At 38.1% G+C, this 72,089-nt stretch overlaps 3 protein-coding genes across 4 annotated transcripts; 2 read left to right on the top strand and 1 right to left on the bottom strand.

Moving 5' to 3' along the window:
• The first annotated feature begins 31,184 nt into the window (after positions 1 to 31,184).
• On the top strand, positions 31,185 to 32,663 carry LOC141725025 (clavaminate synthase-like protein At3g21360). The gene is made up of 3 exons (XM_074527386.1): positions 31,185 to 31,858; positions 31,955 to 32,208; positions 32,282 to 32,663. Exons 1-3 carry the CDS (start codon positions 31,493 to 31,495, stop codon positions 32,625 to 32,627), a joined length of 966 nt encoding a protein of 321 aa, XP_074383487.1. The 5' UTR covers positions 31,185 to 31,492; the 3' UTR covers positions 32,628 to 32,663.
• A 153-nt stretch (positions 32,664 to 32,816) lies between these two features.
• Positions 32,817 to 41,810, bottom strand: LOC141725024 (protein decapping 5-like). Of its 2 annotated transcripts, XM_074527384.1 has the most exons (8): positions 41,509 to 41,810; positions 39,702 to 39,802; positions 37,964 to 38,047; positions 36,864 to 37,823; positions 35,397 to 35,465; positions 33,715 to 33,915; positions 33,413 to 33,523; positions 32,817 to 33,334 (listed from the first exon to the last, which is right to left on the bottom strand). In XM_074527384.1, exons 1-8 carry the CDS (start codon positions 41,651 to 41,653, stop codon positions 33,188 to 33,190), a joined length of 1,818 nt encoding a protein of 605 aa, XP_074383485.1. In that variant the 5' UTR covers positions 41,654 to 41,810; the 3' UTR covers positions 32,817 to 33,187. The 2 variants fall into 2 exon arrangements, with proteins under 2 accessions (XP_074383485.1, XP_074383486.1); XM_074527385.1 differs by lacking the exon at positions 35,397 to 35,465.
• An 8,160-nt stretch (positions 41,811 to 49,970) lies between these two features.
• On the top strand, positions 49,971 to 52,438 carry LOC141661683 (uncharacterized). The gene is made up of 2 exons (XM_074468688.1): positions 49,971 to 50,551; positions 51,101 to 52,438. Exons 1-2 carry the CDS (start codon positions 50,333 to 50,335, stop codon positions 52,316 to 52,318), a joined length of 1,437 nt encoding a protein of 478 aa, XP_074324789.1. The 5' UTR covers positions 49,971 to 50,332; the 3' UTR covers positions 52,319 to 52,438.
• The last annotated feature ends 19,651 nt before the right edge of the window (positions 52,439 to 72,089 follow it).

The raw sequence follows: 72,089 nt of genomic DNA, 5'->3' as shown, positions 1-72,089 counted from the left end.
TTTGGGAAGAGCCTGTTAATACTGCATGCTACACTCAAAACAAATATCTCATCAACAAAGCTCATGGCAAATCACCCTACTCAATCATGTCTAACAGGAAGCCTACAGTGAAGCATCTACATGTGTTTGGAAGCAAGTGTTATATTCTAAAAGTCAACTCTGAATATGTGGGAAAATTTGACTCTAAAGCTTTTGAAGCAATTTTTCTGGGATATTCATTGGAAAGAACAGCCTACAAAGTTTATGTGATTGATCAAAAGAAAATTATGGAAAGCACAGATGTGACTTTTGATGATGACAAGTGTCCAGGCCTAAAATGCCTTGATGTAAATGATGGTGAAGCCCTTGCATTTGAAAACCTAACCATTGATAGTGATTCTGATGAGGAAGATGAAGTTATGACACAACAAGTGACAAATGAAGAAACCTCTGAACAAAATCATGGAAATGAAAGCTCTCTCCAGACTCCTGAATTTGATGGCACAAACTCAGGGGGAGAAGGAGAAAATGGAAATGACAGTCATGGTAATACTGAAGAAAATGATGAAGGCACTAGTCAACAGACACACACCAGAAAGTGGGATAGGAGTCATACAGTAGAAGCTATAATTGGTGATCCCCCAGCTGGTGTGAGAACTAGAAGTTCAACTGCTAATGAATGCCTACATGCATGTTTTCTATCTCAAGTAGAGCCCAAGAAAACTGAAGAAGCCCTATTGGATCCTGACTGGATATGTGTTATGCAGGAGGAGCTGAATCAGTTTGAGAGAAACAAAGTTTGGAAATTAGTTCCTACACCAAAGAATAGAAGCATAATTGGAACTAAGTGGGTGTACAGGAACAAAATGGATGAAAATGGAATTGTTACTAGAAACAAAGCAAGGCTGGTTGCTAAAGGCTACTCACAAGAAGAGGGAATTGATTATGATGAGACTTTTACTCCTGTTGCAAGACTAGAAGTAATAAGAATCTTTCTGGCATTTGATGCACACTCAAATTTCAAGGTGTATCAAATGGATGTCAAGAGTGCTTTTCTCAATGGTGAATTAGAAGAAGAAGTTTATGTGCAACAGCCACCTGGCTTTGAAGATCCAGAATTTCCTAACTTTGTTTACAAATTACTTAAGGCTCTATATAGATTGAAACAGGCACCAAGAGCCTGGTATGACACACTGTCAGAATTTCTACTCAAAGATGGTTTTACTAGAGGTATAAGAAGTATGGTGAAGATATGATCCTAGTTCAGATCTATGTGGATGATATCATCTTTGGATCTACAAATGAAAAGCTTTGTCAAAGATTCTCTAGGCTAATGCAGAGTGAGTATGAAATGAGCATGATGGGAGAATTGAGTTACTTCCTTGGCCTTCAAGTTAGTCAAAGAAGTGATGGTATTTTCATCAGCCAAACCAAATATGTGAATGACTTATTGAAGAAATTTGGTATGGTGGATAGCTCACCTGCATCTACACCAATGTCTACTGCAACCAAGTTGGATGAAGACAAGAAAGGCAAGAGTGTGGATATTTCAAGATATAGAGGGATGATTGGATCATTGCTGTATTTAACTGCTAGTAGACCAGACATCATATTTGCTACTTGTCTATATGCCAGATTTCAAGCCAATCCAAATGAATCACATTTGATGGTTGTCAAAAGGATTTTCAGATACTTAAAGGGAACTCCTAACTTGGGATTATGGTATCCTAAGGGAACTGGTTTTGAAGCTGTTGGATACACAGATGCAGATTTTGCTGGATGCAGGGTTGATAGGAAAAGTACTAGTGCAAGCTGTCAATTTCTTGGTCAAAGACTTGTGTCCTGGTATAGTAAGAAACAGCAATCTGTGTCAACTTCCACAGCTGAGGCTGAATATATAGCTGCTGGAAGTTGTTGTGCTCAAGTGCTTTGGATTAGAAATCAGCTAATGGACTATGGTCTAGTGTTACACAAAATTCCTATTATGTGTGACAATACTAGTGCCATATCTATAGTAGCTAATCCGGTTAATCATTCTAGAATAAAGCACATTGATGTTAGGTACCATTTTATCAGGGAACATGCTCCAAATGGTACCATTGAGCTCATTTTTATTCCAACAGAAAAATAATTAGCTGATATTTTTACTAAACCTTTGGATGAAGCAACCTTCACTAGACTTGTGAGTGAAATTGGAATGCTCAATTCTTCATCCTAAGGAAAGAACTCAGCTAATATTTTGCAGCACATTAACTTCTAATAAATCAACCTAGTTTGATTTAATTGGAAATTAACTGAAATATGAATTATAAATATTTCAAAATCTCTGTATATTTATTTTTCTTTAAAAACTCAAAAATTAACTTAGAATATTTCAAATTCTAAGTAAACTGCTTAGTGGTTAATTTACATCTTAAATGTGTAAAAATTAGCACAAGGCAGAAAAACAGTACTCAAAGATATAGAGAACTGAGTTCTCGATAAGTCAAAATGACTTATCGACAAGTCATTTTAGAGTTCTCGAGTGAGTCCTCGATAAGTCAATTTACAGACTTCTCGAATGACTTCTTGATAAGCTCTATTATGACTTATCGATAAGACCATGTAGAGTTCTCTAATAGTGTTAATTCACAGAGTTCTCGACAAGGATATTTTGAAACTTATCAATAACTCAGAACTAAAATAATTTAATTCAATGAATTATTTTAGACAAATACTTATGGAAAATTTATTCTGATTTTAATTTGATTCAATTCAAATAAATTAGAATTATTTCAGTCCTTTTTGGACAAACTGGGCATTTATCAGAGTTCTCGATAAGTTTAATATCAAATGTTTATTAGACTGCTCGATAAGTATTTTACTTTTTCTATAAATACCCAGACTTCTCGATACACACACTGTACTTACACCTTCTCGAGATCTCAAGTGACCTAGCTTTCAAACAAAAGGCGATTTCTCTCTCGTTTTTGCTCTTTTCTCAAAACTTTTTCTTACCCACTACTTCTAAACACTACAATGGCACAAAACATTGTTAGAGCTATCATTCCAGAGAAGGGAACTAACTTTATTCCTTTTCGTGATGCTAACCAAGTCCCTGATAGTTTCAAGGGGTTTGTGAAGTTTCTTTTTGAATCCTACATTGCAGGTGCTTTAACTGCAAGTCATGTGCTGTATTTGAACGTTCTTCATAAATTTTAGACATCAACTATAACTAGGACAGTTGTTCTAGAGAATGTCACTTCTATGGTGGTCACATGCACAATTGGAGGCCAGGAAATTGAGTTTTCAGCAGCTGATGTGAATACAGCCATGGGTTTGCCAACTGAGAATTATGGAGAGATTCCAACTGCAGATGAGCTGAGTGAATTCATGGACTTCATCAACTACAATGGCTCAATCAACTTGGCAAGCCTGAACAGAACAAACCTTAGGAAGGAATGGTCCTTTGTGTTTGATTCTGTAGTAAGGGCTTTCACTTACAGAAAAAATGGCTTTGACAACATCTCAAGTGTGGTACAGAAGCTGGTGTTCTCAATAGCTCACAACAGGCATCTGAATGTTCGAGGTCTAATTATGGAGGAGCTGGCTACCAGGCTTACTATGCCTTTGCAGAATAGAGGTAAAGAAATCTTTTTGCCAAGGTTTATTATGTCTACTTTAGCTCATAAAGTCAATGACATACATTTGTTAGCTGGTATTGATAGTAGTAGAATTGGCAATTGCAAGCAAGTGTCCAAAATCATATTTGGGTCACTTACTTCAAAGAATAAGGTGAGTGTAAGTCTCAGAATCACTCCATTTATGTTGGAGAGATTCAGGACTTATCCTTACCCTATGCCAGACATGAGGGCTCCTAAATTTGCTAGTTCAGTTATGGTTCCTGAGCCTGTGGAAGCACAAACACAGGCACACCAACAGGGACCTTCCAAGGCTGCAGCCCTTTCTTTTACACCCCTAGATGTTAGCAAACCAACCACTTTAGTCTCTCAAAAGACTGAAGTGAGTAAAAAGAAGAGAGAAACCAACCCTTGTTGTTGTAAATGAGAGTGAAACACTTCAAACTGAACCAGAGTCACCCTTGGTCAAGAAACCAAAGAAGAGTAAGTTACCAGAGTTGACCACTCTAGACACCTCTGTGTCCTCCCAAAAGGGCATAGTTGAACAAATAGGGAGTAAACAGTTACTAGATGCATCCTCTCAACAGGGTGTATCTATTGAAAAGAGCATTCACCCCAATGCATCATGTACTGAGTCAGCACAACCTGCGCCTAGAGTGTATGGTAGAAGAAATAAGGATGGCACACACAGTGAGGGCACATCACTTGAAGCTCCCTCATCCATTCAGGGGGAGCTGCCAACACTCACAACTGAGCAAACATCTCTAACCTCCCAAATTTCTTCATCATATAGAGCACTTGAATCTGATTCTCAAGTGCACCAACACTCAAGTGACACGGTTCATGAAACTGTGCTCACCACCCAGAACCAACATCTAGATGGTGAGAGGCTACTAGCTGGGGTAGACCTTGATGACACCATCACAAACATGGGGGTTTCATCAGTTTTTACTGAAGACCCCATGGTCACTCTTGCACCTTCATGTGCACAATCATCTTCACAGATGAATAGGTTTGAGGGTAGTACTCTTGAGGGAGAGCTATCTAAATCCTCTCCAATCCAATTGGAGGTTCCTCTAGAAGGAACAACTCCCCTCAAAACCCTAGCTGAAATTGCCTTCACAGTTGAAGCTAGGAGTACAATTGCCAATGACCCTGTTATGGGAGAGGCAAGTTCATCACATTTATGTGATAGTGCTCTGCAAGGTGCACAAAGGTTTGAGGCTGGTGTACGTGACAGTAACCCAGTCAAATCCTCTCTAATTCCAATGGAGGTTCCTACTATATGTGGTAAATAATAAACTGTCAAAACTACAGATCTATCTGTGAGTCAAACCGTGAACATTTCTCAACAGCCATCCACATCTCAACCCAACCAACCACATGTCATGGCACAATGGCTACACGATATAGATGCTCAGCCTTCTACAGTTGATGACATGTTGGTAGATCAAATCTCAGGCTTGGCCAATCTTTCTCAGCAATTGCTCACTTCAGACATGGGGAACCAGGACTATCAAGCTATACTGCTATGCTTCAATGAAGAGGTTGAACAACAGAAGGAGAAGATAGTAGATGAGGCTGAAGAGGATGGAAATGTAGATGCCTGGTTGTCCGGTGACCATGTGGCAGAAATGGATGAAGTTTTGGCTAGATTCAGGAGAGAATACATAACTATCTTGGGCAACAATGCTAAAACTCTCACTCCTCCTGAAGTCTATGATGCCATTATGGATGTGCATAAAGCTCAACTCAAGGATTTCCATCTCTTTGGAAAGGCCCTTGAAGTAAAATTGACTGGTCATAAAGATAAAGTCAGGAGGTTGATTAAGGAACAGATGGATGACATTGTGCCTTCTCAAAAAGACATCAAAAATCAACTCCAGTCTTTCACTGAGCAAATGTCAAGGATGGATCTGGCCTCCATAGAGAAGGAAGTGTCAAAAATGAGGAGCTCTTTCAAGGCCCCGTTTTATTAAGTTCAAGCTCATATGACAAATTCAAATGATACCAGGGTCAAGCTAAATCAAATACATACTGCTAGGTATGAGCCTTCATTTCTTCTCATGAAGGGTGTTAGAAAAGTTGTTGATGAACACCTTGGGTCCTTCTTAGCCAAACCTCTACTCCTCAAATACAAGAACTTCAAGATCAAGTTTCCTGACTTCAAGCTTCCAACTCAGATTTATCTTCACAAGTCAGAGCTCTAACTGTACTGGTTGAGAGTCAACAGCATGATATTCAGGCCCTAGTGGAGTCCCATGGGCATTTACAAATGCAGAATACAGTTGTTTTGGGAGCCATTATGGGAAAACTCAACATACCACTGCCAGCATTGCCTGAAGCTGTAAGACCTGAGATTCCTATTCCCCTACTCATGCCTGTCACCAAGACTAAGGGGGAGATAGATGCAAGGCTAGCACAATCAACACTCAAAAGTTAAGAACAAGGTCTAGAACAAGAGAGGCTCCTTATAGCTGCTCAAGGTCCAGGAATGACACAAGAGTTTGACAACTTGCTCACTGGGTTAAGGAACTCTCTCAACAACAATTTCTTCACTTACAGAAAGACCTTGGAAAAGACTATCAATTATATTAGGGTGCTGCAAATCCCAGTCAAGGACCAGTTTTTGGAAAAAAGGATAGTGATCAATCTTAATGATTCTGGTGTAGACAGATGTATGCAAGTCAACTTCAATTATCTGAAATCTAGAAGAGCATCTGAAATAGACATTCTGATTAACAAAGTCAGAATAATCAACAATGAAGAGAAAATGCTACTAGCAGAGTTGAAGAAGGCTCAAGAAGCTGCATTCCCAGAAGCTTATCTACATACAAGCAAAGGGGTGCACTATATCTGCTCTATAACCAAGCAACTGAAACATTTCCAAGTACCTAAAAACTGTATCATGGCCAACAGAAGACTGATAATGGTGCTTGAGTCTGGGCTGAAAAGTAAGAAATTGAATACTAGTGAAGATCAAGCTATGATCAAGATTCTGAGGAGATACATTGATAACTCTGAAGCCAATTTGCCTAAAACTAAAATCAACACAGATGACTTGGGTGATGATGAGCAGAAGAATGATGGTCAAAATCCTTCTGGCTCAAACTCAAGTCAATCTAGTAAGGCAATTGGTGGAAAAAGTGATAGTGAGAAAGAGAATGAGAAGAAAAGTGGATCTGAGAATCAAAGGAGGGATGGAAGGAGGCAAAGACAGAAGAATGATACCTCACAATCTCTCAAAACCCTAAATATCCAAATATCAATTGCTAAACATTCACACTCAATCTCATCAAAAACTGCTCAACCTCAAACCTCTAAGCCTAAATATTTCTATAAGCTCACATCAAACTCTCTCCTCAAAACATAAATTACTCACAACCATACTTCTCTGAAAAGACTCAAAACTATACCTTCATTCAAGCCACCCCATAAAACACACTTCAAAACAGTTGGAATAGGTCCAAAAGAATCCAAGGTCAAGAGAAGAATCAGAAGACAAAGAAGACAACTGACAGCTGAATTTCTCAATGATCATGGATTTGGTGAAAAGGCCATCTGGAACAGATATAATCAAGATGATTTCAAACCTCTAAATGTTGTTGATTCAGATGAAGACTACTTCCAACAGCTAGCTGAAAGAATTGTCAGAATTTGGGTTGTTAACATTAGAGAAGTCAGAATCTACTACAGTGATGGGTCCTTTGAAAAACTTGGAGATAGACTAAAGGATTATCTCTCAATTTTTGAACTAAAAAGGGTGATAAGCTTGATGAATGGTAAAGATTCAGCCACTAAGGCATGGAGAACAGTATTGGCAGTGTTTGTCGTTAACAGAGAGGAGATGAGAGATAAGCATAAAGAGTTGCTAGCTGAAAGGAGGAGAAAGTATGAACATGACATTGATGAGTATATCAGAAGATCAGAAGAGTTGAAGGCAGTAGGCAAGAGCAGAATATCAAAGGATGGAAGATTTCTGAATATAAAAGCTGGCTCTTTGTCAAGTTACAGGATAAGGATGTTAGCTAGATATCCTAAGCCAGATTTGCTGAAACTAATAGAGGCTCTAGCTGACACCCCCATTCTAGAAGAATTGGAAATACTTGTGCAAATTAAGAACATAATTGAGAAAGAATCAGACAGCTTAGTCTTTACTTAATTATTGTAAACTATCCAATGTACAAGTGTTGTATCAGCTTTTGTATCATTTTATTCTCATTCTTTAACTTGGGGTTAGTCTTGTTAACAGGCATGAATTTGTGATAAGCAATCTTCTCACAAATTGGGGGAGATTGTTGTGCAAGACATGCCTGTATCATAACAAGACTAAGTCATATTGACAACCCTAAGATTAGTTGTATTGTAACCTTAATCTGTAATTCATACTTGTAACATTTAATGTCTGTAAAATGTAAATGGAGCAGACTGGAGCATTTTTCTCTAAACAGTGTCAAGCCTAAGAATTCTATCTGGAAGAAGATCAAGAAGATCATGCCTCAGAAGAATTATGAAGAAGTTTAGAGTTGAATAAATCTTTTTGGTGTAAAACATTCTAAGTCAAGATCTCTACAAGTCACAGAATTAGTGTTATAGAAAAATCATTCGAGAACTCCAGAATGACTTATCGAGAAGTCATTTAAACTCCAGAGAGTACCGACGGATGAGTAACATCTACCCGACGGATGAACAATATCTACTCGACGGATGAGGAATGTCTCGACGGATAAGCCATCACTACTCGACGGATAAGCAACATCCACCAGGTGTAGAGAACTCAGAAATTGTCTGTCGAGAACTCAGAGATATCAACAAGTATACATTCATTAGAGAACTCTGAGTTATCGATAAGCCAAATTCCATTAGAGAACTCTGAGTTATCGATAAAACAAAATTCACTAGAGAACTCAGAGTTGTCGATAAGTCTAGGCAACAATGAAGTTTCAGAGATATCTACAAGCCAACATGCCTATTGAGATGTCGAGTTCTCTACAGCTTAACTGAAGATCTCGAAGTGAAGAAATTTCTCTAAGTACAGAATTGCAGAACAGTTCAATATCCAAGGTTGCAAATTAACAAACAATTCATACAGCTGGATTGACAAGTCTACAAAAAGCAGCTTGAGAGATGTGCAAGATCAACGACAAAGATTAACTGACAGATGAGATTAAAGTTAACACGGGATGCTAAAGATATGCTAAGCCAGAAATGGAAGATTTGTTTTTCTATAAATAGAAATGACAAGTGACAGTTTAGAAAAGCTAATAGCATATTTATTATCCACTGTGTAAACCAGCAGTTAACTGAGTTATAAAGTTAACACTGGTCCTCTAGTTAAGTTAAGAAGAACAATCAGAATAGAAAAGTGTGTGTTCTCTCTCAAGAAAGAAGCTAAGTTCTGAAACAAGAACTTAGAGATTTTGTAGCAAAACACTGTTTGATTTTTAATATAAAATTAAGTGAGTTTTGAAGATCTTTGTTTTACATATTTGCACAGCTATTTATGTTTAACATCCATTCTACTAAATCATAAACAACAACCAACTGCTAAAGCCTAAGTCGATCGAAAATCAAATATTTAACCCAAAACACATTCACCCCCCCGTGTTGTATTCATACCTAACACCATTATACATATAAATTATAAAATATTTTAGCTACCGACATTATAAAGCCTTCTTTATTACTATTGTACACAAAATAGGGCTTGCATGATTATCAAAAAAATATTTTAATTTCATTCTAGCGTATCATTTATAAATACTTGTTGACTCAGATTTCTTGTCATACTAATTTTTTTGAAGTAAAAATTTCTTGTCACATTTTTAGTCTATCAGTTTTTCTTGTAACATTTATTTTGTTTCAAAACTAATTTTGTTTTCAACTGAATTATATTTATATTGCATCAATTATTAATATTTTATAGAAAAATAAGAATTTATTAATTTGAAAGAGTAAAACAAAAAAGAATCAAGTTGGAGTTGAAGCAAGTAAAATTGTTATCGAGTTTCATTTGATTTCATTTTAAAATAAAAAGGACAGTTGCGAATTTTACATCAAATAATCTATTCAATATAGGATTTCTATTTTTTTGTTTAAATCATGAATCTATAGAATATTCCTTTATTTTAGTTTCAAAAGTTATCATTTATTCAAAATCTAACGGTCCTTTATAGTAATAATGTATTACTACTATATTGATATTTTATTATAAATTCGATTCATACTTTTGGTAGTTTTCTAAATTCTAACTGAGATGTCAACTAATTAGATCTAAATTTATAATTTAGTGATAAGTTAATAGGTATATTATACAACTATGATATTAATTACACCAAAAAAAGTTTTATTATGATGTATTGCTATTAATTAAAATTATTATTTTTATAATTGTTATTTATTAATAATTTAATGTCTATTGTGTACTTTTGTTTTAAAAAAGATAAAAATTACTTTTCTCCCCCGAGTCCCGACAATAATAAAATTATCACTTTACTTTATTTATCATATATATAAGATATACAATATAGACTCGATAAACTCGAATAACTCGATAAGAACCCGATAACTCGAAAACATGTTAAAAACTCGATAAACTCGTAGGCTCGATAAACTCGATAAGGACTCGATAACTCGAAAATATGTGAAAAAACTCGATAAACTCGAAAACTCGTTAAAAACTCGTTAAACTCGAAAACTCGTTAAAAAACTCGTTAAGTTCGAAAACTCGCGAACTGCTCGAACTCGGCTCGTGTATTACCCGAGCCGAGCTCGAACACACAATTCAGGTTCGATTATTTTCAGGCTCGACTCGACTCGATAAAAAAAAGCTCAAACTCGACTGCAAAAAACTCGAACTCGGCTCGACTCGGCTCGAATTACGGCCCTACCTCTCTTATTACCATGTAAACTTGGTGATATATAAACCAAGTGTAACTAGTAGAACAAACAACTAAGCAAACATATTTTAGAAGAGAAATAGAAAAGATTGTAACTGTTAAGAATTTCTCAGTAGTTTGTTTGGGTACTTGTAAAAGGCAGCTGTGAGCTATTCAAGTTTCACAGGGTTCTCTCTATATATATATCTGATGGGTACATTCAAATCCACCAGAAAATTTTAAAACCTTGTGTTCTTATTACTTGTGTTTTGATTTATACAATTCTCTTATTTCGCACTTTACAAATCAAATACTTATATATTATCGAGTTAGAATAATTTTAATAATCTCAAAAAGACCCCATAATTATATTCAACCCCTTCTGTAATTTTTGTTGTATTGTTAGGGAATAACAACTTGGCAATTGTGGCAATTGAAATGTAGGAAAGCATTTTGTGATGTCTCCTGCTTACTGCTTGCAATTTGTAACTTAAAAATGAAAACTGTTTTTTCTGTTCATTACTACCGGCTTACTATCAATTGAAAAAGATAAGACAATACAGATAGGATATTTTACTGAGCTATGTCAGAACTTGGGGATATTTTTAGGTCTAAACCCCTGCACATTTTGCATCCATGAACTATATTGCAGGTTTTTTCGACTTTTATATACCTACACTGTCGCAAAAGATCAAGATATTTCATATAATTAAGAACTGGTATTCTTGAGGATTAATTTGTACTCATAACTGAAGGGAAAAGAACTGCACAGAATAAGAAAAGCCAGTGTCAGTGTCAGTAACAAACTAAGAATACACCTTTCAATCTGAATACATGCATAATATGTGACATGATAGTTTAAAATTTCTTCCTTGATTCCACTAAACATCTACGATAACTAAATAAGGACGTATGCTGCTATTTACATGACACGGTCTGACTGGACTACAGTGCAGGCATCCCCATTTGAGCAGAATTTTAGGAGTAGTATTTACTTTTGGGATTCTGTTAATTGATATGACTCTTGAAGCTGAAAATCAGGAGTCAAAATCAATTATGCTATAATTAAGGACCATGAATATTCTGCTGATTGTTTGCTGTTTTTAATGTATTAGTTGAGCATAATTTTCTGCAATAATGCTGCTGTTATGCAGTATAAATAAGCCTATCTTTATCAATAAAATTATTCAAGCATTTCATGATCATGTTTTCTCTTATACACTAGTCTATAACTTTTTTAATATCCAACATTGTGGTATCAGAGCTTTAATCTCAAGGGACCTGTGAGATTAAAGACCAGCCCTCAAACACATACACACAAAAATAAACCTGATGGATTCTGAGCACTTTAACAGCATTACACCACCTACGTTTGATGGTGAAAACTATCATATTTGGGCAGCTAGAATGGAAGCATATCTGGAGGCAAATGATCTATGGGAACCGGTTGAAGAGGATTATGAACTTCCTGCTTTAGCTAATAATCCAACCATGACTCAGATGAAGCATCATAAGGAAAGGAAGACAAAAAAATCAAAGGCAAGGGCTGTTTTGTTTTCTGCTGTCTCATCAGATATATTCACAAGGATTATGACAATGAAGACCTCATTTGAAATCTGGAATTTTCTCAAAAGCGAATACGAAGGAGATGAAAGAATTAAAGGAATGCAAGTGCTGAATCTGGTCAGGGAATTTGAGATGCAAAGAATGAGAGAATCAGAAACAATCAAGGTATATTCTGATAGACTTCTTGGAATTGCTAACAAAGTTAAACTCCTTGGTACTGATTTTCCAGACTCTAGAATTGTTCAAAAGATACTTGTCACACTTCCCGAGAAGTTTGAGGTTACGATTTCAGCATTGGAAAACTCTAAAGATCTATCAACCATTACGTTGGCTGAGTTGCTGAATGCATTAAAAGCACAAGAACAAAGGAGACTCATGAGGCAAGAAGGAACTGTGGAAGGTGCTTATCAAGCCAAATCATTCAGCAAAGATGGTGGTAAAAACAGAAACTGGCAGAATAAGAACAAACCTGGTGGTTTTGCAAGCATTGAAAGCAATCAAAATAACAACGCTCAAGTTTTTCCACCTTGCTCTTACTGCAAAAAAACTAATCATCCTCCAAACAGATGTTGGTGGAGACCAGATGTAAAATGCCACAAATGCGGTCAGCTGGGACACATGGAAAAGATTTGTAAGTCACAGCAAGTGGAAGCTAAGACTGCTGAAAATCAATATCAGGATGAAGAGCAGTTGTTTGTAGCATCATGTTTTTCTGCTCATTATTCCACAAAAAGATGGCTTATAGATAGTGGTTGTACAAACCACATGACATATGATCGGGAACTCTTTAAAGATCTTAACGAGGCTATTATTTCTAAGGTCAGAGTTGGGAATGGAGCATATATTGCAGTAAAAGGCAAAGGAACTGTTGAAATTCAATGTAATACAGGTTTGAAATTAATTTCTGATGTCTTGTATGTTCCTGATATTGATCAAAACCTCTTAAGTGTTTCTCAGTTGACAGAAAAAGGTTACAAGGTGTTATTTGATGACAATCAATGCGTTATTAAAGATGCAAAAGGTGTAGATATATTCAAAGCTCAAATGAAAGGGAAAACTTTCGCCTTGGATTTGACAAAACTAGAACAGACTGATGTACATGAAGAGGAGGCTTTTGTACACAAAGAGGATAACACAATGTTATGGCACAAAAGATTGGGGCACTTTCATCATGCAGCTATACTCTTTATGGAAAAGAACAATATGGTGAGAGGATTGCCTGCACTAGGAGAGGAACCACCTAAATGTGTTGCATGTCAGTATGGAAAGCAAAGTAGACTTCCTTTTCAGCAAAATAGTGCTTGGAGGGCCACAGAGAAGCTGCAATTGATACACACAGATGTGGCAGGACCAATGAGTACACCATCATTAAATGGTAGTAAGTACTATATTGCATTTATAGATGATTACTCGAGAATGTGTTGGATTTATTTCATGAAACAAAAATCTGAAGTTGCCGATATCTTTGCTACTTTCAAAGCTTGGGTTGAGACTCAAACTAGCAGCAAAATTATAATGATTAGATCCGATAATGGTACTGAATATACCTCTGAAAAATTTAACAAGTTTTGTAGAGATGCAGGCATTGAGCATCAGTTGACAGCACCTTACACTCCTCAACAGAACGGAGTCGTGGAAAGAAAAAATCGGACAATTATGGAGATGGCAAGGTGTTTACTTCACGACAAAGGATTGCCAAAGAAATTTTGGGCTGAGGCTGCGAATACAGCGGTTTTTTTTACTAAACAGACTGTCAACAAAAGCTTTGAGTAAGATGACTCCGTTTGAAGTATGGTATAAATTCAAACCCAAGTTGCTTAATTTGAAAACATTTGGTTGCTTATGTTTCTCTCATATTCCTCAAGTTAAAAGAGACAAATTGGACAAGAAATCAGATGTTGGAATATTTGTGGGTTACACCTCAAATGCCTACAGGATCTACCAACCACAAAGCAACAAAATTGTCACCAGCAGAGATGTTTATTTTCTTGAGTCAGAAAGCTGGAAGTGGGAAAATGAAAAGCAGGTTGAGATTCAAGAAGAAAACGAAAATGTGGATGATAAACCTGTTAGAGGTACCAGGCTACTTTCAGAAATTTATCAAAAATGCAATGTTGCCTTGATGGAACCTGCAGGGTACGAAACAGCTGCAACTGATCAGAAGTGGATAGATGCAATGAAGGAGGAGCTGAAAATGATTGAAAAAAATCAGACATGGGAATTGGTGGATAGGCCTAAACACAAGAAAGCTATAGGCGTCAAGTGGGTTTATAGAACCAAGTTCAATCCTGATGGTTCTATAAACAAGTACAAGGCAAGACTTGTTGTTAAGGGGTATGCTCAGATTTATGGGGTGGATTTTTCAGAAACATTTGCTCCGGTTGCGAGGATGGAAACTATAAGAATGTTGTTAGCTCTCGCTGCACAAAAGGGTTGGACAGTACACCAAATGGACGTCAAATCAGCGTTTTTGAATGGTGTGTTAGAGGAAGAAATTTTCGTCGAGCAACCAGAAGGGTTTGTTTGTAAAGGACAAGAGGACAAGGTATATCGACTGATAAAAGCTTTATACGGCTGTAGACAAGCACCAAGGACATGGTACAGCAGAATTGACACTCATTTGTTAAGCTTGGGCTTTGTTAAGAGTCTAAGTGAAGCCACACTTTATGTCAAGAAATCAGATTTTGAAATTCTTGTTGTATCGTTATACGTTGATGATTTACTTGTAACAGGCAGCAATTTGAAGCAGATTGACAACTTTAAAGAAGAAATGAAGGCTGCGTTCGAGATGACAGATCTCGGAAAAATGACTTTTTTTCTTGGCATGGAAGTGCAGCAAAATACTAATGAGATTTTCATATGTCAAAAGAAATACGCCAAGGAAATTCTCAAAAAGTTTAACACGGATGAATGCAAGCCTACTACAACCCCAATGAACAACAAAGAAAAGTTTTGTGAAAAAGATGGTGCTCCTAAAACTGATGAAGGACTTTACAGAAGTTTAATTGGATGCTTGATGTATCTGACGATAACTAGACCAGATATTATGAATGCTGTAAGTATCCTCTCAAGATATATGCATTGTGCTAGTGAAATTCATTTTCAAGCAGGAAAAAGAATTTTACGATATGTTAAAGGTACAATTGATTATGGAGTAAAGTTTAGCAAAGTTGAGAATTTTAGACTCCATGGTTATGCTGATAGCGACTTAGCTGGATGTGAAGATGATATGAAAAGCACATTAGGTTATTGTTTTAGCTTTGGTTCTGGAATGTTCTCTTGGAGTTCAAAAAAACAAGAAATAACTGCTCAATCCACAGCTGAAGCAGAGTTTATAGCCGCTGTTGCTGCTGCAAATCAGGCCTTATGGTTAAGGAAACTCATGATGGACTTACACATGAATCAACAAGAAGGCACAATTATATTTGTGGACAACCAATCTGCAATTTCAATTGCTGATAAGCCAGTATTTCATGACAAGACAAAACATTTCAAAATTAAGTTTTATTTCTTAAGAGAAGTCCAGAGTGAAGGGGAAGTGCAACTGATTCACTGCAGTTCAGAAAATCAGACTGCTGATATTCTCACAAAGGCTCTTTCAAAAAGTAGATATGAATTCTTGAGGCATAAGCTTGGTGTTTGCAGCTCCAGAGTCAAGGAGGAGTGTTAATTGATATGACTCTTGAAGCTGAAAATCAGGAGTCAAAATCAATTATGCTATAATTAAGGACCATGAATATTCTGCTGATTGTTTGCTGTTTTTAATGTATTAGTTGAGCATAATTTTCTGCAATAATGCTGCTGTTATGCAGTATAAATAAGCCTATCTTTATCAATAAAATTATTCAAGCATTTCATGATCATGTTTTCTCTTATACACTAGTCTATAACTTTTTTAATATCCAACAGATTCCATCCATATATGAATGCAGAGTTCTACCTATGTAAAATGTGTAGCAGCTTTTAGAAATTCCAGATGCTTAAGCCAGAAATCCACCCGTTCAAGACACAAATGTCTATAACCTGGTATTTATCTACATTCATTATCAGCTTCTGGAGAAAGTAAAAACAAAGAGGACCTGCATGAAACTAAGATTCCTTCTATCGATACTTTGCTCCAAGAAAACATGTCCACTTTCTTAGTTTATAGCTAAACTTGTCCGCTGATTACAATGAACCATATAAACAGTAATGAAGGATGAGAATAAAGCCACGAGAGATGAGTGCAATTAAGCACCTGACGAGGGTGCATTTAAGTTGAAGATGAGAATTTTGCTGACATAATAAATGGGTTATCCTTGAGAGGAGAGGCTATGCTGGGGAAACCAGTGTATCTAAAAGAGCACTGGTCTGGCTCTAAGGAAGAGAGACTGTAGTGAAGACAGAAAAAACAGTGATCCTTGCCTTAATTTGTCTTTCAATATGCAGCCAGTTTTCAAGATTATCCTTCTTTACTACATTTTGCGATGCTTTTTCCAAGTGATTACACATATAAAGAGCTCAATATATTGTTGCTACAAGACTGAAAGATAATGAAGGAACTAAAACAAGAGTGAACTAAAACAACTATGAGTGACCAATACTGTTTGTTTGGACCCTCATTACAATATCCAAGCCACACTCTAAATTAAACTAATTGTTTTAAACACCTTTCTATTCTTGTTATCAACCACTGGAATCACATAATCGTTATCGTACTTGAAAAGCTAAAGTGTCATAATCTATCAGACAAACAGGCTAGATTCATATCATCTTCAGATTTCAAGCTTATATTTGAGAGAAAACGATGCCCAGACTTTTATTTCCTTTCATTCTTTGATAGAAGGTGTAACTTGAGAAATCATATGTGAAGCTGCATCAAGCTACCATCCCGACAGATGGATGAAATAGATCAACCAACTAATTACCCACTAAAGTTATTAGTTAAGAGATGATTCGGTTTCAGTTACTACTAACTATGATCACATAAAAGTTGTGTAGTTATAATCGACGTTACTAAAAAGGAAATTGTTATACCCAAAATTTGGCATTGGATTGACTCGGGTCAAACGCGGGCTAATTACAGTCAAACTCAGTATTGCGTTGTGAAAGTGAGGACGCGTCCAAGCATTAAGGACGCGCCTACTTGAGAAGGGATATGTTACGAGGCGAGAAGAGTGTGTGGTCAAGGAAGGACGCGCCCAGGCTTTATGGACGCGTCAATGTTTATGAAAGTGCTTGGCAGATGAAATCTTATGGTGATGGACGCTCTAGGACGCGCCTACTTTAGCAAGGACGTGTCATAGGAGGTGAAACGTTGTGCATGATGGTTTAAAAGAAGACGCGCCCTAAATTCTAGGACGTGTCCTGTGATTTTGAATGCTATAAGGAACGATTGATGAGGAAACAGGTTTGGATTTATGAAGGTGAGGACGCGCCCAAAGGGTTAGGACGCGTCCTGTGTTTGATCTATATACTTTTGATATTGAATTCAGGACAAAGCTTGCATGGAGAGGAGCAATGGAGGTTATTTTTACTAATGTATTTGTTGGAGGTACTCTTTGAAGAATTCCCTCCTTGAGACGGTCAAGGAGGGGGATGTCCGTGAAAAACTTGAAGGCCTCCAGGGGTATGCCTGATGATTGAAGGACTCCTCATGTATTCAATGGGTGTCCTCGTTGGGGATGTGGGGTTTACTTTGGTGTGTGCTTTGGGAGCTCTGTTCTTGTATTCAACGGGTGTCCTCGTTGGAGAACTTTGGAGTCATCCTGCACTTTGCACCCAAGAGCTTGGGATCACCTGTCCTGCTATCTGGTGGGTTATCCTCATTCGGGGGACAGGGACGCGTCTGGCACTTGGGGTGAACCGTGGTTATACCTGCGTTCGTAAATCAAGGGAGATAGCTGTAGCGGAGTGTTATCCTTGCGCAGGGAGATGCACTGTCCGTGAAGTCCTACGATTACGGACGAGCCTTGGGCCTTCGCGGTTGGGCCTCATAGTTGGACATTCCTAAAGCTAGCGGAAGACGGATATTGGATGGGCTTCTACTGGGCTTAAGAGTAAGAAGTCTCAACGCATTAGACTTCTTGTTCTACGAGAACTACGTCAGGCTTGATCCCTATATAAAGGGTACGTAGGCACATTGAGAGGGTAAGAAGTTGAGAGCTGACAAGAGAGCCACCACTTACTCTGATCAATCTCAGCCTAAAACAACCACAATTAACCGCATACCGCTTAAGTTTCCGGCAAAGAACCACCGTCACAGATCTTAGTTCCGGCGAGAAACCTTAATCTTTGTTGTTACCAGATTCCTCCATCAACAAATTGGCGCTAGAAGGAGGGGTCGAAATTAAGGTCGCAATCTTAGGAGGAAAAGATGTCTTACAATCGTGATGGAAGTTCTTATGGTGGAAGTGACAGCAGGTCAGAAGGAGAAGACGGGGGGCGCTATACTCGCCACGAACCTTACGTTCCCAGAAACATGGCGGATCTACCAAGGGCTTCGGATGTGGGGGGACACCTCCAGTTCTCATCAGCAACGCTGATATATTGGAGCAATTATATTGCATGGGGGATACTCTTAACAGTTTTAACTCAAGGCTGAACACGGTGGAGCGTCGAAAAAGGAGGATAGGTCGTCGTTTCCCCCGTCATGGTCATGCCTTGGAAAAAACCCCTGTAGTTGAAGGAGATACCCAGGGGAGCAGGGAAAACCCGCGAATCACTCCACGGCGCTTGGAGTACTCTGATGATATAGAACCTATTGTGGAGCTTGCGGATGAAGACACTGATGGCAGAGAAAGGCCTCGCCTGGGTAACCAAGTAGTGCCACACCCACATAGGTCTGGGCGTACGATGGACGAGCGACGTCGTGCGGAGAACACCCAAAACAAAGACGAGGAAGGAAGGGATCTTTCAGTCTTGAAAAGGAGGCTTGGCATAAGGTTGGAGGACGGCGATTTGAGGATGTTGCTGGTAGAATGGCAAAAAGAAGGAAACGCCGGAGAAGCGAGGCCCCGTGATACGACGCGTGTGCCCCCCGCATTCCAAATGGATGACGGGGCGCGGCACCGCGAGCACGAGCGTGCCCCTCCGCGAGGAAGGCCCGGAAATTACTACCGGGGATATCAGAGGAATGGACGAGGAAGAATGGGATATCAATACGGAAGAGCCCCTTACAATGGTAGGAGAGGTGGAGCACACTCCGCCGGAGAAGCCCCCGCCGTTATTCCCGTAGCTTCCCACAGCGTTACTGGTAATGGGTCTGGGGCGCGTCCTCATGACCAGGACGGCGGGCGAATTCAAGTAAGAATGCAGAACAATGATGAAATTCCGCGACGCGGTCAAGATGAACCTCGTGTACGGGAAAATATCCAGGACCAAAATGGTAACGTGCCACCGCCGCAGCCTCAGGGCGAGGGGCGGCGAGATCCTCTGCCACACCCGGGGGGTAATCAAGAGGAATTTTAGCAAGTCGCAGAGCAACCCCAGCAGCCTAATGTTCAAACCATTCCTGGGGTAGGGACGTTTAATGTGAATGACCTCAAGAGGTTGCTCAACCATCTTGAGGGAGGAATAGTAACGGCGACTGCGCAAGCTCCTTCTCCTTTTGCTGCTGTTGTGAGGGAGGCGCAATTGCCCGCGGGATACAGGAACACAACCAATGACTTGCGTTTCCACGGGAACTCTGATCATGTGGAGTTCTTGGGGCGTTTTAATATTGAAATGGATGTATATCAAGTACCTGATTTGGCTCGATGCCGCACTTTCAGAGAAGGCGCTCAGCAATGGTTCCAAAAACTTGGTCCAGGTGTAATTACATCCTGGGAACAGATGAAAACTTTGTTTTTGACACAATTCCAAGTCGCGGTGAAGTACACACCACCTGTTACCACGCTGGCTAATGTGAAACAAAAGGAAGGAGAAAGTTTGACTTCGTATTTCAAGAGGTTTAATGCAGAATCTACTTTGGTGAGGGGTGCAACTGATGAAACATTGAAAATATTGCTTATAGCTGGGTTGCGTGTGGGGACGGATTTCTGGAAGCACCTACAAGGGAAGGACCCAGTGTCGCTGGCTGATGTGCTTGCGCAGGCGGAGTCGTTCAAAGCAATCGAGCAGTCGCTTGCAGAAACAAAAAAGAATGACAATACCTATAACTCCAAGGGGCGATCCAAGAGAAGGGACAGATCCGTGAGCCCAGATTATCGGCGAAATGCCAGAAGCCCTAATAGGGTAAATGCTGTGAGCTCGCGGAGAGAATGGAGCCCACCATCGAACTACGAGAGAAGAGTTAGCAATTATACACCGCTGACAGCGTCCATTGATCATATTTTCGAGGTAAATAAGGATAGAGGAATCTTCAAGAAGCCCGACCGTCTAACTTCATGGCAGAGCAGAGACAAGAAGAAATATTGTGACTACCATGAGTCTACTGGCCACGACACTCATGAGTGTCGTCACTTGCGGGATGAGATTGAGGAATTGATCAAGGCAGGATACCTAGGAGAATGGATTGACAAGGTGAAGCGACGCACGGGACTTGATGACAAGGGTAAGGATGAAAAACAGCCCCCGCGGGCGGAGGATGTTGAAAAAACAGTAGAGGTCAAGTTCCAGAGGGCTGGCAGTATCAGGGCAATTTTTGGAGGACACCCTTTTGTTGGTGATAGTAATCGAGCACTGGAGAAAAACGCGAGAGAAGCGCGACATCCACCGCTCACCAAAATCTACAGCTTGGAAGATAGACCCCTGAAGGTCTTTAAGGGGGAGTCCGCTGATATTACGTTCAAGGAAAAAGAATCTAGGTGGGTACATCATCCTCACAACGATGCGCTGGTAATTACCATGCTCATTGGGGCAATGAACGTACATCGAGTCTTCTTGGATAATGGGAGTTCTACAAACATCACCTACAAAAAAAACTGGGTTTCCCAGATAGTGACATGTATTTCGAAGATGCGCACGTCTATGGCTTTACTGGGGAAGCAGTGAGAGTTATGGGTTCTGTCAGGCTTCCCGTCACGCTCGGGGAAGGAGCTTTGTCGGTTACCCAAATGATAGATTTCAAGGTGCTAGATCAGGATTCCGCGCACAATGTGTTGGTCGGCAGACCTTGGTTACGAGCGTTCAGGGTGATAACCTCGATACACCACTTGATGATAAAGTTCCCAATGCCAAACGGGGTTGGCAGTCTGAGAGGGTCACAGTATGAGTCACGCGACTGCTATCATAAGGCTGTCAAGGAATTTCGTAGAAGAAGGTATGAAGGGAAAGGTCTCCCATTTGAAGATGTAGAAGATATTCATACAAAACCAAGTGGAGAGGTCCATGCCCACTATTTCGTCGAAAGCCCCGGAAAGGAAGAAACCAATATCTCTGGCAACTCTTGTTTGACGCGGGGACGTATTTCGAGGATCCGTAGCGTGGAGGAAGTGGTGGTGAACCATACCGAGGCGATCATACAGAAAGAAGTTAACGGGGAAAAGTTGGAAGGAAGAAGTGAGATTTTGCAAGGTCTCGGGAATAACCTCAAGGTGGATGCTCCTCAAAAGAAGGACGCTCCCTTGAATAAAATTGAGGTTGATGCTTCTCCAAATGAGGACGCGCCCTCAGATGCGAAAGTGGAAGTCGAAGACCCCCGAGACTTTGATTTCGATTTGGATCCCAGGATCCTTATGCCCGCCGAAAAGACGGGACCGGCCGAAGACACAATATCTATTCCAGTTGATAAAAATGATCCGAGCAGGGTTTTGAAAGTGGGATCCCAGTTGGATGATGAGATGAGAGGAAGTCTTGCCCGTTGTCTAATTGCAAATCTTGATGTCTTCGCATGAAGTCATTCAGATATGATAGGAATCGACCCGGAGGTAATGTGTCACTGTTTGAATATCCTCCCGAATTGCAAAGGCATACGTCAGAAACGCCGCCCGATAAGTGGAGAAAGGGCAATAGCGTTAAAAGAGGAAGTGGACCGGTTGTTGGAGGTGGGGCTGATCAAAGAGTCTTTCTACCCCGAATGGCTTGCAAATCCGGTACTGGTGAAGAAACCGAACGGGAAGTGGAGAACATGTGTGGATTTCACATATCTCAATAAGGCTTGTCCAAAGGATAGCTTCCCGTTGCCAAGAATCGATCAGTTGGTTGACGCAACGGCGGGGCATGCGTTGTTGAGTTTTATGGAGGCATACTCCGGTTACAATCAAATTACGATGTATGGCCCCGATCAAGAACATACATCCTTCATTACTGAAAGGGGGTCATACTGTTACATAGGAATGCCGTTTGGATTAATTAATGCTGGCGCGACCTACCAGCGGTTGGTAAACATGATGTTCAAGGATCAAATCGGAAGAACTATGGAAGTGTATGTGGATGATATGCTGGTAAAGTCCAAGGTAGCGGGTGACCACATCAAGCACTTGATGGAAATGTTTGACATTCTGAGGAGGTTTCGTATGAAATTAAACCCGCAAAAATGTGTGTTCGGCGTGGAGTCGGCAAGTTTCTTGGGTTCATTGTCAACCACAGGGGAATTGAGGCCAACCCCGCAAAGATCAAGGCATTGATGGATATGAAGTCACCCACCAATGTGAAACAAGTGCAGAGTTTAACTGGGAGAATCGCCGCGTTAAATCGATTTATTTCCAAGTCGTCCGATAGATGCAAGGAATTTTTCAAGGCGATCAAATTAGCTGGGAAAGACTTTGTATGGACGCCATAATGTGAAGATACTTTCAAAAGAATCAAGGAGCAACTGGGAAACCCTCCCATATTGTCAAAGCCGTTGGATGGGGAGTCTCTAATACTGTACCTCGCAGTTTCTGAATATTCGATCAGTGCAGTTCTGGTAAGAGAAGAAGATGGGCAGCAATCACCAGTGTACTACGTGAGCAAGCGGTTACACGATGCTGAAACTCGCTACACAAGCATAGAGAAACTGGTTTACGCCCTAATTCTTGCGTCAAGAAAATTGCGACCGTATTTGCAAGCCCATAGAATTGAAGTTAGCACAGCGTACCCGCTGCGACAGGTTCTGCACAAACCGGAGTCATCAGGCAGAATGCTGAAATGGGCTGTGGAGTTGGGACAGTTTGACTTGGAATATGTACCTCGAACAGCGATAAAAGGGCAAGCCTTAGCCGATTTCTTGTTGGAATTTGATTTTGAAATTGATGATAAAGCTTTGGTAATGCTGCATCCGCCTCATTCTAAGGAGTCTTTGGAAGAATTTCCGCATCCTTGGTGGATCTTGCATGTGGATGGGGCGGTTAACCATGGAGGAGCGGGTGCTGGTATAGTACTTGTATCTCCGGAAGGCCACCATCTGATGAGCGCCATTCATTTCAAGTTTTATGCAACCAATAATGATGCGGAGTATGAGGCGCTGATTAATGGCCTGAAAATCGCTTTGGAAATGGGGGTGCGGAACTTAATTGCAAGAAGTGACTCAGAGTTGGTAGTGAATCAGGTGAACGGGGGATTTCAAGCGCGAGGCCCACGAACAGAATTATACTTGAGATGCACACAGCGCCTGATTGGAATGTTCAAAGAAGTTAGATTGGAATGTGTTCCGCGGGAGAAGAACAGTAATGCGGATGCTCTGGCAAAAATGGGGTCACAACAAGAGGCTGTGTTGTTAGGATCCATCCCCTTTGAAATCCAGGAGATTCCTAGTATCCCCGAGGTAGAAACTATGCGAGTGGATGAGGCTCCCAAGGAAACATGGATGACACCCATTCTAGCTTACATTCGTAAGGGAATACTCCCCGAGGATAAGTTTATGGCTCGCCGACTCCGCTATCAGGCTGCAAGATACGTGATATATGACGAAGTCCTGTACAAGAGAGGGTTCAACCAACCTCTGTTTAGCTGTGTTGAAGAAGAAGAAGGAAATTACATCCGAAGAGAGGTGCATGAAGGAATCTGTGGCAATTACTCGGGGGGTAGTTCGTTGGCAATGAAAGTTTTGCGCCAAGGGTATTATTGGCCCATAATGAGAGAAGATGCTATAAATTTCGTCAGGGCATGTGATCGCTGCCAGCGCTTTGCAATGTACTCTTCTATGCCGGCGACATTCTTGACGCCTATGGCAAGCCCGTGGCCGTTCACCATGTGGGGAATTGATCTTATCGGGGAATTGCCGAAAGCTAAAGGAGACGTCAAATATGCAGTGGTTGCGGTCGATTACTTTACTAAATGGGCGGAAGCTATGCCACTGGCTACTATCACCGCAAAGAAAATCAGAGATTTTGTTTTCAACTCAATTGTATGTAGGTTTGGAATCCCTTACAAGCTTGTCTCCGACAATGGAAAGCAGTTTGATAGCAAGGAGTTGCGACAGCTATGTAAGGAGTTGAAAATCAAGAAGGAGTTTGCGGCGGTCTATCATCCTCAAAGCAATGGACAAACAGAAGCTGTTAACAAAATAATAAAGCATACCCTCAAAACCAAGCTGGAGGAACGTAAAGGGAATTGGCCTGAAGAACTCCCGAAGGTGATGTGGTCATACAACACTACGCCGCGATCTACTACGGGAGAAACGCCATTTATGCTGACTTACGGCTACAAAGCTATGGTCCCCGTGGAAGTTGGATCGGGATCACTTCGCAGAGATTGTTACGGGAAAGAAGAGGCTGAGGTTAATCAAAGGCTTCATTTAGATCTCTTATAGGAGACGAGGGAAAATTCTCAGCTAAGGCTAGCGGCATATCAGCAGCGCGCCGCAAGGTATTATAACAAGAAGGTAAAAGGACAATTGCTGAAGGTGGGGGATTTGGTACTTAGGAAAGTGATGCCCAATACAAAGAACCCCCAACATGGAGTGTTTGGAGCTAATTGGGAAGGACCGTACAAAATAAAGTCCATCCTGTGGAAGGGGACTTATCACCTTGAAGATATAGACGGGAAGCTAGTTCCGCGAGCTTGGAATGCGGAACATCTCCGAAAGTATTACCAGTAAGGCGTGGCTTTGGCCCCTTGCATATTTCTTTTATCATTTTGGGTTATGCCCAGATTATAGGCTAGAATTAAATAAATTCCTCCTAGCCTAGGGGGGTAGTGCATGTACTACTTACCTTGGGACTAGTTGAAGGGTCATTTTTTAGAAATAATTTCCCCACAGAGCATAGTAGCTGTGGGACTGGTGCACTTTTGACATCAGAGCGCATTATAAATAAAATTTTGAAACTTTTCAAAAGGATATTTGCTGAGTTTGCATGGTCTCATGACGCGTCCTAAATGAAGGGCCCGCCCTAAGCTAGGGTTTTATATGAATGAAACTCAAGTAAAATGTGCTATTTTCAAGGACGCGCCCAAGTTATCTTGGTTGATGCTCCTTTAGACTGGATGTTACTGTAATATTGACAACATAAAAAAAAACACAAGTCCCTGCCGAGGACGCGTTCTCCCGGAGAGAAAATATGTCTGAAAGATAACGTTAAGGTATGTCAAACAGTTAGGACGCGCCCCATTGTGCCTTGTGCCTTGGTTAAACACATAAGTACAGCGTAGTGCCGTGGTTATGCACTTTTCGGAACAAACAAAGACGCGTCTAGCTAGAGAGGATGCGCCCACAGTGGATATTTGCTTGACGGAGTGAAAAATAATAATAATTAGTCAAAGGTGGCGCGCCCTTAACACAAGGCGCGCCCATATAAATGACTACTTGAGTAAAAAAGAGGTGCAAGTGAATGTTCAAAAATAGTCTTTACAACTTGCAAGGCTTCAAGGGGCCCGCACCCTTAGTTCAAGTACATAAAAGATAAAGGACGCGTCCTAAGTAGGAGGCGCGTCCTGTGGCTTGTCTTGGTCATCTGCAGGGGGAGGCTGAGTCTGAAGTGGAGCAGGATCAGGGGACGCATCCTCTTCCTCTAAACCTAGAAAAATCCTCTTGTTCTTGATGGAGTCCGCGGCCCTGACCCTGAAATCATTTACCCATATCTGGGTATCTGCATCAAACTTTGAGAATGTATACTATGGGTCGTTGGCAATGAACACAGAGCACCATTCTTCAAACCCAGCTTGGAAGCCGTGCTGGTAAACTAGCTTTTTCTCCTCTGTCCATCCATGCAGCCTATCATCATTCAGGGTGTCAAGCTCCAGCTGCATGGTGGAATTCAGGGCGATGACGCTGTCCATTTGCTTCTCTATTGAGGAGAAATTGCCTTCCAAAATAGCTTTTTCTGTTTCTAGACGCGTCTTCTCCCCCTCCAGACGTTTAATTTCAACATCTTTTTCTTGGGCAAGCAGGGTAATGTATTTTTCCAGAGATTTAACTTTGTCTTCGGCCTGGCTCTTCGCAGTATCTGTAACAGCAAGACACGCCCTGAGCCTGGCGGCCATGTTAGCACTTTGCCTGGCATGCAGGTGAAGCTCAGCTGCAGCCCTAACCATGGCCTCCTCTATTTGCTGCTCTGTTCTAAAAGTCCAACCTCTGACTTCATCCTCTGTGAAATCCCCAACAGAGGACGCGCCCAGGTATCTGAGAACAAAAGACTGGTCATCAGGAACTACCTTTTGACGCTTCGAGGGTGCATCCTCCACCTTCTCGGGAATGTCAAACACGGTAGTGTCGATTATCTTTGGTGGAGGAGAAGGAGTTGCAACAGGAGGAGGGGTTTTTGCCTTTGAATCAACCTTTGTAGGAGCATGTTTCCTTGCCCTTAGTTTTTTGGAAGCCCCAATTGCGAATCCTTTGGGGAGTGAGGCCATATCTGCGATATAAACATAAAAAAGGGATTAGTTATGTACAAGAAGACGCGTCCTGAAAGTAGGACGCGCCCATATCATGATATAAAGTTCTACGTGCATGACAGATATAGAAAAATGCAAAGATGTATAAATGAGTGTGAAAATGACGCATCCTAAAAAAGTGACGCGTCTTACCTAAGACGTTGTTTGTAATAAAGAGACACGCCCGAGGGGTAGGGCGCGCCCAAGGTGATGGTGCATATATAAAGTAACGTTTATAAATCAGGCTAAAGTTAAAGGAAAAAGGTGAGCATAAAAATGACGCGTCCTAAAGCCGTGACGCGTCTTACGTATAATGATTTCTTACCTTGCACTAAATCCACCTTCTTGTTGAGGTCTGGCTGAATAATTTCTATGGCTTGGAGCCCTTTGGATTTTTCGAAAGCGGTGAGGATGGGTTTCCCATTATGGAAATCTCGAAATTTGCAGAGAGAACCCACCCGTGGGGATAAAGCTCCTATTTTCTTCAAATTCTCCTCGGTAATCATGTCCTTGAGGTTGAAATGTTTTTCAGCATACTGTAAAACCTTCTCTGCTCTCTTCTTCTTCTTTCCTGCTAGCTCTTTCTGGGTCCTTTTGTCTAAGGGAAGGGAGAATAGGTTACAACAAGGAAAATAAAGAAAAAGTTATAAAAGAAAAGGCGCGCCCTGATAGAGAGGACGCGTCCTAAATGTTGAACTCACTTGGTTCCAAGTTGAAGCGAACGCGCGTCCTTTTGACGTCATAAATGTAGAAAAATGGCTCCTTCCAGTCTCTTTCGTGGCTAATTTTACCTTCATTAAATCCCTTGTTGTTCAACCATTTGTTGACTACCAGAAAATGGTACCCGGGAATTGATTTCCTGATGTTGTAAAAAAAGCTGAATTCTTTCATTGAGGGCGCGCCCAGCCTCAAGTTATGGTACATAATATACAAAGCCCAAGCTAGCTTATATGAATTTGGTGATAGTTTGACTGGAGCCATGTCGTACCATTTTAAAATTTTCTTAATGTAGGGGTGCAAAGGCGCGCCCACACCCAAGGAAATTAACTTTGGAGTAAGCACCATTCTTGGGATCCTTTGGTTCCCGACGTTGAAAATTTGCGGCCTCATGGTTCGAAGAGGGCGCGCCCAGATGCCCTCCATGTCATAGTATTTCATGTTCCATTGGATTTCCCAGTCGGTTGCGGTCGAATCAAGGGCAACACATGCTAGCTTACCTTCTTTCTTTCTTCTGGCATTTTTCTCTACCTCAGTTAGGGCGCCAAGCCTGGCCTAGTCACAATCCACTTCAACATCTGAAGGATCCCAATGTTCCAGAGGAGAGTCTGATTTCTGAGGGGATACGGGATATGTCTCGGGGTCAGGAACCCTCCTTTCAAATTCGCTTACGCTGAGAGGTGACGCGTCCCGAGAAGGAGCCGCGCCTTGGGAAGCTGACGCGTCCTGAGAGTAGGATGCGTCCTCGTCTGAAACAGCTATTCCTCGGGGTTTTTGGCCTGTGATAGGAACAATTTCATCATCCGTCCAATCTTCGATGGCGACCCTAGTATGGAGAACTGGAGTTCTTTGCCTTTTAACTCCCTTCTTTTCCATTCTTGAGCTTATGGGAACATGGTCCATGGAATCGGAGCTGGAATCAGACATTATTGAGTTTTTTGATTTAAGGGAACGAAAGACGCGTCTTTCTGCTCTAAGGAAGGAATTCGTCCTGTGGATGTTGGGAAAGTCGGGTTTAAAAGAGATCAGGTGTGGGGAATAGATTTCAATACGATTGTTGAGAGCCTTAAACGGGTGAAATGGTGAGGAAGAAGACGCGTCCTCCAGCTGCAAAAGAATGAACAAAAACTTGAGGACGCGTCCATAAAAAAAAAGAAGAAAGAAAAGAGAAGGGAGGACAATGGAAGCATTGGAGGATGTGTCTTAAAAAATCTACCGCAGGGGGTGTGTTATGATGACGCGTCCTAATAAGCCTCTGGCCCTATATTACCTTTGTTTGGGACAGCTTAGACATGTCTTAAATTAGGAGATACAAGACGCGCTCTAACGGGAAGACGCATCCTATATGGTTACAATGGTGGAATTTCAATCGATTGTGATCGATTTGGGGGCAGTTTTTCTACGAACCTAGAAGCATGTAATTATGGAATCAAAAGAGCAGAATATGATCCAATTACAGATATATACACATATACATACAGGAAAAAATATGAACAGTTTATGGAAGCATAAGGAATGAGAACAGTTTTTGCTTGTTCTAGTCGATTTGCTCAAAGAAATTAAGAGATAATGGAGGATTTGCATACCTCGTAAGTTGGGAGTTGGATTAAGCAGCACAAATTGAGAAATGGCCGGTGGGGTTGCCGAGTTCTTGGATTTAACTTCTTGCAGCGGCGGTAATGACGGTTCTGAGAGAGAGAAAAGGAGGATGGTGGTAGTGATATGACGAAACTAGGGTATTTATAGAGGAAGGACGACCATGTGGACGACGGCGGTACACCACATGCAGAAGGTGAAAGTAAGACGCGTCTTCCTGTCACGACGCGTCCACCTGTTTTGAGCCAAATTTCGCTTGGAAAGAAATTCCAATTTTGTTTTTAACTGCAAATGGAATTTGGGGGGTAGTTGTTATACCCAAAATTTGGCATTGGATTGACTCGGGTCAAACGCGGGCTAATTACAGTCAAACTCAGTATTGCGTTGTGAAAGTGAGGACGCGTCCAAGCATTAAGGACGCGCCTACTTGAGAAGGGATATGTTACGAGGCGAGAAGAGTGCGTGGTCAAGGAAGGACGCGCCCAGGCTTTATGGACGCGTCAATGTTTATGAAAGTGCTTGGCAGATGAAATCTTATGGTGATGGACGCTCTAGGACGCGCCTACTTTAGCAAGGACGTGTCATAGGGGGTGAAACGCTGTGCATGATGGTTTAAAAGAAGACGCGCCCTAAATTCTAGGACGTGTCCTGTGATTTTGAATGCTATAAGGAACGATTGATGAGGAAACAGGTTTGGATTTATGAAGGTGAGGACGCGCCCAAAGGGTTAGGACGCGTCCTGTGTTTGATCTATATACTTTTGATGTTGAATTCAGGACAAAGCTTGCATGGAGAGGAGCAATGGAGGTTATTTTTACTAATGTATTTGTTGCAGGTACTCTTTGAAGAATTCCCTCCTTGAGACGGTCAAGGAGGGGGATGTCCATGAAAAACTTGAAGGCCTCCAGGGGTATGCCTGATGATTGAAGGCCTCCTCATGTATTCAACGGGTGTCCTCGTTGGGGATGTGGGGTTTACTTTGGTGTGTGCTTTGGGAGCTCTGTTCTTGTATTCAACGGGTGTCCTCGTTGGAGAACTTTGGAGTCATCCTGCACTTTGCACCCAAGAGCTTAGGATCACCTGTCCTGCTATCTGGTGGGTTATCCTCATTCGGGGGACAGGGACGCGTCTGGCACTTGGGGTGAACCGTGGCTATACCTGCGTTCGTAAATCAAGGGAGATAGCTGTAGCGGAGTCTTATCCTTGCACAGGGAGATGCACTATCTGTGAAGTCCTACGATTACGGACGAGCCTTGGGCCTTCGCGGTTGGGCCTCATAGTTGGACATTCCTAAAGCTAGCGGAAGACGGATATTGGATGGGCTTCTACTGGGCTTAGGAGTAAGAAGTCTCAACTCATTAGACTTCTTGTTCTACGAGAACTACGTCAAGCTTGATCCCTATATAAAGGGTACGTAGGCACATTGAGAGGGTAAGAAGTTGAAAGCTGACAAGAGAGCCACCACTTACTCTGATCAATCTCAGCCTAAAACAACCATAATCAACCGCACACCGCTTAAGTTTCCGGCAAAGAACCACCGTCACAAATCTTAGTTTCGGCAAAAAACCTCAATCTTTGTTGTTACCAGATTCCTCCGTCATCTCTGTGTAATAGCCAATTTTTCAAACCTAAATACTACAATTAATGTCACAGAAAGAGTATTATATATCGCACTCTGGTGTCTTCAAGTTAAGTGGATTTATGTGGACACATTGTTCACCTAGAGTTAAGTTCATTTGGCTTTTATTGAGATTGAATTTATAAAAACAACTGTATTTGAATTGTCACCTGGCAATCTCAAATATAACATAGATTTTGTTACTAACTAAAAAAATGCTCTTTGCTATGGTCGGAGAGTCCAAAGATTTAGATGAAATCGAGATTCTATGCCTGATTCAGTACCAAAATGGTTATTGCAATAAGACAAATATTTAGCTACTAAATACACCTACTATATATGCTTTAGCCTGCTGTCCCCATGCTTACTTCATGACTTCGCGTCTTCACCAGTTATTTTGTGCAGTAGAAACAAAGCCCATCTTTTTCTAAAGCTGTAGATAGACAAATGTATTAGGGAAAATGCCTCTTTTTTACTCTTTAGCCGAGGAATCTTAATTTGCAACATACAAGCAAGACAAGGCACTAGGATTATACCGCCTCTAGGAAGCCAAACGCAAGAAACCAACAAGCCTTTCTCAACTCACCACTTGTCTCGCTTCCTCATATCATCAGTATTATCATATAATAATGTGTATTCACCTAATTACAAATATTTATATCTGTAAGTGAATTAATACTATAATGTTATGATACCGACTCATGTTTGATCCTACGTATATAAAAACCCTGTCACGCCTATCTCTCAAAAACAACTAAAACCGAACTTAGACAAGTTGCATAACCTCTCTTTCAAGAATTTGAGATATGGAGTACACTTGCAAAGATTTCAAGGTCGGGAAATGTGAAGGCGAGAAGATAGTGGATGGTGAAACATTGCCGTTAGTACTACAACCATCGGACCTTAACAAGAAAGATATGGAAACACTTCTACAGTCTCTGGAAAACAACAAGGAGTGGTTTGAGAAAATGCTCATCAAGAATAGCGCTGTTCTAATCCGGGGATTCAACGTTGAAAATGCTGTGGAGTTCAACGACATCGTTGAGACATTTGGTTGGGAAGATATTAGGTATGTTGGACCGGCCCCTAGGACTCATATTCATAAGAGAATCTGGACTGCAAATGAAGGACCACTTTCTGAGTTTATCTACTATCACCATGAAATGGTTCTGGTAAGTTTTCAAGATCATTTACTTCTATTGACCTCTTATACTTGGTCAAGTCAAACGTAATCATTAATGTTAATCTGAGACATTCATTGTTTGCAGATCAAGGAATACCCAAAAAAGTTGATGTTGTTCTGTGAGATACCACCCCAAGAAGGTGGAGAGACACCATTTGTTCCAAGTTTTCGAGTGGCAGAGCGGATGCTAGAGGAGTTTCCGGAGGCTGTTGAAGAGATGGAGAAAAAAGGATTGAGGTACACCTTCACAGCTCTCAGCAGTGATAATACAGGTTCAATGAGAGGTAGAGGTTGGCAGGATGCTTTTGCAACAAGTGACCGTGCTTTAGCTGAAGAGAGGTATATATCACACCTTATAGCATACAATAAAACTTTCTAGCTGCTTCTTATTTGGACAGTGTTTCCTGGACAGGGCCAAGGCATTAGGGATGGACATGGAGTGGCTTCCAAATGGAGGAGTGAAGACGATACTGTGTCCCCATCGTCCAACACAAGTTTTTGAAGGGAGAAAAGGGAGGAGAATGTGGTTCAACACTATAGTGGGTATGCATGGGAAGGAATTGAGCTCCGCCACAATGGCTGATGGAAGCGAAATACCAGAGCATGTGGTGAAGAGATGTGGGGAGATAATTGAAGAAGAGAGTATACAGTTCAAGTGGCAGAAGGGTGATGTTCTCTTTCTTGATAACTTGGCTACGCTCCATGGAAGAAGGCCTTCATCAGCTCCAAGAAGAGTGTTAGTTGCCACTTGCAAGTAAGCAACTCATTCTAAACACATCAAGCTGGGAAATTAAATAAATGGTCTGTGTTGCCTTACCTCATCCCTACAGTCTACATATATAGTTTTTGTTGCTGGAACTTGCTTCAATTAATGGAAATCTTTAGTTACCTCCCATTACACATACAGAGGGGGGCGTACCGAAATAGAGAGGGACGACATACTAGTGTCAAAAGTAATTTCCTCACTTTTCATGGTGTTGACTTCCATCTAATGTAACAAGCTTCTATTTGGGATCTATACACTTGTCTAATACAATTGATCACAGATTCGATTTCTGATGCCAAACCTCACTGGTCTACTATTAGTCCTGTTGACTAAAAAACCTATTACATGTTGGGAATTTCATAACAATCACTTCCAACACTGGAAAACACAGAAATATCACAATATCATATATCATACAAGATATTCCTGGAGCTATTCAAAAATAAACAGAGAATTGCAAAAGTACATGAAGGTTAAACTGATTATGCTTGTAGTCCAAAGGAGCTCAACTCTATTCCAGATATCTAAAAGTCAACAGATATGTTCTACTTATCACTGATTGGACATATTCTGACCACGTCCCCCCCTCCCAGCATAGCCACTGTTTCTTCCATAATAACCTCCTCCCGAACGACCACCGCGACCGGGACCACGCCCACCGCGCCAGCCACGATACCTTGAAGAATATTCTCCAAATGTCTGCACCATAGGAAAGACGTGTGAGAGCTTATAAAAAGTTTTTGCAAAACTCTGAACGTGTCAATGGTGAACTCATACCTCAGTGTCTAACTTAATCTGTTCAGAAAACCTCATACGGCCATTGTTCGACTGATTATCAAGAGCTTTGCAAGAGAGGGTATCAAAAAAGTCATCCTTGCTGTAAACTGGCTGTAAAATGAAGGCAGATAAGTGCCAGAAGTCAAAAATACAAAATAACTAACTTGAACAAGTTTAGGATTAAAAATAGATTGTATGAATTCTTTAGAAAAACGCAAACTACATTTTAAATTAATTAGAATTATAAGCAGTATATAGAAATAGAAAGGCAAAAATAGCACTACAGAAATAATTTAGCCAACCTTCACATCTGACTTGGGTAATTCAGTATCATCTTCATCTTTAAAGTGTTCCTCTTCACTGGTGTTTCCATCACCTTCTTTTTCCTTCAAATTGGACTTGCTACTTTCACCAAGATGACCCCATACTTCATCCTTATTGAATTTCTCATTCATTGCCATGAAGTCAAAATCCTCGTTAAATTTCATCACTGGTCTTGAAAACTGCATGTCCAAGTGTTGGATATATTATTACACATATAATACACACATACATATCTAGAGTATATAATACCGGGTCGTCTAAACATGCAAAACTAATGATGTTTTAAAAACAAATTAACCAAGTGCTTGTTTTTTTGCAAGGCCCTGAACTGAAAAAATGTAAATAAGAAACACAATAAACAGGAGTTCAAAATCAATAAAAGAGGAGTAGGCCGGTCTTAAAGGTAAAGATGAATCTACATCTACTAAGGGTTGGCATCTGAAATATGGAAGCATTGACACAAAAGAAATTTTGCAGAAGTTTACAACCAGGACTACCTGATAATGTTAACTAACACGACTACCTAACAATGATAACTAACAGAAAGTTTAACAAAATAACAAAAGATACACAAGGGAAACTCAAGATAACAAAAACTAGAAACTGGTAACCAACAATGTAAAAGAACAAAAATTTTCTCTTCTCCTATCCTTCATTTATTTATGTTTTTTCTGGATAGTTTGCCCTTCAACTTTTTGTTTGCTTTTACAACAAATATATTTCTGGCTTTTTTCAAGCTCCCAGCGAGTATAAATCAGTGTTATTAAAGGCGAGATGCGTACCGAGGCGCTAGGGTCCCTTGGAGCCTAGGCGATGAGGCGCGAGGCGAGGCGCGCGCCTTATCGAAGTGAAAAGAATTTATTTAGAAAACAAATTATTTATTATAGAATTATGCAAAAACACCACAAATAGGAATATGAAACTTAGAGGAACTTCCATGTTGGATTAATTTTTTTACTATCACTTTTTTCGGTAGCCATTGCTTCTTTACGGTGTAAATTCATACATATATATTAGTATGTAGCCGGAAACACAAAAGAACAAGTAAATACATGGTATATTAGTATGTATAACACTACAGCTGTAAGAATATACACTATATATATATATTTGTATACACACCCAATATATATATATATATATATATATATATTTAAACTATATATATACATAATACACACACTGCTTTACTGAGTAGAAAAGAAGTAGAATATCCATGTCTATGTAAGGATATATCTTCACTTATGTTATTATTGATAACATGAATTTCTAAACACTTATAGGCTTAAAAAGTATGGGTTTTAGGGCTTTTTTTGACTATTTTTACTGTTTTTTGCGCCTCGCTGCGCCTCGCGCCTCAGGGGTCTAGGCGCGCGCATCATTGAAGGCGCTGCGCCTCGGTAAGAACTATGCGCTAATAGTGCGCCTCGCTGCGCCTCGGCGCGCCTTTAACAACACTGGTATAAATCCAAATATTCTAGCACAAGATACACAGATTTGACTCGAAGTCTACAAGGAAGAGTTAGACACAAAATACTTCAGTCGAAAATATAATTCCTAAACAAGTGTACTAAAGTAATGGACATTTTATAAGGGCCTGAGCATGTGAAACAACAGCACCACTAAATTAATTAGATGCACAAATGAAAGCATGACTTGCCCTCGTTCCTCTTCCTCTTTCACGACCTCTATAGTTCGTCTGACGATTTTGATAAGTAGGTCCATTTGGCTACACATCAAACAAGAAACTTATTACAGCTCTTTTTATTGTTTAAATAAATAAACAAATGATCATAAGTCATGTATGTAAGAAAACGGTAAAATTATTAATTTCGTGATAGTACCGAAACAGCTAGAAAGAGTATACTTTCGCATTACATTTCTTTATTCAAATAAAACAAGCAAAACTTTTAATTCAAGAAGTAGGTAAGAAGATCAAATTCAACACAATGTTGTCAGAAAGTACATTAATAACCTATATGCCAACAATAGAAGCTCGAAATACAAGAGCACTGCAGTGAAAAAATCATAATTTCACAAAAACAAAAGACCTCGAACGTACAACAGAAATATTCAAAAAAATCACCATCACAAATCAGTTATTTTTTAAAAAAAACTATTTTTTACTTGGTAACCGTGTTTGATGTGTTGGACTGTTGGTAAGTCGAGCCGAGTTGATGAGGTCCTATGAAGCGACTACTCAATCATTCTTCATCTAGTAACTAGACAAAATGATATACAATGACGGATGAAATAAACTGGTGTAGAAGGTATTAGCCGTTATGTAAGTTCTAAGCTGCTGACCATTACCTTCCTTGCACGTTATACAAAATAGTTACCGACTAACAGTGATATATAACCTATTATGTAGGGTTGTGACTATTATAATTATAAATCCATCTGATCACTTTATTTGGAAAATTAATAATATTACTAAAGTTATATGCTATGTAATGTAATGTAATGAAACAATACATACATATATAGCATGTACTAATGACTTCTCTGCATACATTATTAAATCAGTCAAACTAGTCACTTATTCAACTCATTTAGCCAATCAAGCCACTTGACTCTCAAATCCAAGTCGCTTGACTGATTTTACCAAAATTTTCCAAATTGCAACTGATTTGACAACTAGCCGCGATATTAAAAACAATTAATCCTTGAATTAGAAAACCTTATTATCAGGCAATTAATGTAAGTACATACAAAGCATACACGCTAATTATTATAGAACAAAAAACCAAAAGAACTTGTAAGGTATGACAAATTCATTCAGAGTTTTATAGTTGACAGCCCTTCATGAATTGAATCTATGATTGCCAAACTACATCAATGTGATGGCCTGCCTGTATCTCTATTTGTTATACCATCAAACCTTTTGAATAATAATTCTAATGTGTGCCAAATCCATCTTATGATAACCTTATCACTATAATATAGTGACTGCCAACAACTTAAACTCCACCTAGAATTTTAAAAGGCCTTAATATAATAAAGAGACATGAGCTTAATGATAATGCAAAGATAGGAACCTAGGAACCCATATAAGTGACATTGATGATTTACAATAGCACGAGATCACCACAAACTTGTTAGAAACAATATTTAAGTGACTGAAAACCTTTTGGGCACTGCGGTGGGGTTGTGGTAGTGGCAAAATTGGAGGCTGGGCTTCATTTGAGACTGGCACAGGTAACTCTGATGATGCTCGAGATGATACTTGAACCACTTCAACATCTTTATGAGCTATTTGCGATGACTGAGATGAAGAGACCGGGTTACGAGCTATTTGCAACGGCTGAGATGAAGGGACTGCAGTTTCCCCGTAGTGCAACAGTTGCCCCGGGGTTACAAGTGAGGGTGTCATTTTTTCTGTTTGAATTGAACTGTTGGATATTCCAACAGATGGCATGGGTTGAGAAAATGCTTGGTACGAGAACACTGGACTTTCTATAGGCCTGTTAGGGATTAGAGGTGTAACAGCACTCAAATCTGAACTCAAATTAGTCAACGGAGGTGCTGATGGCAAGCTGTCACTTACTGACCCTGGAGGATTTGAAGTGCCAGGGACCTTATTTTGCATAAAGCTGGGTAGTGGTTCAGAAGATAAATTCACTGGTGGAAAAGGAGACAGGCTGGAAGGTAAAGATGTAGAGTTCAAATTGAGCAAGCTATTGCTGGCGGGAAGTAAAGCAGACGGGTATTCTGGCAAAGTTAAACCTCCAGCTGGCAAAGATGCATTGAAACCAGTGAACTGCATCGGCTGCTGCATTGGAGGAGTTGCCGAAAGCCCAGGTGGTGGTCGGAGCAACGATTGTTGGTGCATTTGGGGGAGCCCGTTTGGTGGGGCATAATATCCTGGCCAATACATTGGCATTGCAAGTCCACCACCACTTGAACTTGGAAGAGGGGGTGAATTACCCCAGGGAATATTCCCTCCTGGTTGGTACATAGGCAGATTACCTTGGTAATTTGGGCCAGGATGTCCTGCTTGGAGCGAATGTGAACCATGATCTGTCGAAGACATGGTGCTAGCAGGTGGCAAGTTTGATATTGTGGACATCTGGTGAGGATAGTGAGACTGCGCAGAGATGAGAAAAGGAAAATAACTTTCAAGAGTGTTCAACAATTTAATTATATATATATATATATATTTATAGTTATTTTGTTAAAAAAATGGGGGGGAGGGGAGGGGTGGTGGGGTTAGGGTTAAAAGAATACCTGAATTATTGCGGGGTCACTGTTTATAGGTGGTGCATTTTGAATAGGTGGCTGAACAGGTGCAGTTGATTTAACCTGTAGATCCTGCAAAACAAACAGCAATATCTAACATATTACATAGTAGAACAGGACCAACAGTGTGTAGAGGAAAGACTAAATAATTATTATATCAATCAAAAGGAAACAGACAAGTAATAAAACACAAAAGCTAAGACCAGAAGTATCTATAATATATTAAAAATATTGACCAAAAAAATTCTTACAAGTCCCAAGCAATATTAACATTTCAAGATATAAAAGGGCTACCACCCATTGCCTGTTACATGTTATCTTAATACCAACTCACCATTATTTGGACCACTAAGAGTATCGGAGGTCGTCAAAGGAGTTTCCAACCATTAACATATCATCATTTATATTATTTTTAAATTTTCTCTCTCATCCATATCACTCTTAGAGCATCTCCAATAGGGATTACCAAAAGAGTAACCAACGCTTGACAAATCATCACATATATTAATTTTTATACTCTATCTTCCATGTCAATTTGGCAACAATTATCCAAAAATACTCCAAAAGTTAGGAACTTTAAAAATTGCCTTTTATGGTCCCTTTTACAGTATTAGAGTATATATAATTCTTAAATAATAATAAGTATAGATGATATATACTTTTTGCACTTACATATGTATTTCAACCATTTCGAGGACGTTTCCAGAAGCTGCAACATTGGTTGGCAACCTTGCAACCGCAAAGGTTGCCAACTTCAACTATGGCAACCTCTTACAAAATTTACTCCAATACTTAACAAACTCAAAAGTTGCCAACGTGGTCCTTTACGTAAATTACAGGAATGATTCAAAAAGATGGGACAATTTAAAAAAAGGTATAGTTGTTATACATATTTTTGGACAATTATATGGGTTTTAGCTAGTTTGGGAAGTTTCCAACTCTGGTAACCTTGGTTAGAAACCTATCAACTCCGACACATGTGCAACCAAGAGTACCCCGTCAAATCAGCATCGCAACCCTATCAGAGATTCTCTAAGAAATGACGGGGGATGTGAAACTGCCCAGTACAATATCAGATAGATGGATTCACACACTATAACCCCATTATTTCTGTTCCCACAATAACTTTGTCATATAAATCAGAGTCTGAGTCTGAGTCTAACACAATGTAACTAGAAATCAAATTTGAAATTAATAAAACTGAAATGCCAGATCTGACCTACACTGTAACGGGTCTTGAGAGAAAGTTAATGGTCACCGTAATTAATACTTACAATATGAATCAGACATATATACAAACCTATTATGTAAAGTATCAAAATACTTCAGCAACACCTAGTATCTGTCTTCAGAATCAGAGTGATAGGATATATTATTGACAGCCTAAAACCATCAGGGCCCACAAAATCTCAGTCAGCAAAGGCCTAAACCTACTAAAGGTAGCCACAATTTTTTGGGTACTGATGGACACATCAGAAGATTCCCCACCGCTCCAGCTATTAATTACCAATTTCTGTGTGTATTTTGGTAATTTGGGGTGACATTAATGACAGCCGTATATAACACTTATCACCTAGTCTATAATTATCTTTAGCCAAAAGAAAATACTGCAGATTATTGAGATATGAACCAATCTGCTATGTGAATCAACAAGTTAAAAGATTAAGTTACAGAGAGGATAAACATCAAGTCTAAGAATTCAAGATACATTTATCAGATATGGTACCTTGATATCACTTCCACGAAACAAGATGTATTCATAAACTTTTTCACTAGGCATAACTTGTGGGCCATCTTTTTTACGCCCTTCTGTTCCAAATGATCTTACTGCGATGTGATGAACGAGTAATTGTTAGCCTGTCTAGAATCTTCACCAATGACAATCGGACATATCAAAAGTAAATTTATAGATAATATTGTATATAGATATAGAGAAATGGAGTAGAGGTTGAAAAACAGTTGGACAGTATTCTAAGATAAGACTCCGATTTTACACCAGTAGCCAGTCAAGTTAATTCAAGAAAATGCAAGTAACTAGACAAAAGACATAAGTCATGCTAAATATATCATATTCTGACATTAGAAAAACATTTATTTCCAAAACAAGGGAGCATATATATACACACATATTAAGATCAGCGGTTCTAAATTATCCTGAAAATAAAATTTAACAACGTACTTTTCCATACAAATTGCAATTTTAACTAACTTTGATAGATGAAACTGAATGACCGCCAGGGAGATTAGAACACACAAAAAGTTAAGCTCCGTTTTTTGGCGTAAAATATTATGTTTTTGAAAATATTTAGCAAGGACAAATAAGAAATTCGTAGGATATTATTCGAAATTTTTAAGATGTACATATTTTCCTTACTTTCCGTGGTGTTTAACTTGCAGGCTATATTGGTTTGACTAGTTTTACTAAGCAAACAAACATATGAAAACTAGGAAAGTTCTTAACTGAAAAATACTTGATGCCAACAAATAGGGCCTTCAATTTATGTTATTTCAAAAAATGCAAGCAACTGGATAAAAAGAAAAGTGATGCCAAACAAATCAAACATATCCTTGATCAAACCTTTTTTCCAAAACCAGTAATATATATGCACACACGAATGCCCTATATTTAAGATATAATAAATAATCCCCAAATACCCAATATTGATTTTTTACCATTTCTCAATTTAACCTAAACAATGATATTACATCAAGCTATTTCCAAGATCATTTACTTCCGTAACACGAAACCGAATAACTCTAATCACATTACCAAACAAAACTCATTAACACAAACATAACCTAAAACTCTATTATCAAGTCCTTTCAAGAACCATTATTATTCCGCATTACCCAACGTTTAATTTAACCATTTCTCAAAGATACCCTAAAAAGCTAATATTTCATTCTATGTACAAGATTATTTACTTCAGAGGCACGTAACCAAATAATCGCCAAACACATTACCAAGAACAACCAACAAAACATAACCTAATACTTGATCACCTGCTTTGAAAGACCTAATAACTTTTCCCAATTACCTGACATTCATTTTTAACCATTTCTCAAGTTCAACTTAAGAAATGCCACCACTTCATGCTATTTCCAAGATTAATTACTTTCCAAAACCGAGCAACCACCAATCACATCACCAGGAACAACTAATTAAAACAAAATATAACCTAACACTTTATCAAGTATTATCAAGAACCTAATAACTATTCCCACTTACCTAACATTCACTTGTAACCATTTCCCAAATCTAATCTACGTACTGCTACTATTACAAGATATGCACAAAATTAATTACTTCCGAAACACGAAACAAAACAAGCACCAAGATCAGCCACCAAACAAATCATAACATAATAAGTCCTTTCAAGAACCACTCAACACCAGTCACCATTTCAAGAAATGCACACATACATACACAAAGCACCAAAACAATTCACACACAAACAAAACAGAATTAATCAAACACTTAAGAAAATAAAACCGCAATCGAAAACCGAAAAATGAAGGAAAGAAATGACTACCATTGCGCAACCCAATACTAGATTCTTCAGTATTGACGTTATAAAGAATGCCCTCATATCTGATTTCACTCTTAGATGTCAAGCTAATTAAGCTACCCACATACGAATCTGCCGCCGAATTAGATCGGGAACTCTCCGCCGCCATACTTTCTGGCCAATTCAGTAGAACAAGAAACGCTTATATATGTGAATTTTATGGAGACTGTTGTGAATTGATTGATTTGAGTGTGTAGTGTTTTGATAGTAATGGAGTTTGTAGGGTTTCAAATTTGGGGGCTTTTTTCTGAAAGAGGAAATTATGTGTTCCGAGTTTTTATATGGGTGGAGTTTGGGTCTCTTTGGTCTTTTCAAAGAAATTTAGAACATGTTATTAACACGATATTTTTAGGAAAATATCGAATTAAAATCGAAATCAGATAAAAATGGACAAAATTAAAGTGTAACAAAATCAATTCTTATAAAATTTAATTGTTCCAAAATTGAAAAACTGAACTGTTATAAATAACTTGATATAAGTTAAGGTTTCAATCGAAACAAATTAATTATTAACAAAAATAACTAATTTTAGAATTTTGGTAGGCTAATTATTAGTTGTATCCATAATATATACTGAATATAATTAATATATAATTTGAATACTTGGAGTGGGATAGTAACTAGTTTTGTAAATGGATGTCCCTAGAACTTTCTAGATGTTATGAATAAATGATTCTAGAATATTTTAGTTTTAATTTTTTGATCTTTTCATAGATATGAGTCCGTTGACTTCTCAAGTTCATGTATCAAATTCATATATGAAGTTCATGTATCTTGTATATCATACACCTATAAATATCCATCTAAATTGAGCTTGTAAACTCACTTAGAAATAATATATTATCTATTTTTCTCTCTTTCTCTTCTTCTCTCTTGGTGTATCGATACTATATTTATAATACGTTATCATATGTTAAACCTAGCTAGAAGATTTATCATATGTTAGGCTAGTTAATTACCAAAACAAGTTGTTTTAATGTGCACAAAATATACAAAAATTATTAATTTATAAGCATTTATGTAAATGTATAGTTACATTTTAAATCATGGATGTAAGTGATGAAAGTTGTTTATGGATTATATGATATATGTGATATAATAGGCATCAAAAGATTATATGGTAATCTCTAAAAATATTTTATTCTACCCACATCAATGATAATTATAAGTTTTCTAGCATATATAATTTGTTTATCTTCACATGCATGTATTTAGACATCACAATTTTATTTTTGAAAAATTAGATATACATACATGTTTGAAATAATAATAATATATTTTTGTGATTATTTTTCTAAGAATGGCAAACTTCACCAAACTTGAATTTAAGGCTCTTGATATCACCGGAAAGAAACCGGAAATAATTATTTATCATGAATACTAGACATTGAAATTCATTTAGCCACACAAGGTCTTGAGACACCATTAAAGAGGAAAACAAATAATCTGACTTAAACCGCGCAAAAGCGATGATTTTTCTCCGTCGTCATCTCCACGAAGGACTTAAAACTGAATATCTTATTGTGAAAGATCCACTTGAACTTTGGAAAAATTTGAAAGATATATATGATCATCAAAAGACTGTGATTCTTCCAAAAACTCGATATGATTGGATGCATTTGAGGCTTCAAGATTTTAAAACTGTCAGTGAATATAACTCCGCACTTTTTAAAATCATTTCTCAACTAAAATTATGTGGAGAAAATATTACTGACGCAAACATGTTAGAAAAAACTTATTCAACTTTTCATGCCTCGAATGTACTCCTCCAGCAACAATATCTTGAAAAAGGTTTTATAAAATATTCAGATTTAATTTCTTGTCTTTTTGTTGCTGAACAAAATAACAAGTTTTTGATGAAGAATCATGAGTCTCTCCCACCTGGCCCTTTCTCTGAAGTGAATGCGACAACTTATAGTTTTGGGCGTGGACGTGGATGTGGACGCGGGCGAGGAAATCAAGTAAGAAACAACTATCTTTGTAAACAAGGAAAATCAAATTACAACCCGAAGTTTGTGAAAAAAGATGAAAGGTGGAGAAAGATAAGAAATGGCAAAAGAATGTTAAGAATATTTGTTATAGATGCGGTATGAAGGGTCATTGGTCGCGTACATGTTGTACGCCTAAGCACTTAGCTGACCTATACAAAGCATCCTAGAAGGAGAAAGGAAAGATTGCCAAAGCAAATTTAGCTTTCCAGAATGAAGGACCCGAGTACAACCCCTCTGACATGACACATTTAGAGGCATCTGATTTTTACGAAATCCCTGAAGGAAGCGGCAATATGAATTATTTGATATAAATAATTGTTTGGATGGAAGTTTTTTTTATTATGTGTAAGACATTTTATTTCTATGATTATTATTACTAAGTTACTAATTCTATGTACTTTTATTTGAAGTGCTATGGATATTTCCCATTCTCGCATTGATCACAAAATAAACGAAGATATTTGTCTTGTGGATAGTGCAACTATTTACACCATTCTTAAAAATGAAAAATATTGTACCCATCTACAAAAATGTAAAAGTAATGTTTATACGATTTCCGGAAGTACAAGTATAATCGAAGGCTCCGGAAGAGATCATCTTTTGTTACCTGAAGGAACAAAATTTATTATAAATGATGCATTATTCTCTCCGAACTCACAAAGAAATTTATTAAGTTTTAAAGATATTCAGAGAAATGGATATCATGTCGAAACAATGAGTGAAGAGAATAAAGAATTCCTTAATATCACATGCATCATTTCGGGTAGGAAAAGTATCAAGGAACAACTACCTGCCTTTACTTCCGGATTATATTATACAAACATTTGTACTATTGAAGCAAATGTTATCATAAACCAGAAGTTTATTGATACAAATAATTTTATGATTTGGCATGACCGGTCGGGAGATCCGGAATCAAGTATGATGCGGAGAATTATTGAAAACTCAAATGGGCATCCACTGAAAAATCAGAAGATTTTTCAGACTAATGAATTCTCTTGTGTTGCTTGTTCTCAAGGTAAGTTGATTATTAAGCCCTCTCCAGCAAAAATGGGAGTTGAATCTACGAGATTTTTGGAACGTATTCAGGGTGACATATGTGGGCCCATTCACCCTTCATGTGGACCATTTAAATATTTTATGGTACTAATTAATGCATCAACAAGGTGGTCACATGTGTGCTTATTATCGTCTCGTAACCTGGCGTTTGCGAGACTACTTGCACAAATAACTCGATTAAGAGCACAATTCCCGGATCATAATATTGGCATCATCCATTTAGATAATGCTGGGGAATTTACTTCACGTGCATTTAGTGATTATTGTATGTCAATTGTAATAAAAGTTGAACATCATGTTGCTCATGTTCACACACAAAATGGTCTTGCAGAATCATTTACTAAAAGAGTCCAATTGATTGCTAGACCTTTAATTATGAGAACAAATCTCCCAATTTCAGTTTGGGGGCATGCTATTTTACATACAGCTGAACTTATATGCATCAGACCCATAAGTTATCATAAATTTTCTCCCTTACAATTGGCCTCTGAAAGAGAGCCTAATATTTCCCATCTTAGGACTTTCGGGTGTGCGGTATTTGTCCCTATTGCTCCACCACAGTGTACAAAGATGGGTCCCCAAAGAAGATTAGGGGTATACATCGGTTATGAATCTCCCTCTATAATAAAGTATCTCGAACCTTTGCCCGGTGATATGTTTACAGCAAGGTACGCTGACTGTCATTTTGATGAAATAGTTTTTCCAAGATTAGGGGGAGAAAACAAGATTATCTTATATATATATATATATATGGTGGATACATTAAAATCCACCAAAAAGTTTTAAAACCTTGTGTTTTATTACTTAGTATTTTGATTTCAATTATCTTTTTATTCCGCACTTCAGCAAATCAAACACTGGTATATGTATTAAGTTAGAACATTTTTAAAATCAAGAAAAGAAGCTAGAATTACATTCAACCCCCTTTCTGTAATTCTTGTTTTATTATTAGGGTATAACATTACCTCCCTCTATATTGCACTCAATATCTAACAGTCTCATCCATTTGTATCTTATGATTCCCAAGGTCGATGATATGAGTTTCCTCCATGTGGTGTTACTTTTTATCGTCGTAGAAGTCATTAATGTCTTCGTACCACATTACATGTGGTCTTCCTTTCTATTTATGATGATATAATATAGCCTAACTTCGTCTTGAGTTACTCATTTCTGAAATTTATTCATCCAAGTCATATTGAAGTTTTTTAACACTTGAGCCCATGTAAACCATTCTTATCCATGTCACCGTCTTGATTTGTCGTACATTCATACCATGAATCGTTACCATTTTGTAAATTATATAGACTCTTAGCTAGTTTCCCATAGACGGAGTCAAGTATTTTTATCAAAATTTGTGGGTTAAAAGTTATGTCTAATAAATTTAATAATGATAAAATTATAAAAAGAAAGAGGGATCGATATGTGTTAAAAGTACATGAACATGAGCAATTGGTGACGTGAAAAATTCTCGTGAAACGGTAAAAATCACAGGTGATATGATACCCAACCGAAATAATTTCACTATAATGATATCAAGATGATTACAATCATTGAAATAATAATGTAATTTGGCAGGAAGCTCCTTCTTCGAGTATGCAATATGGACGTGTCGAATATGTGTCTTGGACGTGTCGACTGTATAGTTTGTATTCGTCGGCTATACAGACATACTCGTTGGCTAAGAGAAATATCACATGTATGATGTTGCAAGATTTCAATAAATAAAATAATCAGAAAATATAGTGTAAAACTTTTCATTTGAGTGTGCAAATATAGTGTAGAAGTGTAGAGCGTGGTGTGCAGACATAAATTGCTTAAGGGATTATTATGAGGACATATTACAAAATACATATTCTAGGCTGGATGAGGTAAAAAGTTAGGTAATAGAGAGAGTAGTAGTGTATTTATGCAAATATAAGTGTATAAGTTATGTATGTATGTAAATGATTTATAATTTATAAGTGATAGTAGATAAGATATGTATAATGAACAAATTGAGTGTAGAAGATTAAGTACAATTTTAATTTAAGTAGAAATATATGTAAGTAATGTGTATTATCAACATCTGATCCTATTTTTATGTCACTAATTGAAACATTACCGTGGAATAGGTGATTTGGTTAACTTCCCCTATATTTTTGTTATTTGACTTAAACTTGATGGGTATAATGCTGTGAGGCACCAACATACATATCTACCCTATACTAAAACAGAGTACAGTTAATGATGTGTCAAATTCTCATTAAATAGCTGACCTCATCAAATCTTATGCTGACCTCATCAAATCTTATGTGTCAAACTCACATTAATTTGATGATGTCATTTTTCACTAACATGTTCCTCTAATTAATTATATTTTTAATGTCTATCTTTCATTTATATCTCCACTCATTCTATCTCTTTCTCATTTCTCCTTCCTTATTTTTAAAATCTCCACTAATTCTCCTTTTCACTAATTTAAATATTTATTAATTTATTATATATTTTTATAATTAATAAAAAATTATAATAAAAAAATTATAAATTTTGTCATACTCTTTCTAACTCTTTATATTTATAATTTTATTATATTTCTCAGCATGTTATGATATAAATATAATACATATTAAAATTAAACTATTTCAAAATTTATTTTAAAAAAAAACGGCCATTTGTCCGGGAGGTAATCTAGTATTAAAAATAATCTAAAATTACCTCACTTTTTTTTTACAGAGTGACACACACTTCTGTTATTTTATAGTCAAACTTATATTTTATTCTAACATGCATGTTATACCTGCAACTTTTCTTCTCATAGCGATGATGCAAGAACGTAAGAAATTATACTCTGATTTACTATACGTATGTAGCTATAACTTGGAATAAACAAGTTTAGACTCTTCCATACGGGTATACCGTATTTTTAAATTTTGTTCGGTTGTTTCCAGTGGTGGCCTCGTACTTAGTAGTATCATAATATCATTCCAATGCAATGCTAACTAAATATACATCTCTTTCGTTCTAGGGGATTTCATTAAATAAGTTTCTGATTCCGTAATATTTTGGTTAATGATTAATATGTCCCATTAACGGAATTTGGAATCGTAAATCCAAGTAATAGTGTTTGAATTACCAATTTAGTAGTAAGAAATGAGAACTCCATTTACTTTTAGTGGATAAATCAAACCCATCATAATTTTTGGGTTTCCATTTCATTTCTATTCTTATTAACCCCTAATTTCATACCTTCCATTTTCAATCTCGATTCCCATTCCCATGATACATCCAAATTACTGGCAAAACTTAATTGTTTCTTGAAGGGCACATCCGGTAATTAAATTTTAGAGGTATGTAGTACCATAAAGTGAGGTTTAAGTAACAAGAAATTAAATATTTTGAAAAAGACTGGTCAATGTTAGTAGCCCTGGGCTGCTACTAAATAATTTAGAGCTTCCTTGCAAATCTTTTTCTTTTTAGTCTTCTCCTCTCTCTCTGTTTTCGCATCCCCTCTAGTATACAACTATACAAGCCACATATGCTGTGGTCCAATTTGCATATAGCTTAAATTTCCCAAAAACTCTTCTCACCTTACCTTTTAGCTGGTCCCTGCTTGCTACCTATTAACTAATTGGATCTTTAATTTATCACCATTTGTGTAAATTCGAGATTATGATAAGATAGTAAGAGATTTCGCTTATCATGTACGGTGTTTTTATTTATCCTGTTACGATATCCTATCCCTGAGCGCAGAGGTATTGTATCAATATTTATAAAAATAGTGTGAAAAGATGCAGACAAAGCTATTAAGAGATGTCAGTGTAAAATTAGATCTGAAATCCAAAACATCTTGTTAAAAATGAGAGATGGGACTTGTATGCTTTGATTTGAAATCAGTGAAATGGACAGTAATACTAGGTATTTCTTTTGAGAAGTCTCTTTACTTTCAATTGACTGTTGTACATAAAACACCACCGCCAAGAGTAAAAAGACTGAAAGGGAAAGAGAAAATCGCAGTTTTCAAAGCAATTTGGTGCAGAGCCCTCTGTCTTTTCTCTTCTATTATTACCTACATAAAGCTGTTAAATACCCAACAGCCCAAAAAGAGACAAGAAAGTTCCAAGCAGACGTGGCCACCCGTGCTGGTCGTGCGGTCCGGACCGGTTTGTAGCGGGTTGGAATCGGAAAAATTGAACACTGAACCGACACTTGAAGCGAGCGAATCGGGCCGGACTGCGCTTGAACTTGCAGAAGGTAACTCGGATTCGGCACTGAACTCGTGTGCGTGCCAGGCGGTTCACGGGTTGCAGGCACACGGGCTCGCGGGTTGGCGGGTTGACACGCGGGTTTCGTTCATGTACAAGCTGTTGTACTGTTTCGTTCATGTTTCAAGTTTTCAACCATACCAGTTACCATTATAAAATATATATATTGGTAAATCCAACAACATCTTGCCTGTTCAACCATTTGTACATTCTCTGTAGAGAAGTTATTGCTAATTGTATTTTGATTTGTCCGGCATATAATATTCAAATTGTATTCTGATTTAAATTCATGTATTGAAGATGTATAATAAATATTTTTCACTATTTAAAATTCGAAATTAGTATATCAATGTTTATTAAAATATAAACTCGTGGCACCTACAGAAATTTACAAAACGAATAAAATTAGTAAACGAATTTACCATCATCAGTTAAAATTTAAAGTCAAATTACAAATCGAATAAAATTTGTAAACTGAAATTTACAAAATAAATTCTTTTAATTCAACAATAAAAACGAATCAACAATATACTATAATAAATAATATACCGAATAAACCCAGAAGTCCAGAATAATACACAAATTAAACTATCCCCTTCTTCCCTTCGTGGGGGCAGTGCGGGTGGCAGTCTACGTGCAGCTCGTGCGGGCTCGTGCGGTTCCGGGTTTTGAAATTAGAACTCGTATTCGGTTCACCTAATTTAGCGAGTTGGGCGGGTTTGAACCGGCCCGGTTCAGTCCGAATTTTTTACGGTTTCCGTATTAACCGGTTCCGAATGAGCGGTGAAAACCCGCACATGTGGCCGGCTCTAGTTCCAAGAGACAAAACTCGCCTTTGTTTTGCATGCACCTCTTTCTGTATTATAATTCTGCATGCATTTAATCTAATTAGAAACACTAAAGACGATCTAAGTAGAGGCCTACAGGGATACATATTTCTCAGAAAATGATTGCATAACTAAGTATAAAATTCAGGTTGCATTGCATTGAGCTTCTCTATGGTTTCAGTTGGTTCAGTTCTGAACTTAGATTAACATCCCTAAAGTTACAACTGTTCAAGTTTACCAACTGAGCTATAGCTTTTAAATTTTTTTTCTGGATAAATAAAAGCTATATCTTTCTAATATCTTCTGTACTCTGTTCTTTCTCTTTCTCTCTGTAACTCTAGATCTTAGCTATGCTATAAATATAGTGAAGAAAATCTAGAAGTATGCAGCTTTGCCTTTGATGTCCCTTCATTTCCCTGTTCTTCTTTTGAACCACTGGATCTTTCCTTGTCCATAGTATCTGTGTTCTTAAGAAGATTTGTAATTTCAAGAATCATCCCCTTGTTTTTTTCTCTTTATAAATACATCTATATATCACCAAAAGTGCTCTAAATTCCTCTGTTTTTGGTTCATTTTTTGTATGTTTGCGTCAAAGCAGAAACACATATTCCCCTGTTTTGGCTCTGTTTTCATTACCTTTTACTTACAATTGTGAAGTTTGTTTAGGCAAATGAAGCATATCATAAAATCAAGGGTCACTTGTATGGCTCTTGTTTTCATACTTTATTTGAGTGTTGAATATTGTAATGGAGAAAAAGATGTAACAGTGGGAGCTATAATGGAGAAAAGAGAGAAAGAAGCTCTGTACTTAGCCATTCAAGGGTTTGTGGGTAAGTGGTGGAATGGTTCAGAACTCTTTCCTGATCCTTGTGGTTGGACTCCTATTCAGGTACTTATACAGTTCACTCTCCCTCCTTTTTGTTCACTTTCGAGTTTTACTTCAATAAATTGCTTAGAATTTGACTGTTATAGTTGTTTGGCAGAGATTATGAAATAATTAAAATCGACAAACATGTTATGATATGGAGGTATCCTTTTGCGTAAATAAATCTTGTTTGATATGATAGTTAAGCATTAAAATGGACCTGAGAGAAGAGCTAGGCTGTATAATCGTGCGCGCGAGCGTATTTAAGATGAAATATAGGAAATTTCTATACCTTTCGGAACTCTGCCACAGGACAGGATGCATAAAGTTTTTTAAAACTTTACCAGAGAGTATACCTGGAACTATGGGCTCTAGTTGAAACTGTTGATGAAAAATTTACCTGCCTAATGTCTACAGCAGGATATGAAGTAGAGCCAGTTTTAACTTAATTTTCCTTATAGATTATAAAATTACTATGTAGTATAAACAACTAATTTGCAAAGTTTATAGGCATTAGTAACTAGATGCCCTTATAAATTTTGTTCTAAACTCAATTTTTAATTTTTCAAACAGGGCGTTTCTTGTGATATATTTGATGATGGCTATTGGTTTGTCACTGAATTAAACATTGGCCTCATACATGAAAACTCTCCTAGTTGTGTCTTGAATATGGAATTTAGCCCTTATCTGTTTGCACTAAAGCACCTCAAACGTCTATCGTTTGTTAACTGCATGGTACACACAAGCCATCCTATAACGATCCCTACTGTGGATTGGGCTGCATTTTCAGGCAGCTTACAGTCGCTAGAGTTCAGATCAAACCCTGGTCTCATTGGACAAATTCCAAGTTCATTTGGTAGCCTTACTAATCTTCAATCTCTAGTGCTCTTAGAAAATGGAATGAGCGGTGAACTGCCAACAAATCTAGGCAACTTGATTAACTTGAAGCGGCTAGTATTTTCAGAAAATCAGTTTACAGGTCAAATTCCATTGAATTTTGGTAGCTTGAAACAGCTATTAATCATGGACTTGAGTCGAAATTCATTATCTGGGAATTTGCCATTCTCTTTTGGTAGGCTAAATTCATTGTTGAAACTTGATGTCAGCAACAATCGGTTGGAGGGCGCTATCCCCAATGAAATTGGAAACCTGAGAAATCTGACATTGTTAGATCTTAGCAGAAATAAATTTGCAGGTGTTCTGACAAAGTCACTTCAAGAGCTGAGTTATTTAAGAGAATTAGTCTTATCAAGAAATCCGATAAGTGGAAGCCTCATGAATCTTGAGTGGAATAATCTTCAAAGCTTAATTATCTTAGATCTCTCCAAAATGATGTTGACGGGTGAAGTTCCAGAGTCCATTTCTAAGTTGAAGGAACTCAGATTTTTGGGACTTAATGACAACAATCTCACAGGCGAGCTCACGCCAAAACTAGCAGAAATGCCTAATGTCACTGCAATGTACCTTAATGGAAATAGTTTCACAGGCAAACTTAAACTCCCTGAATCATTTTATGGAAAAATGGGGAGACGTTTCGGGGCTTGGGATAACTCAAATCTATGTTACGCATTTAATTTGTCATCAACTAGCCATGTTCCTTTTGGAGTTGAACAATGTCAGGACAAGGTCAATCATTATGGGACAGAAGTTGATGCAAGTTCCAAGTTGGGGAAGAATGTGAATGAAGTTCCCAGTTTAGTTGCTTCAGGGAAATACTCAAGGAATGGGATTTCGCATGTCTATCTACTAACTATTATGGTGCTTCTTTTGTTCTTGGACTTTTCTGTTTAAATTAAGGTACACTTTAGATCAGAAGATCTCATGTTTAGAAGTGCAAGTTTAACTTAAAATGTAAACATAATATAGTGTAGTTTTGTGTCTCTTACAGTCTTACTATCTTAGTTTTTAGTCTGAACCTGCCTATGCAATATGTTATTATACCCTATTACGCAACATACCTGGGCAGAGCTACTTGAAGCCATATTATCAGCAATTAAAGTTGCGAAGTTGGGTTAATACGCCATGGGTTCGAACTCTGCCATAATTGATTCCAAAAAGATCTGTGTAATAAGCCTTGAGTATTATTAATATATAAGACTAGTCTTTAAAAATGTACTTTCTTCATTCAATTAGTCAACCACTTGAAATGAGGTTGTGCCTTTATATTTATAGGGAGTGCCAAATGGGATATTATTTACAAATGGGTCTCTTGGGCCTTTGCATAAAATGTTACATAATTATTACAATTAAGTCTTGGTTTCCTCCGGCAGCGATGAAGATGGTGGAGTTGTTACAGATTTTTGAAGAAGCCTCAGGCCAACAAATAAATCTTTCAAAGTGAGCACTGATTTTTCGTTCAAATGTGAGTAAAGACTGTCGAGATTCTATCTGTGACGTATTGCAAATGCATAGGAGTTAACTTACTTGGGCCTTCCAAACATGGTAGGGAGAAATAAATCGAAGGTCTTGGATTTTTTGAAGGAGAGGATGTCTAATAAAGTTCATTCATGTAAAGAGTCTTGGATTTCACAAGTAGAAAAAGAGGTTTTGATTAAGCATGTTGCTCAAGCTGTTCCAATTTATACTATGAGTATTTTTTTGCTGCCAGTTGAAATCACGAAGGATTTTGAAAGAAATTTGTCGAAAATTGGTGGGGTTTCAGAATTTCAGGGACTTTAATTTAGCTCTCCTTGGTAAACAAGGCTGGAGATTAATCTCACAGTCAGATAGGTTGGCAAGTAGGGTGTTTAAAGCGTTGTACTACCCGGACTGTGATTTTCTTGATTCGAAGTTGGGCAATAATCCCAGCTTCGTTTGGAGGAGTATATGGGAGGCTAAGATGGTCATCAGAGCAGGTGCACGCTGAAAGGTTGGTAATGGCAATAAAATTAAGGTTCTGGGTCAGCCATGACTTAATGATGACAACAATGCATATGTTACAATGGAGGTTCAGGGATTGGAACGAGTCACAGTGTCAAAACTGTTAAATACAGATGGTAATCAATGGGATAATGAGATTGTAATGGGTTTGTTTAACTCGCGAGATGAGCAATGTATTTTTAATACAACAGTTGGTGCAAACAGTGGGGAAGATGAGCTGTATTGGGATGAAGATACGACTGGGGAGTATATTGTAAAGTCTGCGTATCGTATGCTTCAACGGCAAAAAGGCTTGTGGTGTACATCTGATACTTGTAGTTTATGGAGATCAATATGGCGTATAAAGGCCCCTCCAAAAGTCTTGAATATGGTTTGGCGGGCATTATCAAATAGCTTACCAACTCGTACTATCTTAGCATCGAGACGTGTTCCATTGAGTGTTGAATGTCCTCTGTGTAATGGGGCGGAGGAATCAGTTCTTCATGTCTTAGTTAACTGTTCTTTTACAGATATGTGTTGGAGAATGAGAGACATATCGTATAGCAATACAAATGCTGATAGTTTTGATGGGTGGCTTCAACGGATGTTGAATCAAGCAAGTAAAGATGAATACGGGGAGATAGTCACACTTTGCTGGAGTATATGGCAAGCTCGGAATAAGGTAGTGTGGAATCAAGTTAAAACACCAATTCACCATGTGGTATTTTTGACGAAACAATTTCTTACAGAATGGAAGGGAGCTCAAGTAATGTCGACTAAAACTCTATATCGTGATGTTAATATCAGGGATGGAGCAGTTTCTTGGGCAGGGCCAAAACAGAATGAAGTTAAGATTTCTGTCGATGCTGCATTGTTTTCTGACTGTTCGAAATTTGGTGTTGGGATTTTGGCGAAAGATGCTGATGGTGCTGTAATTCAGGGGAGATCTGATATGTTTCAAGGGGCTGTAAGGCCTGAGTTTGCATAGGCCATAGCCGTAAAGGAGGCGCTCAGCTGGGTGAAGGTGATGGGGTGGCATGATGTGGTCAATGAGTCGGATTGTTTAGCTGTTGTTCAAGCAATTAAGCAAGGTGCATATGATTTCTCCGTTTGGGAACATTATTACGGAGTGTCAGATTCTAGTTGAGGAGTTAAACACTGAGTTGTATTTTATTAACCGATCTATTAATATGGCGGCTCACTACTTAGCGAGAGAGTCATATTCATTCCCAGGTCGATTTTTCGATAGGAGGTCTGTTCCTATTGATTTAGAGTCTATCTTGAGTTCTCTGATTTATTTGATTAATAAAATCTTCTTTTTTCGTCAAAAAAAAGAGTCTTGGTTTCCTCTTCCCTTGGGTCCAAGGTCCAATATTTGCCCCCCTCCTAATTTAAGCAATATCATTAGATTTGCGCTTTTGTTGTGTTGAGTCTTGCAACTTGGATATTAGGGATAATTCGGGTACCTGATCAAAACTAGAGCATAGATGAGAGTAGGTGTATACAAAATGACAAAGGGAGGGAAAATATAACTGTAAAATCAGAAAAGATGAGATAAAGCTAACAATTAAAAATAAAGATAAAAAACAAAAATATGCCTTAATTATTTATGTGCATAGAACTTATATATGCATTTTTTTTGCTTTCCCTTATTTCTTCTTTTTTTAGGATATATATAACTGCTTGTGTTTTTGTTAGTCCCTAACAATACAACAAGAATTACAGAAGGGGGGTTGAATGTAATTCTGGCTACTTTTTGAGATTAATGAAAAATGGTTCTAACTTAATAATTTATAAGTGTTTGATTTGCAAAGTGCGGAATGAATAGTTAGATAAATAAAAACACAAGTAATAAAAACACAAGTCTTTAAAAACTTTCTGGTGGATTTGAATGTATCCACCATATATATATATATATATATATATCAAGAGATCCCTGTGAAGTTTTAATAACTCACAGCTGCTTAAAAATATGAACAACTAAGCTTACAGAGAAATGCTACAGGATACAGCTTACAATTGTTTCTCTGAGAATGTATTTGCTTAGTCTTGTTGTTGTTCTACTTGCTACTCTTGATTTATATATCACTAAGATTACATAGTAATAAGACAAGATAATAAAACAAAATATATCAAGTCTAATACCATGTTGCTTCACTACTCTATTCCAACATCTTTGAATATCTTCATAATAGCATGGAAATGGTAATGCTTCTTTGTTCTAAAAAACCCAGCTGAATAGGCTGCCACATTCCTTTTGCAAACACTCGACGCATGTGACTGTGTTGTCACTGTCAACAGATGTTTGAATTAATCATCCGTTGGGTACATCATTATCATCCGTCGGGTTGCCATGTTGATCATCCGTCGGGTTGCCTTGTTGATCATCCGTCGGGTAGCTTTGTTGATCATCCGTCGGGTAGCTATTTGACACTTGACTTCATTTCATTTATGCAGAATTACAAGACATCTTATATTTACAATTAATCAACCTATTCTGCATATCTAATTAAAGTCAACATGACTTATATGCTACTACAGAATCTATATAAAGGTGTTTGCAGAAATATGTTACATGACTTATTGTTACATAAGCTACTCACTCGATGGATGTCAAATCATCATCCGTCGGGACTATATTGAGTCATCCGTCGAGTGCTACATTTTTCACTAAGTTGAATCTACTAAGGTATTTTGTTAATGTAATCATCAAGTTCACAACATATTCTCAACAATCTCCCCCAATTTATGTCTACCAGAATTGTAGCCATAAATTAAGAGAAACTTGATGATAACAAAAAACTCTAAAAATACAGATTTAAAAAGTAGTAGATAAAACTAAAAAGTGCTGCAAGTTTTTCTGAAAAATTTACAAGACAAAGTGTACAAAGATTTGCTCACAATCATTTTCAAGGTGCTCCTCTAGTCTGAGTAGATTGATCTATTTCCTTGATTTCTTCCCAAGCCTCCTGTTGTTTTCTTCTATCTGATTTTGGAGCTGTCTATGGAATTCAAGTTCATCAGATTCTGAAAGATCTAGCATTCCTTGCATTTCCAGAAGAGTCTCATTACTAGAGATGCTCAACTGGTCCTCTAATCTGAAGAATCTTCTAACTCCCTTATCATCCATGAATTCCATCAGCCAGTAGGGCCTTAGATGCACTCTACTCCTTGTGTAAGGAATAGTTAAGGTCTTTGGTCTTTGGGAGTGCATCTTTGGCTCTAATACTCCTTAGTTCTTCAATCTTCTTTAGAACTAATCTTCTAGCTGTCACATTGAATCCAAAGTTCTTTTTGAAGGATGAATAAACTTTTATCAGTACAGATTGGCTCTCTTGAAGAATCCTGTGAAGTGGCCATGGTATCTCTTTTCCTCCCTTGTGCTTGAATACTAACCTTTCAGGTAGATTCTTGTAAGCATCAATACCTCTAACTTCTTCCAGTTCATCTAGATAGAGGTTTAGATTAGATAATTCCTTGATGTCACATATGTACATGATATCTCCCTTGTTGACCTTGGTTTGAGCTTTGGTTAGGGACTTGGATCTGAGAGTTGAGGGCTTCACTTTCTTGACTGCTCTGGTCTTTGTCTTCTTTGGCTTCATGAAATGAGGTAGATTGAGTTCAGGAATTGGTTGACTATCTCAGTCTATTGGATCATCCTTTGGAATGATAGGTTCACCATGAAATTTTTTGGATGGATCTATCTTGAATTCTTCATGTGCCACAGAGGGCATGGATGTTTGAGTTGTTGTAGAAGTAGACTTCTTGGGAAACTGATCTTCCAATCCTTCTTCATCAAAGTTCACTTTTCTCTTGGAGTGAAGTTTGTATCTAAACCTTCTTTTCTGCTGTGATTCTTCTTGCATTTTCATATCCTTAGATTCAGTGGTTTTAGATGGTTGTTTAGGAATTTGTTGTGTGGGTTTCACAACTTGCAACTTGGCCAAGATAGTAGCTTGCTCCTTCTTTTGTTTGAGCTTTTTAGCATCTAGAGCAGCTTGCTTCTTTTCTTACTTCAATCTTGCCTTTTCTTCCCTTTTTGCTTCAACAAATTGAGCGTGTCCAGCCACCACACAAATTTCCTTACCATTTCTGAAAACCTTGGCAATTCTCCTTTTCAATGCTGAATCAGCTGGATCCTTGTAGAATGCAATAGATCTTGACAATATTTTCTTCTCATCAGGCTTTGGTGTCTCATACACTGTGTCCAAAGGGTTTTGAGTAAAGACTTTGGGTAGTTCACCTTTGGATTCATAATTAAATTTGCCTTTGGGGATTTGATGTAGGATGTCTAGACTTTTTCCAGATAGTTCATGCTCATATCATTCACATAAATTTTCCTGACTTGAGAGTGATGAATAACTGATTTTTCTGGCTTCTTTGCTAGACTAAACTTCTTTTGAATATCCTCATCAATTTTCTCCCAGTTTATTGGACTAAACTGCTTCTTCTCAGCTACTCTCAAAGTAGTTGCTGCTTCATTAATTAGATCAATGCTATCTTTAGCTGGTGGCTTTGTGAAAGCAATTGTTGGTATAATTGCTTTACTCACTTGAATGTTGAACACTTTTTGCTCCCCCTCACTCCTAGAACTCTCTTTCTCCCCCTTTTTGTTATCATCAAGCTTAGTAGAGGAGGAGGTCTGTGCAGCCACCAGTTTTTGAAGCAAGTCTGTTTGTTGAGCTTATTGTAGATGAATTGCTGTAAGAGAAGCTTCCATAACAACCATTCTTTTGTCCAAGGAATTCACCTTGGTTGCAAGATCAGAGTTTTTCCTGAGCTGTCTTTTGATGTCTATCATTGTTGTCTCTGGAAGTCTAGCTTCCAACTTGTCAGACATGTCTTTCTTGAGTTGATCAACTTCATTTTTGATGAGGGAGACATTTTGACTTTGTTGGTAGCCTGATATTTGCTTTAGTTGGAGAGATGCAAGATGTGCTTGCATAAGCTTCTTGGTGCTAGCATTTGTGGATGATTGAAGTGCAAACTGTGTTTGGATGATAAGTTGGATGAGTGTTATCTTGAAATAGTATTCATCACACTGCTTTGAAAATGCCCAAGATGGCATGCCTGATCTTGAACTAGGGCCTACTTCTCCCCCTATGTCTAATGGCTCTTCTTCACTATCTCCACCCTCACCCCCAAAGAATTCTTCTGAGCCACCGGTCTCATAATCAACATCACCAGCTGTTGAAGGCAAAGCTGTGATGGCATCCTTAGCTCTTTGCATGGACTGTGTGGTGTGCACCAAGTTTGGCATCCTTTCTGCATTGTCATTGCCCTGTCCAGCTAGAAGTTGATATGCTGGAACATGGTAAGTAAATACCTCAGCATCCAAGGAGGTGGAATCTACAACAACTTGACTTTGTTGAAATAGTTCCTCCCTGTTAGCATCCTGGAAATTCATTAACTCACTTGAAATGACACCCACCCTTATGTCTCCCGTACCTGCATTTCTCTCATTATCTCTCTTTTCTTGCGTCAAGGTCTCACCTTGGCTCCCCACCCTCACACCCTCACTTTCACCATCTAAGGAGGGACTCCTCACACTCACTTTTGCCAGTCCTGAAGAAATGGACTGCATTGGATCACTCTTTTCCTCTCCTTTTTCTTGGGAGCAACCCAGACTCTCACTCAAGTCACTACCTTCCCTCAATCCTAATAGTGATTGCACAATTACTACGTCATCTGCACTTGTAACTATAGTTGAACTTTGTGAAGGGTTTGTAGCACATAAACACAGCGAAAACGTAAATTTAAATCTACCGAAACCCTCCGCAGGATCCATGCGAAAAATAATATTTAATTCGTAGTTCAGTATGTTTACCTTAAGAAGCTTTACGTTAATGGAAAGATGGAGGTCTTTAATGGCGATCCAAAAACGATGAACGGAGATCCTTAGCAGCTGCTCCTCAAGTGTGAAGCACTCCACTGGTATCCACCAAGAAAACGATGTAATGAAGGAGGGGGAGATGAAGAGAATTAGGGTTTTATAAATCTTTTTGGTTGAGGCAAAAATAGGGTCTATAATAGTATATTTATAGGCAAAATTTTCAGCTGAAAATTTTCCCATAAAATATTATTATTATTAACCCTTTATTATTCTCACTAATAATTAAAACACCTTTTAATTATTAATCCTTTTTCTAAACTCTTTAGAAATAATTCTCTCACTTGATTTAATTTCCAAAAAATAAATTCTTAATTAATAATATTAAGAACCTTTTCTTAATTAATTTATAATCAATTAAATCTCATTTAATCAATTATTAAATTTGCCAATTAATTATTTATTTCATAAATAAATAATTATCAGCCATTATTAATTAATTCCTCCACCATTAAATCATTCTCTTTTATAGTGTGACCCTGTAGGTTCAATATTAAGCCGGTAGTAGAAATAAATAATAATTAAACTATTTTATCATTATTTATATAAATTCTCTAATTCATTAAATATGATTAATTAATTAATCATATTTATTCTACATCGTGAGGGATACTTCTCAGCATATCGCGACTATCCGGATAATACGAATTCACTGCTTAGAATACCAAGAACCTATTCAGTGAGTAGTTACCGTACAATCAATTCCTTCTACCCTACAATGTCACGATTAAATACAAGGCATGAAACTTGTGTCAAGCCTATCTTATTTAATCACTTGCTTTCCCATTCACTATGCTTAGTTCTATTTAATGTAAATTAGAAACTCCTTTCTAATTTCATTCACTCTGGCCAGAGATTTCTGAACTAGCATAAGTGGATCAGCATTGAACATTCTCTTCCTTTACTGGAAGGGGTAGATCCTTTATTGATCATACACTATCTTCGTGTACAAATTCCTATACCCAGTAGAGCCCTTATAATTGTCCCTTGAGACTAAGAACTAAACCAAAGCATAGTTCAGTGTACACAAGATGACTATGATGACCTCAAGTCTAAGGATACTTGTACAACTATCACTATGTGAACAACTGCTGACACATGAGTGAACTCCATCAGTTGTTCAGCTGTGTGAGTCATATTCAGTGAACTTATTCTATAATAAGCACCTACATACTAGCTATAGTGTCACCACATAAATGTCTATGAGAACAGACATCCTTCATAATGAAACAAGCATAGTATGTACCGATCTTTGCGGATTATTAATTACCATTTAGTAATCCTACGACCAGGAACTATTTAAGTTTAGAGTTATCATCTTTTAGGTCTCATTATTATTATCTCATCACAATCCATAAAAAGCTTTACTCTAAACTGTGGTATATCTTATTTAAACATTTAAATAGATAGAGCCCGCAATAAAAACAAAACAAGTCTTTTATTAATATCAATGAAATCAAAACATATTACATAAAAGTTATTCCTAAATTCTCATACATGATTGGACTTAGGACATATCTCTTTCACTTTGGAGTTGTGCAGAGACACCCGACGGATGAGAAATATCCATCGGTTTAGTAATTTGACTATCCGACGGATGACTGCTGTTTGGCACATCCGTCGGGATACAATCACTACTCGACGGATGAACAATATCCATCGAGTGAGTAGAAATAAATGAGTTTGGAGTGGAAACTATTGTGGACTCTGTACATATTGATGAAAATTTTGGCACATATGTCTCAACAGCCTCAGAAAGAAATGGCAAGTGAGCCAACAAATCATCTAGAAGATGATGCTCACTTGCATGGATTTTAGGCTTCTCCAACAGAGTTAAAGATGGAAAATATGGTTGTGATGTTTGAATTATGTCAACATCTAAAGAGTGTGTGGGAGAATTTGGTGTTTGAAGTGTTTCAAGTTGTACATATTTTGGCTGTGACTCCACATTTGTTGGAGCCACATCAATTTGACTTTGAGATGGTGCAGTGACTGGGTCTTTAGCTCCAGTTTGCACTGTGTGTTAACCCTGTGTATCCCCAAGGGTTTTAGATTTCTTCTTTCTTGGGTAGGTTTGTGGTGAACTTGTGTCTCTACCCCTTTTATTCTGTGCTCCTAGTTGAGAGCTTGTTTCAATAGTTACATCCTTTTGGGAGGATGGAACTAGAATTAAGCTTTTATCCTTATTAACAACCACAGTTTGTTGGGAAACTGTGGTGTGGCTTGGTTTGGGTATACTATGCTCACCATCCTTATCCTTAGGGCTTCTTTGATTTTCACCCTGTCCCTCACCTGTCTTTCCCACCTTCACACTCCCCTCTTTGTGTTTAGTGGATTTTACAACTGACATCTTTTGAGAGACACCAGAGGGGGCTTTCTTTGTCTTTGGTTTTAAAACTTAGGTTTTGGTAGCTTGGGTAGGCATCTGTCTGGTCATTGACACAGATGCCACTACGACACTATAAGGCAAATAAATGGTTGAGGTTGGAAGAGTAGAGATAATTGAAATTACCTCACTTACCTGAGGTGCCTCCATTACCTGAGGTGTCTTTGTGGTGATCTGCTCTATTGAGATCTACAATAATTCTTCTTTCTTGAACCCAACAATCTAACTTGTTGGTTGGGTTCTCAAGCACAATATCCTCAGATAGGTGGTTAGCAAGCATCATGAAAAATCTAGCATAATAAACATTCTTACCCCTCTTATTAAGCTCCCCTAACTTAAACCCCAACTCAAACAAGACTAGATCACTAAAATTAAAGTATTTATCAGTCACTAGCATGTAGAGCATATTGAGCATGGAGATATTAACAGAATCAAAGTTGCTAATTTTACCAGAAAATACTTTAGTAACTACATCACACAGATAACTCCATTCTTTCCTAAGACCCAATCTCCTAATTTCACTTAATTTAGAGATGGTGAGTGCATAACCCATGGAGTTTAACATGTTAACAATATCAGTGTCTGTGTGTGGAGTAGTGACAGTATTATCAGAAATCTTAAAGCATGCTTTAACAATGTCATTATTAACACAAAATTCCTTACCTTTAATAGTAAAAGTGATGGTCTTGTCAATTGAGTTGTACACTGCAGTCGTCCATATTTACTCCACAACCTCACAGTAGATAGTGGGAGACTCCAGCATGGCCTATTTGAGCTTACAACCTTGCACAAAATCCATCATTTTGTGGTAGTCGCCAGACTGCTGAATCCCCTTGTTCACTAGAGCCGTGAAATTGTTCTTCTCATAGATAAAGCCAGTTTGAGACATGATTTTGACGACTGGTGCCATTGTTAGAGAGTAAAAATTGCAGAGAGAGGGTAATTGCTTTTAAGAAAGAAAGAAGTTAGAGCAGATAAATTGAGAATGATAAAAGAAAAGAAATGAAAATGAATTTTGCTTTTATACTATCTCAAAAATAACTGTAAAAAATAATAAAGTAAAATAAAGTGACCAATAAAAATTGCCCAAAATAGCCGTTAAAAAAAATAAACTGTAAAAATTCCATCACTTATCCGCCGTGTTATGCTTACAAACTGTAAGTATACTCGATGGATAATGTTCAGAAAATCAACGGCTAGGAATGAGACAGTTCGACGGATGAGGATAAATCAGTTATCCGTCGAGATATGAAATATTCCAGAAAAATAATTGATTTTATTAACAAATTATATATTGATGGATGATCGAACTCGATGGATAACGATCATCCGTCGGGATGTAAATTTTGACTTAGCCAAAATTTCATCCAAGACTGAAAAATCAATTAAATTTCTGGCTACATCACAACTTGCAAATTATCTGAAAAGATTCAAGAGTAATTAAGCATACCTAACTCACTTACTAACCTTGAAAAGATGGATTCATCCAGTGGCTTGGTAAATATATCTGCAAGTTGTTTTTCACTTGGAACAAAATATAGTTCCACAGTACCATTCATTACATGTTCCCTTATGAAGTGGTACTTGATGTCTATATGCTTTGTTCTTGAGTGCTGTACTGGATTCTCAGTGATGGCAATTGCACTTGTGTTATCATAGAAAATGGGAATTCTTTCCACTTGCAGACCACAGTTTAGAAATTGTTTTTTCATCCACAAAATCTGTGCACGGCAACTGCCAGCATCAATATATTCAGCTTCTGCTGTAGAAGTAGAAACTGAATTTTGCTTTTTACTGAACCAGGACACAAGCTTGTTTCCTAGAAATTGACAAGTTCCTGTTGTACTTTTTATATCAATTCTACAACCTGCATAATCTGCATCTAAATAACTAGTTAGATCAAAACCAGAATCTCTAGGGTCAGCCTGAAATCTAGCACAAAGATATGTAGCAAATATTATATCTGGCCTACTAGCTGTTAAGTATAGAAGTGAGCCAACCATGCCTCTATAACTTGAAATATCCACGAACTTTTCAGTAGTGTTTAATTCAAGTTTGGTTGCAGTGGCCATGGGAGTTTTTACAAATGTGCAATCCATTAGTTCAAACTTCTTTAAAAGATCATAAATGTATTTAGTTTGACTAATGAATATTCCATCACTAACTTGCTTAACTTGCAAACCAAGAAAGTAAGTTAGTTCTCCCATCATGCTTATTTCATACTTACTTTGCATCAATTTGGCAAACTTTTTACAAAGTTTTTCATCTGTAGAGCCAAAAATAATATCATCTACATAAATTTGAACAAGTATGCTAGAGCCATTAACATTTCTAAAGAATAAATTTTTGTCTACAGTACCTCTAGTGAAGTGATTCTCTAAAAGAAACTTTGACAAAGTGTCATACCAGGCTCTAGGTGCTTGCTTCAATCCATAGAGTGCTTTCAAAAGATAGTATACATGATCAGGTAGATTTGGATCTTCAAAACCAGGAGGCTGACTGACATAGACTTTCTCCTCCAAATCTCCATTTAGAAAAGAACTCTTGACATCCATTTGATAGACCTTGAAATTGGCATGGGCTGCATAGGCTAAGAAGATTCTGATGGCTTCAAGTCTTGCATCGGGAGCAAAGGTTTCATCAAAATCTATTCCTTCTTGTTGACAGTAGCCCTTAGCAACCAATCTAGCTTTGTTCCTGACTACTATGCCATTTTCATCCATCTTGTTTCTGAATACCCATTTGGTGTCTATTGGATTCTTTCCTTTAGGCTTGGGTACCAGCTTCCAAACATTGTTCCTTTCAAATTGGTTTAGCTCCTCCTGCATAGTTAAAATCCAAACAGGATCCAACAAATCTTCTTCTACCTTCTTTGGTTCTTCCTTGGATAGGAAACTGCTATATAGACATTCTTCTTGAGTTACTCTTCTTGTTTGAACTCTAGAAGATACATCACCAATGATGAGCTCAAATGGGTGATCCTTTATCCATTTTCTTTGTTGAGGTAGATTAGCTCTAGATGAAGAGGCCTCATTGTTGTCTTGATGTGTGATTGAGTTTTGATTATTAGAAACTCCCATCGAGTTTGTAAATCTAAGATTTGAGAAAGAGGAACTTTCTGTAAGTGATCTATTCTGACTTTCAGCTCCTTTTGATGACCCGACGGATGGTGTATTTTGAGTTCCGATGGATGAAGCTGATTGTCTCCCGATGGATGATGCAGATTGTCTGTCGACGGATGAAGTATTTTGTAACTCTATGGATGTTGATTTATTAGCTTCATTGGTTGTAGATCTTTCTGCACTATCCTTAGTTGTAGTTTCTTGATCACTTTCATCATCATTGTCATCACTAACCATCTCCACATTATCAAATTTGAGGCTCTCATGGTAATCTCCATCTTGCAGTCCTTCAATCTTTTTATCATCAAACACAACATGTATTGATTCCATAACAATGTTGGTTCTCAGATTGTAGATTCTGTATGCTTTACCAACAACATATCTAACAAAAATTCCTTCATCTGCCTTAGCATCAAACTTCCCATTTTGATCAGTTTGATTTCTCAAGATATAACATTTGCAGCCAAAGACATGAAGAAAATTTAGAGTTGGCTTCTTGTTCTTGAACAATTGGTAGGGAGTCATGCATTTTGCTTGATTAACCAAAGAAATATTTTGAGTGTAGCATGCAGTATTTACAGCTTCAGCCCAGAAGTATGTTGTAACTTTGATTCTTCAAGCATTGTCCTTGCAGCTTCAATGAGTGATCTGTTCTTTCTTTCTACTACTCCATTTTGTTGTGGAGTTCTTGCTGCTGAAAACTCATGCATAATCCCATTTTCTTCACAAAATGCTCTCATGACAGAATTCTTGAACTCAGTTCCATTGTCACTCCTGATTCTTCTAACTTTGAAATCAGGATGATTATTGACTTGCCTTATGTGATTGATGATGATTTCACTAGCCTCAACTTTAGACTTTAGGAAATATGTCCAAGAGAACTTTGAGAAATCATCTAAAATTACTAGGCAAAATCTTTTCCTTGAGATGGACAACACATTGACTGGTCCAAACAAATCCATGTGTAGCAGTTCCAAAGGTTCTTCAATTGTTGAATCAAGATTCTTTCTGAATGATGCTTTGATTTGCTTTCCCTTTTGGCAAGCATCACACAGTCCATCCTTAGAAAACTCCACTTGAGGAATACCTCTAGCCAGTTCTTTCTTTAAAAGCTCATTCATGGTCTTGAAGTTTAGATGGGATAGCTTCTTGTTTCAGAGCCGACTTTCATCTTGACTTACTTTACTGAGAAGACAAGTAACAGACTATGCATTTGATGAGTTGAAGTCAGCTAGATGCACATTTCTTTTTCTCACTCCAGTGAGAACCACTTTGTTGCTCCTCTTGCTTGTCACAACACAGGCTTCTGTATTGAAGGTTACTGAATTGCCTTTATCACAAAGCTGGCTGATACTCAACAAATTGTGCTTGAGACCATCCACTAAGGAAACCTCCTCAATGATGATATTGTCTTTTGAAATCAAGCCATATCCCACAGTATAACCCTTATTGTCATCTCCAAAAGTAATACTTGGGCCAACTCTTTCCTTGAACTCTGTGAGCAGGGTAGAATCTCCAATTATGTGTCTTGAACATCCACTATCCAAGTACCACATATTCTTTCTGTTTCCCTGATTACTTGAAGAACTTGTCTCTGTTTCATCAGACTTGGCCATAAGAGCTAGATTGACATAGCTGACATCCTCATCCAGACCATCTGTCTCCCAGTCATTTTCTTGTGTAATAAAGGCCCTTTCCTTTTGTTTGAGCAACTCAAAATACTTCTGTTTATAATCCACAGGCTCAAACTTCTTCTTGCTGGAATCTGACTTTCTGCACTCACTGGCAAAGTGCCCTGCCAAGTCACATTTGAAACACTTGAATTTTGATTTATCCACCATAATTCTATTTGGCTTAGCTGCTCCAAAGTTCTTCTTGAACTTGAGCTTGGAAAATATTCTGTAAAGAAATGCAAGATGTTCATCAATATCATCCATATCACCACGGCTCAAAGAATCTTCATTTTCTGCTACCAGACCCTTGCCCTTGTTTTCACAGACCTTTGAAGTAGACTCAACAACTTCTATCTTCATCTCCTTCTCTTTCTCTAACTCATCAACCAGTGTAATGGACCCTCATTTCTTTCTCCCTTTCTCCATTCTTTCATCTTGCTCTATTTCAAGCTCATAAGTTTTTAGAATGCCATATAGTCTCTCTAGTGTAAAGTCCTTGTAATCTCGTGAATTTCTCAAGGAGACTGTCATTGGTTTCCATTCTTTTGGAAGGGATCTCAGGAATTTGAGATTAGAGTCTTTGGTTTGGTAGACTCTTACATGCAGCTTCAGAGCATTTAGTAGCTTTTGAAATCTACTAAAGATATTAGAGAGAGTTTCACCTTCTTCACAGTGGAAATGCTCATATTGCTGAATTAGTAACTGCATCTTATTTTCTCTAACTTGTTCAGTGCCATCACAAATTATTTGAATGGTGTCCCAAACCTCCTTAGCTGTCTTGCAATTGATGATGTTGTCAAACATGTCACCATCAAATCCATTGAATAAGATATTCATGGCCTTCTTGTCTTTCCTGACTTGTTCAATATCAGGATCTGACCATTCATGCCTTGGCTTGGGAATTGATGGCTCATTTCCAGTTGTAGCTCTCATTGGTACACGAGGACCTCTCTCTATGCAATCCATATAGGCCTCATCTTGAGAAAGTAAATGAAGATGCATCTTTACCTTCCAGTGATGGTAATTATCTTTGTCCAGAAAATGAATCTTGACTCCAACATCCTTCTTGTTCATCTTGCTGTTTTTTATGATCTTTAAACTCTTTGTGCTTCAAGAGCTTGCTCTAATACCAATTGTTAGTCCCTAACAATACAACAAGAATTACAGAAGGGGGTTGAATATAATTCTGGCTACTTTTTGAGATTAATGAAAAATGGTTCTAACTTAATAATTTATAAGTGTTTGATATGCAAAGTGCGGAATGAATAGTTAGATAAATCAAAACAAAAGTAATAAAAACACAAGTCTTTTAAAAATTTCTGGTGGATTTGAATGTATCCACCATATATATATATCAAGAAAACCCTGTGAAGCTTGAATAGCTCACAACTGCTTACAAATATGAACAACTAAGCTTACAGAGAAATGCTACAGGATACATCTTACAATTATTTCTCTGAGAATGTATTTGCTTAGTCTTGTTGTTGTTCTACTTGCTACTCTTGGTTTATATATCACCAAGATTACATAGTAATAATACAAGATAATAAAACAAAACCTTTCAAGTCTAATACCATGCTGCTTCACTACTCTATTCCAGCATCTTTGAATATCTTCATAATAGCATGAAAATGGTAATGCTTCTTTGTTCTCAAAAACCCAGCTGAATAGGCTGCCACATTCCTTTTGCAAACACTCGACGCATGTGACTGTGTTGTCACTGTCAACAGATGTTTGAATTGATCATCCGTTGGGTACATGATTACCATCCGTCGGGTTGCCTTGTTGATCATCCGTCGGGTTTCCTTGTTGATCATCCGTCGGGTAGCTTTGTTGATCATCCGTCGGGTAGCTATTTGACACTTGACTTCATTTCATTTATGCAGAATTACAAGACATCTTATATATACAATTAATCAACCTATTCTGCATATCTAATTAAAGTCAACATGACTTATATGCTACTACAGAATCTATATAAAGGTCTTTGCAGAAATATGTTACATGACTTATTGTTACATAAGCTACTCACTCGATGGATGTCAAATCATCATGCGTCAGGACCGTATTGAGTCATCCGTCGGGACTATATTTGATCATCCGTCGAGTGCTACATTTTTCACTAAGTTGAATCTACTAAGGTGTTTTGTTAATGTAATCATCAAGTTCACAACATATTCCCAACAATTTTTATTTTTGAGTCTTCCCACGGATTGGCGTGCTAGACCTTTCGGATTCCACCAGTGCTAACAAAAAGGAAGTCATCGCTTCTCCTCCTTCTCTGTTCGCTACCCTAACTATAAGTCTCTCTTCTCTTTTCAATTCTTCTCATTTTTTTGTTGGGTTTTCCTCTTGCATATACCTTCTATAGTAGTTGTAATCTTTGAATTATAATGGTTGATTCGAGTTCGTCATCTTCTATACGAACCGCTTCTAACCGGGACCCCGAAAAAAGGCCTTTAGAAGAGGGCGATCAGAAGTCAGCTTTAAACTTGGATAACTTAGAGATTCCTGATTTGGTCCAGTATGGTGTGGAAGAGTTTGATTTCTTGAGGGGTATACCCGAATGTCCTCTTCCCTCTACTCCATTAAGTCCTCCTTTAGAATTTAGGAACAAGGTTGTGGAGGAGGGTCTTCGATTGGGTAGAGTCGAGTTTGCGGGCAAATCCAGTCTTAATTATCTTAGCTACTATATTACCAAAGATCCGCCAGTGAGTAAGTTAAAGGCGTACAATGATCTGACTAACGGATATCGGTATCGAGTGCCTACCGCAGATGAGCGAGTATGGATGTTTCCAGAGTTTGGGATGCATAAAATACCGATGATTTTGTTCCACTTTGGGCTTCGGTTACCGATGCATCCCTTCTTCTTGGCGATGTATGAGGCAATTGGGTGTGGAATTGGCCAATTGACGCCTAACTCTATCGCTCAGCTTAATGGTTTTGTTGCGTTATATTGTGATATGGACCGGGTCCTGACTTTAAAATTGTTTTTCTCGATATATGGTATTCGTTACCACGATGGTCAGGTATATTTTGATTCCCGTCATAAAAGGATGAAGATTGTTAGCATTAGGTCCTCGAATTCCGGTTATCAAGCCAAGTGGTTGTATGTTGGGGGGCCTGATTTGGAGTTTGTGAAGCCTATTGGAAAAGTTAGCCAGGGTACGATAGATTATTTAAATAACTTGGAGAAGTACAACATGACGTACTTAGATGAGTTTCATGGGTTGAGGTTGTTGTACACCCATTTAGAACTGAAGGATTTTAAGTTCTTGGAAATGCACGATTGTAAGGGGGATGTTTTTCTCTCCCTCTTTCCCCCTCTCTCTCATTTTCTTTTACTACATTTTCTCTTTTTTTTTAATGGTTTGACTGACCTCTTTTTGTTTGGTGTATCGGTGGATGGGTCTTCTTTGAAGAGAGTGTTTAATAGCGGTGTTCGAGGGGATATTGACAAGGCTATGTTGCTTCTGGTACAACGAGCTTCGATGAAGACTGCTGACGTGACCAAACCCGGTCCGTCGGGTGCTAATCATTCCGTCTCTATAGAATTGCTTGATGATAAGAGGAACAAGGTGGTCGAGGATAATTCAGTTGAGCATCATCGAGGTTCTTACTAGCATAGTAAACCACATAAAATATGTTGTTCTTTCTCTGCCCAATAACTGCATAGTCACTTACATCGCACATCATCTCAAAAGGTTCATCCCAAATAGGTGCAATTATGACATGTGCCGTGATTAAACTCTTTTTCAAGAACTCAAAAGCAGCTAGGCACTCGTCATCAAACTTGAACAGGACATCTTTCTCTAGAAGATTGCACAAAGGTTTAGAGATTTTTGAGAAGTCCTTGATGAAACGCCTATAGAAACCCGCATGACCAAGAAAGCTGCGGATTCCTTAACAGAAATTGGTGGAGGAAGGTTTTCGATAACCCCTACCTTGGCTTTATCCACCTCAAGACCTTTACTAGAGACCTTGTGCCCAAGAATAATGCCTTGTCGCACCATAAAATGACGTTTCTCCCAGTTGAGAACCAGATTGATCTCAACACACCTTTTAAGAATGATGCCAAGATTTTGCAAGCATTCATCAAAAGAATCACCCAACACAGAGAAATCATCCATGAATACCTCCATATTCTGACAAATCATGTCAGAGAAGATAGCCATCATGCATCTCTGAAATATGGAAGGTGCTCGACACACCCCAAAAGAAACTCTTCTGAAGGAAAAAGTTCCAAACTGACAAGTGAAAGTAGTCTTTTCCTGATCCTCTAGAGCAATGTAAATCTCATTATAACCCGAATAACCATCCAGAAGACAATAGTACTCATGCCCAGCCAATCTGTCAAGCATCTGATCAATAAAAGGAAGAGGGAAGTGATCCTTTCTCATGGCCTTGTTCAACTTCCTGTAGTCCATTCAAACTCTCCACCCCGTGACTGTTCGAGTAGGAATGAGCTCATTCTTGTCATTAGCAACAACTGTGATACCTCATTTCTTCGGCACATACTGAACTGGGCTCACCCAAGAACTGTCAGAAATGGGATAGATGATCCCTGTATCTAACCATTTGAGGATTTCTTTCTTCACAACTTCTTTCATGATCGGATTAAGCCTTCTCTGTTTCTCAACAGTAGGCTTGCTACCTTCCTCTAGCAGAATTTGAATGCATGTAATAAGAAGGGCTTATTCCCTTAATATCTGTTATAGTCCATCCAATTGCCGATTTGAACTCTCTCAGAATTCTTTAGAGCTTTTCCTCATCACTACCTAAAAGGTCAGATGCAATGATCACAGGCAAAGTAGATGCATCACCTAAAAACGCATACCTTAAGTGTTTAGGCAATGGTTTAAGCTCAAGTGTAGGAGCTTCCTCAATAGATGGCTTGAGGCGCTTTGTAGATTTGTTCAACTCCTCCAATTCAAGAGATTCAAAAGGCATATCCAGCCTTCGCTTCCAGGGAGAAGCATTCAGATACTGCAACTGCTCATCACCTTCGTCATCTTCACTATCTGAATTCCCCAACAAGGCCATCTCTAAGGCATCAGACCTTAACATTTGATCAAGTTCTGAAGTATCAAAATAATCGACCAACTCCACTTTTAAGCACTCCTCATTCTCAGTCGGGAATTTTATGGGATTTAAACATTGAACGTCACATCCTGATCCAGCACTCGTAGAGTAAGCTCACCATTCTGCACACAATCATGGTTCGACCAGTAGCCAATAATGGTCTTCCCAAGATTATGGGAATCTTCTTATCCTCCTCGAAATCAAAAATTACAAAATCAGTAGGAAAGATGAGTTTATAAACCTTGACCAAGACATCCTCCACAATGCCTCGTGGATATGTAATAGAACGATCGGCCAACTACAAGGTCATATGAGTAGGCTTTGGATTAGGTAAGCCCAACTTCTTGAAGATTAACAAGGGCATCAAATTGATGCTAGCTCCCAAGTCATATAAGCATTTATCAAATGACACTTTCCCAATGGTACAATGAATAGTGAAGCATACAAGAACTTTAAGCTTCATAGGCAACTTCTATTACAGCACAACCCTGCATTCCTCCGTAAGAGCAACTATCTCTAAGTCATCAAGCTTCACTTTCCGTGAGAT

The sequence above is a fragment of the Apium graveolens genome, chromosome 5 (genome assembly GCF_009905375.1).
Source record: "Apium graveolens cultivar Ventura chromosome 5, ASM990537v1, whole genome shotgun sequence".
NCBI classification, from domain to species: domain Eukaryota; kingdom Viridiplantae; phylum Streptophyta; class Magnoliopsida; order Apiales; family Apiaceae; genus Apium; species Apium graveolens.
This window is presented reverse-complemented; position numbering and strand designations above follow the sequence as displayed.

Bases quoted from the DNA above. Each gene is read 5' to 3' on its own strand.
- LOC141725025 (XM_074527386.1), top strand. From the start codon at position 31,493: ATGGAGTACACTTGCAAAGATTTCAAGGTCGGGAAATGTGAAGGCGAG. The intron at 31,859-31,954 runs GTAAGTTTTCAA...CATTGTTTGCAG, and splicing joins ATCACCATGAAATGGTTCTG to ATCAAGGAATACCCAAAAAA. The intron at 32,209-32,281 runs GTATATATCACA...TTTCCTGGACAG, and splicing joins CGTGCTTTAGCTGAAGAGAG to GGCCAAGGCATTAGGGATGG.
- LOC141725024 (XM_074527384.1), bottom strand. From the start codon at position 41,653: ATGGCGGCGGAGAGTTCCCGATCTAATTCGGCGGCAGATTCGTATGTG. The intron at 33,524-33,714 runs GTTGGCTAAATT...TTCATTTTACAG, and splicing joins TACCCAAGTCAGATGTGAAG to CCAGTTTACAGCAAGGATGA. The intron at 33,335-33,412 runs GTATGAGTTCAC...CCTATGGTGCAG, and splicing joins AGATTAAGTTAGACACTGAG to ACATTTGGAGAATATTCTTC.
- LOC141661683 (XM_074468688.1), top strand. From the start codon at position 50,333: ATGAAGCATATCATAAAATCAAGGGTCACTTGTATGGCTCTTGTTTTC. The intron at 50,552-51,100 runs GTACTTATACAG...TTTTTCAAACAG, and splicing joins GTGGTTGGACTCCTATTCAG to GGCGTTTCTTGTGATATATT.